We start from the raw sequence: 72,089 nt of genomic DNA on the forward strand, positions 1-72,089 counted from the left end.
GAGGAAGCAGCTGGCACTTGGCACGCCCTACATGCCTAAACCTTGATTTTATTCACGCTGTCTGGCCTCAAAGGCTGCAACCAAAACAAACCCTGTTGATAATGTCGCACACCCTGTCACCTACTAGAAAAGGAAAAAGGTGGCATGAGGGGTCCTCTGTTTATGCAAGCACTGTAGCTAGCTTTACTCTTTATTTAGACTATTTCTTTAAAAATAAAAATTAAAAAAAAGATTTTTTAGCGGTTGCATGCGGTGCCGTGCAACAGCTGGAAGTGATTAAAGAGAACATTGTCGTGGTTGTACGCCGAGCCCCATCACAGCCCCCAGGGTTAAAAGGGGGACCACCTTTAAGTGCAGGTTTTTAAGCTGCTATGCTTAAAAGGTCCTCGATCAAACAGATGAATTGCCACCAGCTCCGAGAGTGAATGGCGCTGTTCTGTGGCCGACCTCGTGCCCTTTGCAACATGGCCGAGCACAAAGACTAATTCCTCTTTTTTGTCATCAACTGATAGCCAAACACACAAACACACACACAAAATAGCAGAAAGTGTGTTAAGTGTTGGAAAGCTCCAGTTGGGCGCGTGGCATGAAGCTCTGTGAAGTCCAGGAGTAAGTAACATAAGCAGTGTGGTCTGTGTGCCCACAAGCCATCCGCCCAGTTTAACTAATGACGGCGATAAAAGCCTTCTCTTATGTCTGTGGCCGATGGGCTTTACATACTCATGTTGTCACTGCTGGTCTGTGAAGTTCTCTGTGCAACCCTTTTAACGCTTCAATGCTACAATTATCCCACAAAAAAAATTGTTTTGAATCCGCGTGTGCTCTCTATCAATAATGGCCGACTGCGAGACGGCACAATGCATTGCCTGGTATTTTCCATTTTCATCCAACAAGTCTTCAAAAAGATGTTGTCACAGAGGCGAATTGACACGACGACAGCCCCTTTTTGAACTCTTGTGTGCTCAACGTTAGGACAGCATTTGAGCAACTTTCAACATGGTGTTTCACAGCTCCCCGAAAGGCTGCAGCGGCGTATCTGCAGAGACTCGTTTAGATGATTCGAATAAAGCAGACTGTCCTATGAACAAAAAGATAGAAAGACACAATCAACTAATTATAATTTTTGCAGTCAGTACTGGCGAATGTCTGAGGATAGGAAAAAAGGAGAGCATAATAAACCCGGACACTTTAATATGTGAGTTACAATACAGCGGATAACCACAGACAGACAAAGACAAATACAAGACATCATGGCCAGCCCCCAAAAAAGAAAAGAAAAGAGTAAAGAATGAGAATCGCACCGAATGTGAGCTCTTTGGAGCAAGCAACGTCTCACAGCTGAAGCACTTTCACATAATGAACGCTATTGTGGTGGAGTTCAGAGAGGCAAGTATAAGGCTGTGGAAAGCAACCCATTAGATAAGATAAGATAACACGAGTCTTACTTTATTCAGACACATACTAGGTCCACGTTAAAAAAACAACAAAAATACAGCACAGGACAACAACACAAAAGTATAGCTAAATCAGCAGCTCACAAGTCCACGATGATTAAAAGCTATACAACATTTGTGCCATTGTGTCCAGAAACAAGAGGAGTACCTGGTGTCACGTTGTGTAGGCTCAGTTAAGAGCGTTATAATTACATTCTTGGAATCAATTAATCGGCACTTAAATTTGCACATAAAATTCCTCAACACAGCATGAAAAGTGGGACCATTGCTAGTCACAAACATATGACTTGCCCTTGTCCATCTTGGACGCTTGAGCAAGATTCTGAATGCGTCATTATGTGCGACCTGCAGCTTTTCCATTTTTGCTCTGCTGTAAGTGCACCACAAGTGGGCGGTATACAGTGGAGTACCGTAGGCCCTAAAAAGAGCAGTTTTAACATCATCTGTACACATGTGAAATTTGCGTGCCAGCATATTGGCTGGCGCATACAGTTTGCAACACTGGCGCTGCATGCCATCGTCATCATCATACCTGATTCCTGATTTGTGCTAAGATAAGATAAGATGAGACTTTATTGTCCCAAAGGAAAATTGTCTTGGACCCATACAGCATCTGCTGTTGAAAAATACAAGTACTATAATGCATACATATGGTACATACACAGACTGTCACTCATACACATTCACACACACACAATGCCTACAGTACACGCACAGACTGTTATCAACCAACAAACTTCCCACTGCCCATCACACAACACACCCGTAGTCATCATACCGGTGTACACAGTATGTGCAGTAATACTAAAGAAGCCTCAGCAGTATATAGAGTCATCATAAAGTGCACACAAGTACAGTTAAAATTAACTGTTGAAGTTAGGGAGTTGAAGACGCTAAGATTTGCATTGGGAGTGACGAAGGAGGACAGGATTAGGAATGGGTATATCAGAGGGACAGCTCAGGTTGGACGGTTTGGAGACAAAACAAGAGAGGCATGATTGAGATGGCTGGGACACTTGTGGAGGAGAGATGCTGGGTGTATTGGGAGAAGGATGCTGAATATGGAGCTGTCAGGGAAGAGGAAAAGAGGAATGCCAAAGAGGAGGTTTATGGATGTGGTGAGAGAGGACATGCAGGTGGCTGGTGTGACAGAGGAAGATGCAGAGGACAGGAAGAGATGGAAATGGATGATCCGCTGTGGCGACCCCTAACGGGAGCAGCCAAAAGTAGTAGTAGTAGTGGCAGTAGTAGTAGTAGTAGTAGTAGTGGTAGTAGAGTACAGTTAAAATTAAAAGCAGCATTACACGGTTTAGCCTCTGGCTAGGGCTTTAAGTATTGTGGTGAATGGGTATTGTGTAATTTCTTGTAGTTGGCTGAATGACATTTCTGCTATGTGCAGACAGTGCCGTATCTCTGAAGACTGTCTGCAATGGACTCGTAGTAATACTCAGCAGCCGGACTCGCAGCTCAGCAGCGGCGAAGGCATAAAAGTGCCCTTATATTTGTCTTATGCCTTATGCAATATCAAGCAAGCAGTATCTGAAAGTCTTGCTCCAGAACTGGCGAGAGTATATTGCAGAGTTGTGCACACACACTGGCAACTTTCTACAGTGGATATTTTATCTGTCATAACTAAAAACAATGCAGTTGGAGAGGCTCCCCACCCCCCCTTCTGTTTTTTTTTTTGTTATGTGAGAGCTGTGCGTGCCTAGCAGTGAAAAAGAGGAGCAATGTTTGTGCTGTTAAAGGGAGGAGAAACGGAGCTGCCGCTGTCTGGGCTCAGCAGGAACAAAACGTCTCAACTTTGTTTCTAGCCCACTAGCTCCCCCTGCTGCTTGAAAGGGAGCAGGAGTCGAGCGGAAGGGATTTCGTTTTAGGAAGCGGTGGGGGGGGGGTTGGGGGGCTGCACCCACTTGTCCAATTTCTGCAATGGATTCCTTTTCTCAGCAAGAGAGATAAAACGCAGCGTTATGCACACACAAAAATGATGCTTCTGTGTGAAACATCATAACAATAGGCAACATATCTTAGCCCTGCCTTGAAGGACATCTTTTGTCATGCTGTGATATACCATTATCATTACCAGGGGAAGGATTATGTATTCAGCGGCTTGGAATATTCATCAAAAAAAAGTTCAGCAGAAGATCCCCTTAGTTCACACATCATTAAAAACTGCATTAAAATTATATGACCCTGATTCATTTTGGGGGTGTAGTGTCTCACTCAAAAGTATCAAAATGTTTGATAACTGTGTAGAAGTCAAGGACACTACAGGAATACAGATTATCTACATGGCACATTCTGCCCCGTGAACTCTCACTTTCAAAAAAAAAAAGAAAAAGTTATTAAATTCAAGCGGGGGAGATCAAAAATTGAAGAAGGGGTGTAAAATATTCTCTATTTTAGATGTCTGTGATGTCAAAAGATTAGGGGCTTGAACATAGGCGGCCTTAAGCATCCGGGGGCCTGTTTCAACAGCTAATGTGGGGTCCCACCCTACCAAAAAAAACCCCAAAAAAACAAGACGTGATATGTCTGGACCGCCACTACATTTATTAAACGGCTGTTTTTATGCCACTACGTTTAAAAGGTGGCTGTTTGGGGTATCCGGGGGGCGCAGCGGGTCTATTCCGTTGCCTACCAACACGGGGGTCGCCAGTTCGAATCCCCGTGTTACCTCCAGCTTGGTCGGGCGCCCCTATACAGACACAATTGGCCGTGTCTGCGGGTGGGAAGCCGGATGTGGGTGTGTGTTCTGGTCGCTGCACTGGCGCCTCCTCTGGTCGGTCGGGGACGCCTGTTGAGGGGAAGGGGGTACTGGGAGGAATAGTGTGACCCTCCGACGCGCTACGTCCCCCTGGCGAAACTCCTCACTGTCAGGTGAAAAGAAGCGGCTGGCGACCCCACATGTATCGGAGGAGGCACGTGGTAGTCTGCAGCCCTCCCCGGATCGGCAGAGGGGGTGGAGCAGCGACCGGGACGGTTCGTGGGGTAATTGGCCGGGTACAACTGGGGAGAAACACGGGGGGAAATACACACACACCAAAAAGCAGCTGTTTTGACATCGGTTCCATGAACAGCTGATGACGTAATAGAAAACTTCATTTTGAAAGAGCAGCGGCCAATGGGGAAACTCCATCAGTCAGTCAGTCACGGACAACTACATGTTGTGTAGGGCTGGCCCTGCTGTTACGGTCCAGCCAAAAAGACATAAAAAAAAGAAAAGAGAAAAAAAGCGAAGATTCAAGTTCAACTTAAACGTATTATGTGCACTTTCAGCATCATGGACAGCTCAATACAGAAATAATCCAAACCATTCCCTTAATTAAAAACTGGAACAACGACATTTGTTTTGCTTTGGGATGAGGAGAAGCCCCGCCCCTCTCGGCAGCTACTGGTCTGCATTGAATCGCACTGTTATGCATCCGCTCAGATGTCAGCCGACCGCCCATTAGTGGTGGTTCTCGTGTGTCCTCTGGGAATGAAGTAACCTCAGCTCTCCTCGCCCAGCACCGGAGCACGCACTTCCGCCACTCCCGGCGAAAAACAACTATGCCACCCCTCTATTAGCAACGTACCATACCAGCAATGACACACATAACGCAAGTAGTCTAGTGCAACGCTAATGTGCTCAAAGTGTCAACAATATTAAAGTATGCATGATGCAATATGCGGGCATTTTGTAGACCCATATGCAAATAATGCACCAAACACGTCTGCATAATAACTCCAGTAATCATCATCATCAGTTCCGTAACCTATGGAGGTCGTAGGAGCACAGCTGATGCCTCAACAAGCGGTTGAGTCATCATTGTGTCTCAGTAGGGGGGAGTACCTGGTGGTCCCTGTCTCCTCTCCAGGTATGGATGGCCGTTGGCTCACAGAGGAACTCACCCGCCCTTCGACAGGTTTTGTTTTTAGTCCTGCTGGGTGTCCACACTCGGTCCTCACAACAACCCAAGGGTTGAAGTGGGGGTGCCGGTTCAGTCGCCGACGACCCAACGGTAGCAGTGTAGCGTCGTACCCAGAAGAGAACTCCAATAACCTGGTCCCAATTTCTTTACAGGAGTCACGACAACACGTACAGCTATTTTCCAAACAATCCGGTTCATCTCCTCAAACTAAACAGTACCAATGCAAATCTATCCTATACACTACATTCTCGTGTGAGTGCGCAAGCACATTATCATTAACAACGACTAGAGAGCAAATAAAGCTTATCTTTCGGAAGCACACACATTGGGCCTACAGGCCATTATTTTTCTCGAAGACGATCCCAATTGGTGTCAGTAGGCCAGGCTATCATTGGCTCGTGAGAGCACGGGGTGGGAGGAGGCTGCAGGTGCAGCTTGATTGACACATTCCTCAGCCATTCATTGTGCTTACAGAACACGCAGCCTAGCGGATCTGTAGTTACTGCCATTGGTTACTCCGCGATTTTGCTCATGAATAGTTGGCCCACATTTCGCCGGCCTTGCCAAAGTTCCGCCCTAGTTCGCCTATATGGACGCCACATTGTTCCGGTTGTTTTGCCAAAAAATACCACCGTAACGCAGATCAGGAATCAGGAACACGTTATTTATCATTTCTTTTCATGCACTTGCTTACATGCAATGAAACGTCGTTTTCTCCAGCCCACAGCAGTGTAACACAAAGACAAAAACACATAATTAAAAACTACAAGAACACATATATCCAAACTACAAAAAAAAGAAAAGAAACACTGTCCAAGAGAACGAACACCAGCCAGGATGACTGTCGGAACTGCCGGTCTGCATGAGCTAGCAGTTAGCTTAGCCTGCCCCATTTCCGCATCCTGTCAGACCGCCCTTGGTGTTTCCTCTTCGGGAGCAGCTCTAGGCAGGGTCAGGCTCCCTAAGCCGATCCAACGCTAGCTCTCCCAGCCAGACACCCTCGACACACATCCCCGCACTCCACACGATGACACTAAAAACAGTCAATGCTAGGTGAGGCCACCACCAGGCCGTCCTCGATGTTAGCGGAACCGCCGGTCTGCATGGGCTAGCAGTTAGCTTAGCCAGCCCCGCTTCCACGTCCTGTCAGACCGCACTCGGTGTTACCTCTTGGGGCACAGCTCCAGGCAGGGCCGTGGTCCTTGGGCCCACAGGACAAAGCAGACCAAGCTCTCCCAGCTGATCCAGTGCCAGCTACCCCAGCTGTCAAACGAAGACACAAACCTAGACACAGACGTGGACAAAGACACTGCATGGACGGTACTGGGTGAGGCCGCCGCAAACGCAAGTTCGCGCCACCACCTTCCGACACCGGTACTGGGTGAAGCCGCTGCAAACATGAGTTCGCGCCGCCATCTTCCCACACCGGAAGCGGAACCGGAAATCGATAATAGTCTAACCCTAACCCCTCCGAACCATGCACAGAACTGCTAAGTAGTACATCTCGATAGGTAGAACACCGGCAGTGGCCAAATATATTTAAAAACAAAAATGTGGGTGAATTATTCAATTCTCGCACGTCAGTCTGGGGACCTTTGTAAGAGCGGGGCCCATTTCAATTGAAATGGGTGAAACATAGCAAAGGCCACCAATGGGCTTGGTCTTATTGATTACCAGTTCTCTACACAAAAATCAAACCAACGCTACTATGGGCATCAGTAAGCCAGGTTTCCCAAGCTGCTCTAACTTTTTTTTTTTCTGCGGTGGTAGAGCGAAAAACAGAGAGGCTTTTCTTGATTACTAAGGCCACTGGAATGACTGAAGAGAATGACTGTGATTTTTCCCAAGCAAGAATACCTCCATTTCCCACAGTGCTGTGAATCTCACGGCTATTGTAGCTTCTGGGCAGGAGAGCATGTGAGACATGTGGGGCACCCAGCTGATGAGCGATCCATTCACCTTATGCTTTCCTGCAGGCACCTTAGCACTGCAAACATGCAAAGAGCCCGGGGAAGAGAGAAAAACTTAATCTAAATGTCTCTCTAAACTGAAATTATTTTCTCCCCCTTAATCTCCAAGCTATGAAACATCTGATTTCCATAAGTGCCGCCTACTACAGTAGATTGTACTTTACCCGCCTACAAGAATGCCAGCCCTTTGCATATAGCATGTGTGTTCACACAGCATTGTGCTGTACACACAGTGTAAGACATTGTTCGGTGTGTGGGAGTCCCTTTTGGCAGGGTTTGACAGTTAAGCTTTTGTCTATTTGAGCTTTATATTTGTTAGTGTGAGCTAAAGCAAAGCTCCTCGGATACAAGAAAAGAGGGTGAGAGGAGGATATTAAGCATGAAGTAGAAAGATGCCATAAAAGGTTTTAACAGGTTACCCTGGCAAGAATATATGCTGCATTTCGGCATGCCAAGACTACTATAACATCTATAACGCGTTCCCATTTTGTCCTTCAGCAGACCCGTTTTATCCAAAATGACTTTCAAGAGTGTTAGCAATTAGTGCATGTGTTGGCTCGTGGCTGGGAAAAAAAGATGCACGAGGAACTGTATTGTCGGTGCTTTCGCATAAAGTATGAGGACAGGTGTCAAGGACGGCGCTGCAGTAAACTTCAAAGCACCACAACTTTATCGACAACAGTAAGCATGCTTGTGTCCCGCCGTGCAAAGAGCAGCTCAACATAATTTTGCATCACTGTGGCCCAGTTAACAAGTAGTACCACCTCTGAACATCCACAGACACGCTTCCTTCTGCACCAGCCCCATCACTAATAAGCTACGACAGCTGGTTTAGGACCTCAATCGTTCCAGGGCAAAACGGCAATAATCTGGTTTTGGAGCCATAATGAAATGTGCTGTTCATAAGGCCCGTAACGATATTAGGAGGGGTGAAACTCGATTTAGGGGAGGCCTCCATGGCAACAGAGCCAGGGACTTGGAGCGGGATGATTGTAGGGAATGTGTAACAACATTCTTTGGGCTTGAGGGTGGATGACAATGTGGAGATGGTGGTGGTGGTGGTGGTGGTGGGGGGGTGGGGGCGGCTGGAGTGGTCGTCTTTCACGCAGAACAAATCCCTTTAGAAAGTAAATTTGAATTTCTTCTCTGATCTCCCAACTTTACCACACACGATCCCAATAAGAACAGCCGGTAACCCGTGTGTCGCACACATAAGGAGGTTTTAACGCCGGTGCAAAATAAAAAATAAAAAAAATAAATCGAATCCAATTATTAAAACTGGCGTCAAAGGATTTCGCTGAGGCGACAAGGTGTTGTCTGGAACAACTCGCCCATAGAACCCTGCAGACTACCCTCGTACGACTTAGAAAAGCGCTCGCAGTCTTGCTTCCCCCTCACTCCACCCCCATCTCTCGCTCTTTTCCTTTGCTTGTGCATATTATCATGCCACGGGTCAGCCACATGACCTCTCTTTGCTCTCCACGCTCAGGAAATTAAGGTTTAAAGGTCGTCTGCACGTCCTGGAAAAGTCTGGAGAGTCTTAAGTGAACAGTCCTAGTGGCGTGGGCAGCTTTATTGAGACAGCATTAAAGGAGATACTCAACAGGCTGTCCTTGGGTTGGAACAAAGGGAGATAATTGCCTCAGATGTAATGCGGCTATTCCATTTGCTCCAGTCAACAGTCGATGGACATCTAAGCTATTTCTCCCTTTGTCATAACTTGATATATATATATATATATATATATTTCTCCTGTTTTGTGACAAACAAGAATTTTGAAGTTGTCCTTCCAGAGAACTTTCTGCGCAAGGTCAAGCCTCCTCAGAAAGGGGCCGTCGGTGCTCGGTAGGGTCTTTCGCTAAAATGATAAGGGGAAAGAATGTACTTAGATTTTGACGCCCGCCGTGGTTTCTGTCTTGTTTGTGGGGACTTGCACAGCTGAGACACATTTTGAGGCGGTGTCGGTTTGAAACGCACATTCGCTCCAGTCGCGTTGTCATGGTAACTTGCCCAGAAAAAACAATGCATCACAATGTTGGCGAGAAAATGAAAAGCTCCTCCCCGTATTCGTGGTTACCACTCCATCCAGCCTATTTTTCTGTAAAGATCAACATTGCAAAAAAAAATGTTTTATCTCCCAATGCAAATGCGGAGTGGTGAGGCGGTGTGGAAATTGCAAATGGGAAGGAGGGTGATGTGTCCTTCACATCCAAGTCTCCATGTATACATGAGTTTAAAGCATGCACATGTGCGAGAACACTGGGCACAACACGGAGACCTGCATGCACACACATGCTTGTGCAATGACCCAAACACACATGCACAAGCACACACACAGTTGGAAGAATACATACATATATATATATATATATATATATATATATATATATATATATATATATATATATATATACATACACCACACACACACACATACACACACACACACACACACACACACACACACACACACACACACACACACACATATACTTATGTATCCATGCTAAGTCAAAGCAAGAGCACATCATGAATTTTGCTCATTGTCATGTATATATTCAATTGTATGTTTGGTACAAAAACACAGAATCGAGATTATGTGCAAATGTTTGATTTATAGAATAACATATTTACGAGAACACGTAATATGCAAAATTGTCAATATATCAAATTAGGATTATAAACATTCATAAAAAGAAAGTATGCGCCAAGCTCCAGATTATATTTATACATCGCGTAAACTTTTATTACCTGTAAAATGAGGATTTATAGACTAGGTAATCCATAAGTATGAAATCATGATTCTGCACAATTTCCTCTGACACAGACAAACCTCACAAAGAGAAACACTGAATTTACTTGAGATATATTTTGTAAAAAAAAAAGAAAAGAAAAGAAAAGAAAAAAAAGATATATTTTGTACGCATATCAGGGTTTTTGTATAATAAAAGTTTGAAAGTTGTTTGAAAGTTAGGTGTCGAGTATAAGTACGGATGAATGTCTATTCAGGGGGACTAAAAAAGCTCCAGCCTTTAATTTTGCCTCTATTCACGATGAATCCACAAGCAGCTTTTCAGACGTCTCCGCTCAACAAGTTACCAGTGGCACAGCAGCACTGATCTGTTGTGCCGTGCAGAGACGCCGCCTCCCTTCTCCCCACGGACTCCTCAGCACCCACCTGAGTCTCATCCATGAAAGGAAAACAAGTGTTATCATGCCCGTCTTGCTCTGGCACCACTCCTCCAGGGTTGTTCGCTTTCTGCCAGTTGTCGTGGAGAGAGACATGGCAGCTGAAGTGCACGTCACCCGTTCGTCTGGCGTTTCAATTGGCCCACGGAGGGCCAGATATCGGGATTAAGCCACATTTGCATTTTAATTTTACATTCTGCACCACAGTCTTCACCTTCTTTACTACTTTGTGCTTGTTTAATGGTCCTTGGTGAAATGAATGCACGGCTTTGCAATAAACAGAAGACTTCATTATGCAAATGCAGACCTAAGATACACCGCGGACTTCGAAAAACATCCATGGGGATGTTTGCTGACACAGTATGTGATCTGTGGACCTGTAGCGTTTCACATAAAACGAGGCTTTGCAGGGGAGGAGATGTCAGTATTGTTGAGCTTGATGGATATTCTGTCTCGTGCAGGATTGTGCACAGAAGTTGCTTGTCTTGTTACAGACATGGCTGGGTTTTATGTGTTTGTACCGTATTTAGATGTCAAGAGTGTTACATTTAGCATCTGCGTGCTCATACGGTATGTTCCCTTCTCGTGTAGATATAGTATAACGGTGATATGCTTGATTGTAAGTTGGGTTTGTAAACTTTGCCAGAAGCTAGCTGGTCCCTTCTTACGTGGAGATGTGAGTATAGAATCAGGTTTTAAAAGACCGTGAAGGGTTTGTGATGGCCACAAACATCTGGGCCACTAAATTATCCATGCAGTATCAGTCATCTGTTGTCTGTCAAGGGCTGCAAACTACAAATAACACTGTTTTGCATTCTCTTCTGTGCATGCAGCTATGGATAAAAACACAGCATTTGATCGCACAGCAGTATTCAACAATCATACACAACAAACACGCTCAATGAATGGGAGCGAGTCTGCAGAAAGATGAGTTCTCTTCTACTTACCGACCCCAAACCAGCCCATAACACAGCCATATCCACGTTCTTCTAAACATGTCTGGCCATTATTGGCCGTTAGTCAAATGAACCGCCCTCCCGTCACAAAATCCCACCCAGCCGTTCTGTTTCATTTGGATATACACCCAACCGTTCAGATTGTGTATCATCGAATTGGACTTTGTGGCGCTCCAATTGCAGTGTCACGGGACATTTAATACAAAAAACAACAACAACATGGCTTTGAATTCAGCGCCACAGCTTGATCAGTCTGTAATAATTGGATTTCCTGATCAGGGGAGCCAGAAATATGAGTGTTTGTTAGTCCTGTAGTCTGAAAACTGGATAGGGTAGGGAGGCTATGCTTGACCTTTCTGTCCTGACCAGCCCAGAGTCAGATCTATGCACTTGTCAGACCAGCTAAACTTCCACACGGCGGTGGTTTACCAGAGCTCCCGAGTCATTTCTAGACCGGGCGGTCGAAAGGCAATAGAATGCCAATTGAAATCTACTTCTTCCGGCTTGTTCCCTGCTTCTCAGGGGTCGCCACAGCGGATTTTTGCCCACCACAGTTTTCTGTCTGACGCATCCCTCTCCCGCAGTCCAACCCTCCCCATGTCCTCCTCTATGTGGTCTCTCCCATCTTTTCCTTGGTCTTCCTCTTTTTCTTTTGCCAGGTATTTCCATGTCCAATATTGTATTTCCCATGTAGTCTGTCTCCTCTCCGTACACGTCCAAACCATCTCAATCTTGTCTCTCTCAATTTCTCATCCGTTCCTCTGCTCTTGAACGTAGCTCTCACTTCTTCATTACTCTTCCTGTCTTTTCTAGTCACTCCCAAGGACCAGTGCAGCATGTTCATCTCTGCTACCTGTAATGTGCAGTCTAGCCACTCTGTTGTTGTCACTGCTTCCATGCCGTAGAGCATGGCAGGCCCGACTATTGGTTTATAAAAGAAATACAGTGTCAAAAAGAAAAGGGGAAAGCTACACAACCACAAATCACACAAAACAGCGCTAACAAATTGCAGTGTAAAAACTCAGAATGGAAATTCAATCCACATAGTGCCATGACTATATATATAATGTTTTAGATTTGTGCAGGTGTACATGTGTTTGCTGTTTTTTCTGGGGGGGGGGTTCCCCCTTTTTCTCCCCAATTGTATCTGGCCAATTACCCCACTCTTGCAAGCCGTCCCGGTCACTGCTCCACCCCCTCTGCCGATCCGGGGAGGGCTGGCGACTACCACATGCCTCCTCCCATACATGTGGAGTCACCAGCCGCTTCTTTTCACCTGACAGTGAGGAGTTTCGCCAGGGGGACGCAGCACGGGGGGGGGGGATCACGCTATTCCCCCCAGTTCCCCTTCCCCCCTGAACAGGTGTCCCAACCGACCAGAGGAGGCGCTAATGCAGCGACGAGGACACACACCCACATCCGGCTTCCCATCCGCAGACACGGCCAATCGTGTCTGTAGGGATGCCCAACCAAGTCGGAGGTACCACAAGGATTCGAACCAGAGATCCCCGTGTTGGTAGGCAACAGAATAGACCACTACGCTACTCGGACACCCCATGTGTTTGCTGTTTGTCTGTACCAGCCACCACACATTTCCAACAAGGGTTAAATTGAGACAGATGGAGTCATAGAGTCAACATCTCAGGCTGTTGCTGGTAGATAATGTAGGTCTACAGAAAAGGCATAACCTGCCTGAATGAGCTGCTGAAAAGGATAATGTTGTTGAAATACACATGCATAGATTTTAATACACCCTCTCTCTCTACCCTCACACTCCTTTTCCCTACCACACATTGGGAACCTTCACACTCTCCCTACCACAAACTGGGAATCCTCATATCACCTCTCTCCTGTATAGTCTTATGTACACGCGTTACCTCTCCCAAATCGTATAAAGTTCTTAAAGTTTGCCTTTTTTTTCTATATATATATATATATATATATGTGTGTGTGTGTGTGTGTGTGTGTGTGTGTGTATTTTTTTTTATCTAATTTTTTGTTTTTGTTTTTTACTTTCTCTTGTAAGTTAAAAAAAAACCCTGAATGGCAGAAGAAAATGAAACTGTTATTGTTTTGATATACATTTTGTAATATATACTGCTGTGAAAAATAAAGAATGAAAAATAAGTAAATAAATAAATAATAAGACGTGTGTTAAAAACCATTTAAAAAGGTAGGATTAAAATGAAACAATTAAGACCAGCAAACCAGACTTCTGAAAGGCGCAGGTAAAAAGGAAACGTGTTCAGTTTGGTTTTAAAAGACGAGGTAGCATTGGAGTACACCTAACATGATCGGGTAGAACGCTCCGGCGGCTCGGGAGCATAAAAGCTAAAAGCAGATTCACCAAATGTTCGTGGCGATCTGGGGAATAGCCGGAGGGCTTGTTCCAGATGACCTGAGGGGTCTGGCTGATTCATCGCTCACAAGCACGTGTGATAGATATTGGTGTGCCAGACCATATAGGGCCTTAAAAACAAGCGTTCAAACTTATCAATTCTACAGTGTACTGGAAGCCAGCGTAGCGACCTCAACACAGGTGGGATATGGTCGTATTTCCTTTTTCAGACTCTGTACCTGTTCTGCACGTCACCCGTTAGTCTCTTTGCCCTCCTTACTGTCTCTCTACACTGTCCTATCGACAACAAAGGCTAAACATGCTCGGAAAAAAGAAAGAAATACACATGCAAGTAACAGAGGCTCTTAAAAAAAAACAATGAGTAAGCTCCAGAAAGACCAATAGGAGAAATAGGACTTCAATGACATCGTGATAGCTGAAAAAAAAGCATGAGGAAAGGCCAAGTATAACCTTAGCTTGTCTGCTTCTCTGCTTAATAATACACTGCAAATGTCATTTTGTCATTTTAATGAAAGTACTATCACTGTGGTTAAAAGCACCCCCAATCCCCCGAGAGGAATGCAAGAAATAGTATTATGAAACAGCGCTGCAAGAGATTGCATCCCTTCATGTGCTGTCCCTACACTGCATTGCATTTGGGGTACTGAGAAGTTGTGCGGGTGACCGAATGTAGGTTGACACCAGATGTACAGTGATGAAGTAAATTATTTAGAAGAAACTGGTTCTTATACCCTTGTTTTGAAATCCACTCCCCCTGCCAGCCGCCTATACATTTGTGTGCAGCACTTGGGCTGGAAACGTGCTGAAGTCGAGCACACAACAAACAGGAGCTTGGATGCGGTGCCGTGCCTGCTGCCTGCCAGCAATTTACTGATAGGGAGATTTGTCATTTAAGTTGGCATTCTTGCGTTACTTTATTGATCCCTCGAGGGGGACATTTTGTTGTTTCCATTTGTCCTCCTCCACAGGCTGTACAAGTGCAGGGCGGGCTACAGGACAGCACGGCGGGAGCTGTGAAGGGGTCCAGCGTCTCGCTCAAGGCAGATGCTTCCTGTCATGTGGGTTTAAATCTGGGCCTCGAAACTGAAGGAGGGTCTCCCGGATCACCATGGTAGCGGTTCTTTTTTTAAAAAAAATTTGGCTAGACTCCCCCAGTCATTTCTGAATAAGATGTCCGTAGTCCGTCAGTCAATGTTATTTGTATAGCTCAAAATCGCAAATTACAAATATGCCTCAGTGGGCTTTACAGCAATACAGCATCCTGTCCTTAGACCCTCGCATCAGATAAGGAACAACTCCCTAAAAAAAAAAAACTTATAACAGGGAGAGAAAATAGGAAGAAACCTCAGGGAGAGCAACAGAAGAGAGATCCTTCTCCCAAGACTGACAACGTGCAGTGGATGTTGTGTTTACAGAATAAAACACAATATACAGAATAAGCCACTTCATTTTATTTTGTCATTGTATTCTTACAACGAAATGTGTTCTCTGTGTTTAGCCCATCCTATTGTAAAGGAGGAGCAGTGGGCAGCTGCAGCGCCCGGGGACCAACTCCAGTTCTTCTTTCCATTGTCTTGGTCAGGGACACAGACAGGAGTATTAACCCTAACAGGCATGCCTTTTTGATGGTGGAAGGAAACCGGAGCACCCGGAGGAAACCCACACAGACACAGGGAGAGCATGTAAACTTCACACAGAAAAGACCTGGGCCGACCTGGGGCTCGAACCCAGGACCTTCTTGCTGTGAGGCCACCATGTGGGCCACCATGTGGGCCACCATGCCCTAGACAACACAGAAAGAGGATAACAGAATTGTAATGGAATTATAAGATATATGAAGAATATGACGAGAAGGATGCCAAGCAGTGTCCAGACGGTGGGAAGATGGCAGCATGAACTTGCGTTTGCGGCGGCCTCACCCAGTGCCGACGTTGTCCATGTTTAAGTTTGTGTCTTCGTGTGAAGTTTTTTATTTTGTTAATCGATTTTTTTCGTTTAGTGGCTAGGAGAGCTGGCGTTAGATCGGCTGAGAGAGCTTACGGCCCTGCCCGGAGCTGTACGGCCCTGCCCGGAGCTGTACGGCCCTGCCTGGAGCTGTACCCAAGAGGAAGCATGGAGGTGGTCTGGCGGCGTCGACTGTGCAGTGTTTTAGTGTGCGTCTGCGTCGTCGTGTGGCGTGTGGGAGAGGTGTGTCGAAGGTGTCTGGCTGGGAGAGCTGGTGTTGGATCGGCTGGGGGAGCCTGGCCTGCTTTGTCCAATGGGTCCAGGGACCACGGCCCCTGCCTGGAGCTGTGCCCAGGGGGGAGACACAGAGGGCGGCCTGGCAGGACACGGAAGTGGGGCAGGCTAAGCTAGCTGCTAGCTAGCCCATGCAGGCCAGCGGTTCTGACAGTCGTTCTCTGGGCAAAGGAATTTGTTTGGACCGCGTGGCACTGAGTGGACTGTGTTGTTAACTGTTTGTGGGTTGTTGTTGTTTTTGTTTTGTTTTTGCTTTCTTCTCTCTGTTTTTGTATGTTTTTGGTGGTGTCGTTTTTGGGAAATTTTAGATGTGTGTGTTTTTTGTGTTGCACTGCTGTGGGCTGGGAGAAACGAAATGTCGTTTCTGTGTGTACGTGAGAACATGTCAGAAATTACAATAAATTGTCCCTGATTCCTTATTCCCGAGATGCCACAGGAACAGCCTGGGACCTGAAGCACGCGGCCACCACCGTCACCATGTAGACCTGACGGGAGGACGGACTACACATGCACACAGGGGAGACTCACATCACACCATTCACACACACGGGGGAAGAGACAAGGAAAGACATCATTCACACATCGGAGTGAGAGAAGGATATAACATTGAAGCAGGATAACAAAATAATATGGAGTTATAAGATATATAAAGAATGTGATAAGGAGGATGCCAAGCAGTGTCCAGGTAGCGACCACCGTCACCATGGAGACCTGGATGGAGGATAGAATACACGTGCACACAGGGGAGACTCACATCACACCATTCACACACACGGGGGAAGAGACAAGGAAAGACATCATTCACACATCAGAGTGAGAGAAGGATATAACATTGAAGAAGGATAACAAAATAATATGGAGTTATAAGGTATATAAAGAATGTGATAAGGAGGATGCCAAGCAGTGTCCAGGTGGCGACCACCGTCACCATGGAGACCTGGATGGAGGACAGAATACACGTGCACACAGGGGAGACTCACATCACACCATTCACATACACAGGAGAAGAGAAAGGAGAAGACATTCGGAGAGAGAGAGAGAAAAGACATGGGAGAGAGGAGAGCAGCTCACAATACACCGACTTATAGCCGCTGGTGCTCAGAGGAACTCTTCTCACTATGGGGTCACAAAAAATAGTGGATTTGAGGATCAGAGAGAACGATATTTATAAGCCAGATAGTAATCTCGAACCTGCTCCCGGTATTATACGTATTCTTGCCTCACACTCACTCAACTTCCCTCACAGCTCCCATTTTCTTCTCCACTTCGGCCCACTTCCCTCTCGCTTTCCTCCTCATCACGGCTTTTTTTGCTCAACATTAACTGCTCCTTAGGTCCCTCACTCAATTCCCTCCCACCGACCAAGCTGAAATTGCCTCCCCTTCTATGATACATAGTGTTTCAGTGATTTGTCTCTGACCTGCCACCTGCCTCCACTCCTGGTGGATATTAAAAAGAAGCTAAACCGTACTGCCTGCAAGCCGGGGCATTTGTCAACATTTAATAGCGTCTTTGAAGTGTTGCACCAGCTGGCTCCTAAAGAAAAACTGGGGGTTCGGGGATGCATGGCAGAACTCTGTGGCAATGTCAAAACGCATTTCAATCTTGGCTGAAATGGCCAAATCCGTTCAAGGAAATTGCGCTCAAATTCAGTCATCAAACCATTAACAGGTGACATAAAGCAGCTGGAACAGCTCTGACGTTTGAGCTATTGACAGAAACGTCCTCGTGCAGGCCGCTCCTCTTAATCAAATGTGGGCCACTCTGTCGCCGAGTAAGCTCCGGCTGCATTATTTTGGCGGAGACCGGCCGAATAAGTCGGTCACCGTGTGTGCCATATGTTTCGGAGTGAGTGAGTTTCTATTGTTCTTCTTTCTCAACTCACTTGGAAGGCTTCGTAACAAGTCGCCCCACTTGGACCACGTGCATTTCAGACTGTCCAGTCATGTAATTATCTTGTGTAAAATGATAATGAGGAAGAGATCAGTCAAGGAACTGGCAGCAGCTGAAGGGAGGATGCCAGATGGATCAAGCAATGCTTGCATTTCCAGATGGACTGCTTTGTTTCATGCATGTTAATGTCGTCTCTGACAATAACACGATACAAATACAATACGTGTACGTGTGCTCTTCTGTGACAAATAGGTGCCGCCTAACAAGAGACAGAGACAATGAATGTCTAATAAAAGCAGCACCCATGGAGGTTATTCTGGTATTTGCTTTGAACTGTTTTATATTGCAGTAAAACTTCCAATTCAGGGCGCCCGGGTAGCGTAGCGGTCTGTTCTGTTGCCTGCCAACACGGGGATCACCGGTTCGAATCCCCGTGTTACCTCCGGCTTGGTCGGGCGTCCCTACAGACACAATAGGCCGTGTCCGCAGGTGGGAAGCCGGATGTGGGTATGTGTCCTGGTCGCTGCACTAGCGCCTCCTCTGGTCTGTCGGGGCGCCTGTTCGGGGGGGAGGGGGGAATAGCGTGATCCTCTCAAACGCTGCGTCCCGCTGGTGAAATTCCTCACTGTCCGGTGAAAAGAAGCGGCTGGCGACTCCCCATGTGGTAGTCTGCAGCCCCCCCCCCCCGGATCAGCAGAGGGGGTGGAGCCGCGACTGCGATGGTTCGGAAGAGTGGGGTAATTGACCAGATACAATTGGGAAGAAAAAGGGTGGGGGGGGTCCCCAAAAAGAAAAAAAAAGAAAAACTTCCAATTTTCTGATTCAGCACCGCAGCTTGAACGGCATAGCCCAACAGAAGGTCTCTGGGAGGAAGAATTTCAATATCGCAAAAGCTCGGCTCATCTGAGAGCTACATTAGTGGTAGTGGGGCAGATTGCAGACTTTACTGCTCTTCACTATTCACAGATATGGTTACTTATCCTTTTTTACTCCTCTCATGTCAACCAGCTCTTGAGAAAAGCTATTTTGCAAATGGGAAAGCAGTTCTGAGCAAAGGACAAAGTACTTGGTTGGTCCAAGTGTACCTGGAATTTATTAATGCAGTCACCATGCAGCGCAATCCAGTGCATGCCAATGAAATAGCATACGATGTGGTAAAATCCACTTTTGTCAGTCATTTTTGTATTTTGCTCTCCAAGACCGCTCTCGGTATTTGTCTAGATAAGAATTATGCCTTGCATGCCGTATATCCCTGCTTCCTTGCACTACATATGTAGGTATCGGTGCTCGGCGTGTACGTTTTGGCAGCTTCGCTAATAGCTCATCTTGCACTTTGTCCATCTAATCTCATTACCACACTGCAAGTTGAGTAACTTGGTTCGCGTTCCCACTTGTACCCCCGGAAGCAAAGACACGAGGACAACTCCTGCAGATTCCTCGGCTTAATTAATTTTGAGCTAATTTTTCCCAATCAATATGCTCTGATGGTCGGGAGGATAAGCAGCGATGACGCGGGCTTTTTTCCACAGTTAGCTCTCTCAATTTGTGTGATGGGAGCCGGCAAGCACCAAGTGGAGATTTCGATCTGATTAAACCGTATTACGTAATACAACATCCTTATATTATTATTATTTATATATTATAGATTTCCCCATTATCTGTGGCGTTTATCAGCAACCCCCCCCCCCCACACACACACACACACACACACACTTTTGGCTTGGATGGTGGACATTACTTTCAACAAGCGTGCCATCCCTGCTGCCGCCCCGTTGCTCGTGATGTATAGTAGGACCTAGCGGGCCGAACTTTGCAAATGGGAAAAAAGATTTACATGTACATCAAAGCCAGAGGGTTTTTTTCCCTCCCCCCCTTCTGAAAGTACTCTCCTCCATGCTGCTGCATACAAATCAATACCTATTTTACAAGACTTCCCAGTGGAACTTAATCTTGCAGTTATAGCTGAACTGAAGTGAACCGCGGGTGCGGGCATGCCTTGCTGAGAGGCAGGGGTAAGAGCAGCAGTCTGCGGGGTTATATAGCAAGCTGTCTGCGGACGGCTCCGCGCTGGCAGGCCGTAATCCCTCTTCTTTAATACACTGTCATTTAGAGTAATTACTGGATATGAAGGCGCACACCACCGGAGAGAGAAAAAGAAAAAGGAAAAAGAAAATTAGCCTGTCCTGCACGCGCACAAATGAGCTCCAACATAACCCGTCTGACCCGGGAAGTTGAAAGGGTTGTTCGGGACACTATTAAAAAATGATCAACACAGCGTGATAAATAATCCGCAGCACGCCTCCCACGGCAAACATAACGGCTAACCTGTTCGCAGAGCACCTGAAGAGTGAAAAACAGCTCATTTGTACACACGATCGTCAGTTTACACACACACGCGCGCGCGCACAAGTAGCTTGGCATACACAAACACACAAATATGCAAACAACTACTCACACATATGCAAATTTATTAAGGCTGGGCCTACACACAGAGACACACATACACACACACACACACACACACACGCACAGACACACACACACACAGCACCTTACATCACACACTGTTTATTGTAATTGCTGCTTTTTTGTTCTGTTTTGTTACTATTTTATTGCTATTGTTGCTGCAGTGTTGAGGAGCTGACAAGAATTTTACTCTCTTGTACTTTTATAATGAGACGAGACGTAAAAAAGAATCTCCAATCTTCAATCTTGACTTAACGAATTTGCTTTAACCACTGAGGCTATGGTAGCCTCCTTGCTATCTCATAGCCTTCCTTCTCTCGTAATTGTCAGGAATTTACCAGGCTACATCCATCCATCCATCCATCCATTATCCAAGCCGCTGCTCCGAATTCGGGTGGTGGGATGCTGGAGCCTATCCCAGCAGTCACTGGGTGGCAGGCGGGGAAGACACCCTGGACAGGCCGCTAGGGCATCACAGGGCCCACACAGTCACACCTAGAAACAATCCAGTACGGCCCATCCACCTGACCTACATGTGTTTGGACTGTAGGAGGAAACCGGAGCACCCGGAGGAAACCCACGCAGACACGGGGAGACCATGCAAACCCCACACAGGACAACCCCCCCCTCCAAGGTTGTACAGCCCCGGGGATCGAACCAAGGACCTTATGGCTGTGAGGCGACCACGCTGACCACTGCGCCGCCCCCCAGGCTACCTACATAGGAATAACTTTATGATTACCCCCGTGGGAGCAACGTGGCTATTTCTTTACTTTCAGTTTGAGAAGGGCGCTGGAATAACAGCAACAAATGAATCTCGTTTATCACCGCTGTCCTTCAAATAAACTGTGAAACGTGGCAGCGCCGCTCGTCTTCGGGATGACACAAGCAAACGACGCCCCTGCTAATTCACATTCAAGGCGCTGCGCCGCATGTTAGTCTGGCTTGACGCGCAGCCGAGAGACCGGAAACATACAAATGAAATCAACCAAGTGTCCGTCACTAAATCACGTTGATGGTCTACCGCAAGTCAGGAGAGGTGAGGGAAAAACAATTTACAGAGGGAGGAAGATGATGCAGATAGTTATTCCTATCTGGAAGATAAAGTTTGGTCGGCTGCAGAGGCTGTCAGAATGAGAGAGGGAGAGAGTGGGGGGAAAAAAACACACCACAAAACAAAACAAAAAAAACAAGATTGAATACCGATTGGATACATCCTGTACGGAGTCCACAAACTGTCTGCCTAACAACGACGAATCCCCGGGGAGACGTGAGTGGATGAGAGACTGGCAGGATGGTGCGGAGTTTGCTAGAAAATCAGGTGGTTTGGTTTCGAACAGCAGGTTGGACTTGGACACAGCAGATGGTGTTAACGGCTGAAAGAGGGAAAAACAGAAGTGCTAAATTAATTTAAGGCCCGCCTCGTGGGCCAGTAGCGTCATGCCAAGAATACGAACGAACACCCAGTATTGTTTAGGATATGTGGCCTGGAGTTCACCGTGTCGCCAGCAGGTGTCCGGAGCATACGTCAGAGCAACAAACACGCTCGCCGTCCTTCTCCATCTATGACCGCTGTGTGCGTGATTTTTTTTCGTACCCGTTTTCCGGGAACTCTGCCTCTGATTGGCTAGTACTCCTTGACAGAGCGTTCACCTGGATTCCGGGAAGACCCGCCCCTACTCTATCTCTGATTGGCTAACCCTATCCCTAACCCAAACCAACCTAATCAACGGAGGCAACGAGTACTAGCCTTGGCGGTCGTGTCCGTCACCGCGGCGTGTTTACAGGCCCTCGCTATCTCTCTGACATTCTCCCGCTGACCCGCGGTCTAATCACTATGCATTGCTTTGCTCCGGTCCCCCAGTGATCACGCCACTTTCATCAGCTCATATGTAGTTCCGAGCCTCTCCCCGGAAACGCCATTTATCCTAACAAGAACACGAGGAAAGCACGAGCGGGGTTAATTAACCCGGCGAGAGCCTCTGTATTGCCTCGCGCCTGCCACACCATTTGCGGCGGGGCCATCTACGATATGAAGCGGCCGCGTTTTTATAGGCGTTAAAACAATCCTTAATTGCAATGCAAATAAGGATGACCCGGGTTCGCCATGTGAAGCGTAAACTCTGCTTACCATATAGGACTCCACGAGGGACCATAAAACCCCCCAAAACAATGCGGAGCAATCCCCCCCACGTGACTCAGTGAAACGCCTAATGCTTGCGTCAGCGAGGCCGGCGGAGAGACCACCCCCTCAGCTCGAGACGCTCCAAATTGGCGTAGCAGTTACGTGATCCGTCTTTGGAGTAAATCTTGCAGCCCCCCCCCTTTCCCTTTTCTTTTCTTTCTTTTTTTTGTTGCGATCCGTCCTCCATCCACCAATTTTTCACCCTCACTTCCGAAACTGTTTTTTCCGATGCCTCCATCTCCAGTCGGGTCTGATCTGTCTCACTCCTCCATTCCCTCGCCTCGCTCGGCCATCTGTCAGAGAAAGGCTGCTCGCTGCCAAGCGGCTCCTTTGAAAAGTTTTAAAAGCTCATACTGTCTCATAGCAAACATCCCCCCCCCATTAAATAAACTAGTTAGCACAGCCATCGCTTCTCACTGAACAGCACCCAACATAAGGAGCCGTTTTCTCCTCTTTTCATATGAAAGAATGGGAACGTTGCACAGTGCTGAGATTTTCCAATCTACCACTTGCAGCGTACATGTAAAAATAGACGTGGCTTGTGTATCGTTTTTGTGGAGGAAATGTCAGGGAGGCTGCGTCCTCCATGCCCAGTGTGTCATTACCTCCAGTCAGCGTCGGTATGTGGGCTGAGAGGACGACGCACATTCCTCTCACTCGTCTCGTCGCCCTGCCGCGAACTTGTGACGTCAGGGAAACGCCTGTTCACTTGTGTTTAGTCCCCTCCCCCCCCCCCCGGGTTTTCTGTAGGAGGACTTTAATTCCCTCACCTGCCCGACCCTGTAGGGCGAAGGAGTGCACTTCCCCTTTAAAATGTCTTTGTGGGTTTGTTTTGGATTTTGTTTTGCTGTAATGTCAGTTAGTTCCGAAGATGGGAATGTTTACTTGTTTATCGACGTCACTAACAATATGCATGTCTTGATTATGGCTCGTGAGAGGCTAAATTTGATTAATATTCTGCTGGAGTACAATTAAGTACCACTACAGCTCCAAATGGGGGGAGAGTGATGCCACCTGGGTCAAAGTGGCACTACTTCCAGAGACCGTCCCTGATTGGACACAGACGGCAGGGCCAGTGTTTTGTGTAACGTGAAGCCCCCCCCCCCACTAATTATCTGCAGAGGAGGACCCTAAGTGGTAGACCTAATCAAATTGTTTATGGTTCTCTTTTCTTTTTTTTTTTGGCCAATCTGAATTTTTATTTATTCATTTATTTATTATCTGCTAACCACTGGGCAGCATGGTGGCCCAGTGGTTAGCACTGTTACCTTACAGCAAGAAGGTCCTGGGTTCGAACCCCAGGCCGTTCGAAGTCCTTTCTGTGTGGAGTTTGCATGTTCTCCCCGTGTCTGAGTGGGTCTCCTCCGGATGCTCCAGTTTCCTCCCACCATCCAAAAGGCATGCCTGTTAGGGTTAATACTCCTGTCTGTGCCCCTGACCGAGGCAATTGGTCCCCGGACGCTGCAGCTGCCCAGTGCTCCTGCACAATAGGATGGGTTAAATGCAGAGAACAAATTTGTTGTAAGAATACAATGAAAAAATAAAATGGCTCTCTAAAAAAAAACCAACAACACCTGCATGCTGGCCGATCCTTCCCACTCACACTACCAACCACCCTCAGGTAAAACAGGAAAATATAACCAAATATCATTATTAAAACTCTTGCAAACATCAAAATCATTGTTACCATTCCCACTCGTTTTAATCCGCAGCATGCTCTCATCTTAAAAAGATGAGTCCGCTCTTAACTCAAATATGGACGCAGTCCAAGAAGAGGCCACAAATTAATGACCCTCTAAGAGTTGGCAATTTGAACACCTTATTCACATTAAGATTCCAATCTTGCACTTAACTATCGTATTAGAACAGAAACTATTAACTGTATACCCATTCAGCCGTGAATATGAGTTCTTGGGGGCTTGTTATCTGAGTGATATAGTGATTCCTGTTGCACCGCCACACCGCGGCTCTGTGACGTTTGTCACACTTGGCGAAGACGGGGAAACGATTATTTATCAAACGTAACGTGAGAGTGATACGTGCATGAACACTGATCCCATGTTGAACATTTAATAGAAGATGGATTAATAATACAGGCTAAACATGTTTTTTTTTAAATCACTGCAACAACTTGGAGTAGCTATTGATCCACTTTGGAGTCCATGTTTTGTGATGTGTTGGTTTCCAGTCACCTATTTATTTGCACATGGCTTCTGCAACTATGTCTTTCAGCGCTGGGCCATTAGGATGGGCTTGCAGTTAGGATTATAGTATTGGATTTAATGTCTGTTGTGTTATGTCAAAGTCCACATACAAATCTGTGGTAGTATATTTTCTTGGTTTATAATACACTCCTATAATAAGCGTTAGTTAATAGGTAATAAGGCCCTTATAAATCCTTATAAGATGCTTATTAACATTGTGTTAATGAGACCATGTGTTAATAATAGCATCATATACACGTTTATTGTTAGATTATGACGTAAGCACTTGTGCAGGCACTTAAAAGAAACTGAAGTTTACTGACCGCTTAAGAACGTTAATAAAAGCCTCGAGTTCCTTACAGTTGTTCATAATAGCGTTATAAAAATGTATTGAGTTTAACTGACTTACCTATTATGTCATTGTTAAACCTTTACCAAGCATTTTATTGCGCATTTATTAGCAGTTAACTATGCACTTAACTGTCAGGGCTACCAGGTGTAGGACCCAAAAGCAGGACGAGAGACAGGATGGGGGAGAAAAGCCAAAGAGGGACAACAGCACTTGGAGGTGGCGGGCTTGGTAGGCTCATGGGTCTCGTACAGGCGGTGGTCTTGGCGGGGTCGTGGTTCTCGTACAGGCCTGGTCCAGGCAATGGCAGGGAGGTCTAACTAGAGGCAGAAGGAAATAGGGGTTAGGCTTGGCCAAAAAGGTTCAAAGCTAGAGCCTGAGTCGTCTACGCACTTGAAGTGGTTCAACGCTCCGGCATGGTCTGGAGAGCAGAGTGGCTTCCTATCCCGGCCAAGATGGGCTGATGGGCCTGATTGGAGATGCAGGTGAGGTGTGAGCTCTGGAGAGCTCCAGGTGAGGTCGATGAACCAGATGAGCTGGGTAAGGCGGTGGGAGCGGCCTGACGAGGGCAGGGCTGGCGAGGCAAAGACGTGACGCTTAACTATGCTTTTGGAAGCTACCGCATCTAAAGTGAGAAAAATGTCTTTTTAAAGTTAATAAATCCTCTATTGTGCACTAGTTAACAGTTAACTATGCTTTTCACGGCTCCCCTATCTGGATTAGCACTACATTTTCACCATAATGTAGTTAAACTGTTAATCCCAGGTATGGCCACTACACGGAGGACTGGATGGGCAAAATGGACGTACTGTATGTTAGCACAGATGGAAATTTCGTTGGGATGTGTAAATGGGATGAATACAAACAAATGTAAGATGAGTGAATGGGAAGAAGAGCAGATGCTGTATTAATTCACCCCCCGCTAATCCAACACTCAGTGGCATGCCACACACTCCTCCCCCCAGGTACAAAGGTCTGTGTTTTGGAATTGGTATTCTATTGAAGAAGCAAGTTTCCAGGGTAAATATTTGTAGAAGAGACTGGCATGAAGTGATAAGCACTAAGGGTCTGCTGATGATAACACAAGGGAATTTAAACAGAATATTTAATTAAGCACAAGTGTGTATCTGTGGGACCATAACACATTTCTGAGCTCTCGTGGTCGTATACCGTGGAGTGTTTTGGTAAAGGTCAGAGAGGATTTCCTCACACTTTGATTCACCCCACAGCAGCATGCCATTAAGAGCACGTTTTCACTCAATTCTTGATAATATGGAAGATGCAGCGGATAAAACATCACGGTCCAAGATCCAACACGCTGTGGCCTTCTGTCTGCCACAAACTGAATAGAAACAAATATCTAAATGGGAAAAAAAGACGTAAATTCAAAAGAAAATGGTAATGCTTCATAATACACTCCTTTAATAAGCGTTAGTTATTTAGTAATAAGGCCCTTATAAGGCCTTATAAGATGTTTATTAGCATTATTATGTGTTAAGACTACGTAAGTGTTAATAATAATATCATAAACATGTTTACTGTAACACAGTTATTGTTAGATCAGAGATTTATAGGCACTTATAAGAAACTTGTTACTTTATAGACTGCTTAAGAACATTAACAAAAGCCTCATGAGTTTCTTATAATTGTGTATAATAGCGTTACAAACACATTTATTGAGTCTTACTAACTTGCCTACTCTATCATTGTTAAACCTTTGCTAAGTTTTTTTTTGTTTTTTGCTTTATTAAGCTTAAGAAATATTATTCGTTTATTAGTAGTTAACTATGCCATATTAGCAGTTAACCCATTAAGACCAGATGCAACATTTGCGTGTAGTACAGGTAGTCCCCAGGTTACAAACGCCCGATTTACGAACTCTCGTACATACGAACTGACCTCCGTAAAGCCTATTATCTTTAAAAAATTGAGTCACACACAAGGCGGCACGGTGGCACAGTGGTTAGCGCGGTCACCTCACAGCAAGAAGTACCTGGGTTCGAGCCCCGGGGTAGTCCAACCTTGGTGGGTCGTCCCGGGTCGTCCTCTGTGTGGAGTTTGCATGTTCTCCCCGTGTCTGCGTGGGTTTCCTCCCACAGTCCAAAGACATGTAGGCCAGGTGAATCGGCCGTATTAAATTGTCCTCTGTGTAGCGGCCATACCTGGAATCAATACAGTTTAAACTACATTAAGTCCAAACAGCCCTGTGAAATGTATTCATGATATTTATACAGTTGATAGAGAACTGGTTCTTATTGTTGTACACTTGTAAAACTGTGTTTCATATCAAAAGAAATTTTTTAAAAAAAAAGCAAAAAGTGAAGACTCTCAGCTATTTGTGCTGCATTCCTGTTGCTTACCTATTAAATAGTAAGCAACAGACAGTCTCCGCAATGTTCGATGGAAAAAGGACAGACAATTTTTAAAGTGCGACTTGGTTACAAAATCCTTTTATATGGTGTATTTGTAAAGTTTGTTTTCCATCACCCATTCCAAAAGCGCTGAACTTTTCAAATGTTATGCCCAAATCAAGATGAGGCCTCTTACAATTCAATATTATCAATAGACATGTCAAAGGAATTTTAACTTCGGGTTTTGTTGAATATCTTTTTTGTTAGAGAGTGCTGTCGGTAAAAAGGCTGTTTGATTAATTCAATACACAGGGTCCAGGATACACAACTTTAATGACCAAGGTCGCTTAACCTTAGCGTTAGAAACATTCAGCCTCCCCTTAGTATAACCCGAGTTTTACTAGCTCAGTTTTTTTGCAATGGAGGTGCTCTGAGCTAATGCAGTTTCATGGAAAAATACGAATTTCACTGTTGAAGTGATCCCTTGCAGTTTATGCATGATGGTGCAAGGACAAAGCTTTATGGCTGGAGCTTGATGATGAATCAGTCATAGAGCCATTAAATATTTCACATTTCACCAAATGACTGCAGGGCAGAGCCAATAATCAAGCTGAGATACCATGGAATCATGGAGCTTGTAAAATAGGGATATGATTTGAAAAGTTGCAAGGTTTCCCGTAATGTCTCAAAGATATCAGATGTTTGATAGCATTAACTGGTTGCGAAGGAATATCTTCAGATCAAACAAACTTTATTTAATCCACGAGTACTGTGCGCATGACACCAACAAAACACATGAGTTTTTTCATAAAGGTAGGGAAGAACAATGATTACTGACAGAATGGTTTCACTACATATAATTTAACCCCCCAACGTTCAACTCTCAGCGCATACACTGATCAGCCAAAACATTAAAACCACCTATATAATATTGTGTAGGTACCTCTCGTGCCGCCAAAACAGCTCGGACCCGTCGAGGCATGGACTCCACAAGACCTCTGAAGGTGTCCTCTGGTATCTGGCACCAAGGCGTTAGCAGCGGATCCTTTAAGTCCTGTAGGTTGTGAGGTGGGGCCTCCATGGATCGGACTTGTTTTTCCAGCACATCCCACAGATGCTTCATTGTATTGAGATCTGGGGAATTTGGAGACCACCAAGGCAACACCTTGAATTCTTTGTTATGTTCCTCAAACCATTTGTGAACAATTTTGGCAGTGGGGCAGGGTGCATTATCCTGCTGAAAGAGGCCACTGCCATCAGGGAATATTGTTGCCGTGGAGGGGTTTACCTGGTCTGCAATGATGTTTAGGTAGGTGGCACGCGTCAAAGTAACATCCACATGAATGCCAGGTCCCAAGGTTTCCCCGCAGAACATTGCCCAGAGCATCACATTGCCTCCACCGACTTGCGTCCTTCCCATAGTGCATCCTGGTGCCATCTCTCCCCTAAGTAAATGAAGCACACGCGCCCGGCCGTCCACATGATGTAAAAGAAAACATGATTCATCAGACCAGGCCACCTTCTTCAGTTGCTCCATAGTCCACATGCCCACTGTAGGTGCTTTCAGCGGTGGACAGGGGTCATCACGGGCACTCTGACCGGTCTGCGGCTATTATATGCAGCCCCATACGCAGCAAGCTGTGATGCACTGTGTGTTCTGACACCTGTCTATCATAGCCAGCATTCACTTTTTCAGCAATCTGAGCTACAGAAGCTCTTCTGTGGGATCGGACCAGACGGGCCAGCCTTCACTCCCTACATGCATCAATGAACCTTGGGCGCCCATGACCCTGTCGCTGGTTCGCCGGTTGTCCATCCTTGGACCACTTTTTAATCATTCCAGTATAAACTCTGTGAAATTGTTTTGGTGGTAACAAGGAGTTCTCTTCACTGTGGCCTGTCTTTTTTCAACTAAATATTTGATACCCTGCCTATGCAATAAACCTTTGCAGTTGAATTATCAGGTATTTTATCTGAAATGTTATTCATCTGATGATACATATGAAATATACGAAAAGCCCTGTTCATACTATATAATAAACAGGGGGATGTTTATGAATACATGTACAACCCTGCTGTACATGTTTAGGCCATGTCTGGTGCCACTCTGGTGACGGCATGGAACTATTTCCTCCCTCACGTAAGTAGTTGGGTGGACAGTCAACAGTGGATGAATAGTCGGCAGATGACAACGACTCACAAGTGCACGTGTGTGTGTATGCTTCATCCAACAATAATACCAACCTATCACTTCACATCGCCCAAAATAAATAGGTTGTGAACCCTTTTCAAGGAAGTCCTCTTCTGGAGACTTTTGCATCTCCACTAAAATGCAAAGCAACGTGAATCTTATTATTGACCATTTCATTTGAAGTAAGCATGTCATTAATCTTTCATGAAATCCTGATTTATTTGGACTTGCAAGTGAAAATGTCAGCTGGAATGAATTTTAATTTGCACGGTGTCCAATCTTTATACCAAGGGCCAAATTGCTTGCAGCTAAGGCCTATTATGTTTAGGCAGCAACAGTTTTGCGTTATTTACTTTAGTTTGAGATGTCCAAAAAGTGTGTTTATGATCATATATTTGTCGTTTTTGGTTTGATAACATACCTACTGTCCGGCCCTGCTCTCAGGGTCAGCAGGCCAACACATAAGAATGCCACCCATGCAAAATAATGATCCCAGAAGCTCAGCTGCAGTATATAGGTCCAAGCTGGAAGCTGCACACACATTAGAAGGCAGGTGCATCAAATACATCTGATAGCAAGCCTTCCCTGCTCCACTCTACAGCACAAGTGTTTGGGTCATCAGGGAAGAGAGGGCAGCTAATCAGTTCCTACCAGTATCTCTGTAAAAACTCTCCTAAGGCAAGTTTTCAAAGTATCACTCCCTCACTCCAGAGAGAGAGAGAGAGAGAGAGAGTGAAAAGAAACTCTAATCGGAACCGGTTTGTCAGTCCCAGAGTTTTTATCAGCTCCGCTCCTCCTCTCTGTGATTTAGTTACCGGGCCAATGTCATCGACCCCAGCGCAATCTATCAGCCCGTGTCGATTCACAGAGCTGTGGGACTCCAAACCATAACCATGGCCTCCGCCCATCCTTTGTTTTCCCTGAGACATTTCCATTTAGATTTCGTCAAGATACACTCATCAGGTTATATGTATTGCTGTGATGTGATAGGCAAGGAGGTTCTCTTGGTTTTATATCTTTGCCGTCTCTTTTGGTAGCACTCCCGGCTCACCTCCTTACAAGATAAGAACTGGGATGTGTTTACACCTATAGAGGGACTTTGGCTGGCGGTAGATTGTTCGTTTGCTTATTAATGAAGTCGTGTCTTCTTTGTCAGCTTGACAAGACATGAATTAGGGGCCCAATCTGGATCAGTGCATAGCACCACCTGTGGCGGCACGATTGTTCCTCTACCCGTTCTTACTTTATTAAACTGGATAGATTGGTTTTCTCTGTCAGATTGATTGACTGAGCTCCCAGTACAAGAAGTGAAAGGTAGCGCGCCATGATGAAATTTGGTTGTATTTTGACATTGTAAAATGAATGGGATATGTGGTTGTGTTCTTATCGCTGGCACAAAATGAGCCAAACTTTTCAGCTGGGGGTAAGAGCGGAAAGTAATGGAGTGGATTCTTCTATCAGCAAAGCTTACCTTTACAAAGTCCTAATATGAATATATATCCATAGTTGATGTATTTCAAGAAAGAAAAAAAAGAAGAAGCTTAGATTAATGCTTGACTGTAAATGCATCAGAATGACTTGGTTGCAATTTTTTTAACACCGCGAAAGGACAAAAGGAGTCATTTAATTGTTAAGGATGCAGTTAAATGTCCCATATAGAAACTCCCCGATTATAACATGCCTCGGCTCAAACAAACCGGCTGCTAATTTTGATAACTGTTATTTTAAGGAGTCTCTTTGTATTTTTTTTGGTTCTTGTGGTTTCATTATCGACCTAATGTATGAAATTTACAGTTTAAGAATTTGAATGAGAGCAGGTAATTAGTTTCACATGACCCACGCCTCCTCTAGCTTCTCAAAGGAAGTGGATCTAATGACTGGTGCTGAGACAATGGTGCACAGTGGTCGCCTGCAGAGTTGTTCTCCTCATTGTGAGCATCAAAAATGAAATTAAACAATTAAGGAAGGAAGCAACAATGTATGATTGAAAACATAATGGTTCTCAGATTACCCGCTTAAACAAAGCATGCGCTGCTGATTGCTTTCCTTATTTCTATCATCAGACTGACGGCTACTGCATGTCAGAGACTGAATGTCACCTCCTTTTCTAGAAAGACTGGTACAAAAAAAAACCCTTTCAAACACATCTGTCAGAAAATTGAATCCAACGTTGTAGGTGGGTAATTTAATGGTGTGTATAAAGGAAAGGAGATGAGAAAAGGAAGGATTGAGATGGGCCTATAACAAAGGCAGACTGAGCCATCTGGAGTCTTTTGAGAGAGAGCATAGCATGGCATGGTTGGAGGGTTGGTACTCTCTGCTAGGTGATGGATTTTCCAAATTGAACAAAAGCGCTCTTCTCTGATGTATAATGTGAAACTACAGGAAAAAAACAAACATACATTGTTGTGGAGGACGCATCAAGGACAAAAGAGTTCAGTGAAATAACACAACTTAGTACCAGTGCTTATTCCAACATTTGTAAAAGAGATACATCATTTAGATGGCAAGGCATGGCAGAATGTTGCTGTAGGTTTCAAAGCTAAAAATCAACCAAAAGTCACAAATTGTAAAGTTCTACATATGGCCAGAGGAAAGAGGAAAGCTTGAAACCTTTGTGGGAAACATTAACCTAATTAGATAAGCGAACAGACAGTTGGCTTCACGTATCACTTCACAGACTGTAAAAAAAAGTCTATCTGTCATCCCCCTGGGGTACACGACCGTGATCATTGTGCAAGTCCCCAGTGGGAAAAGTACAATGTCGGTGAACATGAAATTTTACAACATCCTGGTTATCTGGGCATATAATGTGTTGAGGAGTTGTGGCTGTGTCTAACCAAGCTGTACGTTTATAGTTCATGGGGGCTGAGCAGGGTTATCCATTACCCTTGAGTGGCTTTGTATGGGCTTTGGCAGGACACTGGCCTTCAGATAGGCTGTGCGTGCTTCCTTCCCACCTCAGTTAGCCTCCAGTATCTGTTCAACCAGCCTAGGATGAATTGATGTGATCAGCAGGATAGCTGCTTAGTGTTAAGAGGTAGATGTTATCCATCTCAGTAACCACTGAGAAGAGGCAAGAAATGTCTCTCTTAAGAACAGAGTGAAGCTCTACATCAACAAGTGTATGATGAATTCTGACAGTGTCTCAGAACCGCTGCATCTGTACAGTATATCGATGCCAGCAAGGACATGGCTATTGATTGCAAGAGACTTTGAGAGCAATCATCGACTCCGTGCGCCCCAATGTCTCAAAATGTTTGATTCAGACCACGCAATTTTCCTACATCAACACTGGATGGCTCTTTCACAAAGCTTACGACATCTGTGGACGCCCGTATAACTTTGTTCACTCTACAACAACCACGAGTGGCTTCTGCGGCTTCGTTTACTTCATTCAAGAGTCTCCATCTACCCATTAATCGATCTCTTGCCCTTGCTATGTATGTCTAGCACGTTTGTTTTTCCTCTTCTCCCAGGTTAACAATGGAGTATTGTGGATGAAGAAAGGGATGTTTCAGGTTTGGGTTTTGTTCCAATGCCGAGCTAGAGAACGCACTGCATATCCATACAATGCCCATTTGTAGGCTGCTAAATCTGTTTTTTTTGTTGTTGTTGTTGTTGTTGTCTGAATCCAGATGACAAGTCGCTTTTCAGTGTCATACAGAGACAAGGGGGGGGGGAAAGGAAAGGAACGAGAGCCTGAGTGACAGGTGGGGTGTACAGCATGCATATGGCTGTCAGTCCATCAATTAATTCTTGAGGAAACCAGGCCCTGTGTCATATTACTTTGAAACTTATCTTAAAATTTCAGTCAAGTAGCAAAGGACGCCTTTTTGTCTCAAATTGATAAAAATGTCAATGCTTTATCAAGAGGAGCAAATTTGTTTAAGGGAAAGCTCGCTTTAAGATGTTTGCAGATCCAAATAAAATATATTAACGAAACAATCATAAAACTGGGAAACGCTTCAAATGATCCAGATACAGCCTGCAAAATGCAGCGCTATAATTCATCTGGCTTTGGTCCCACTCCCTGTGATTAAAAATCACTCTTCAAAAAAAACATAAATTCATAAAAAAATTCTTTATCTGTTACATTCAAAACAAGTTTTTGATAGCAAAATACTTTTATACTAGTCGAATACAGTCCTTGTATACTGTCTCTGGCTCACAATGATAACGCTGTGCTATAATTAATCATTAATATATCATGGGTTTACAAAGACAGGTATTGCATTGGCCATTTCATTTTATTCCCAATTTTCCTGGTCTGATGATGCTTTTCTTGAGTTTTTCATATGACTACCGGCCTCATAATACTTTGATTTCTTTCAAGTCCTTTCTCCTTGAAAAGATGTGAAAATACAACGATAACAAAGGTGCATGGGCAAAAATAATAAGAAGAGGTCTACCACACACATACAAAAAAAAAAGATGAGAGAGGGAGTTGGCTAGCTGTCACCTGGCAAATAAAGAGAGGACAACTTAATAACGCCAAACAAAGCGGTTCCCTCTAGCAAGTACAATCCTTAATTACAAAATATGATAGGCAATCGAGGCCACCCAATATTACCTCAGCAACCTCAATACAAATCAAGAAAGCAAAACAATCATTCGAAAGGGAATTGAGAGTCAAGGAGTCTTGTGAAGAAAGCCATAAATTGAGCATTTGGCCAAAAGAGACAGAGGAGATGAGGGAGGCTGGAGGAAGAGGGATGGTGGGAGTGTCAAGAAGCAACAACTCAAAATCTAATGAAGACAAGAGAAATCAGAACCAGAATCCGCTTTACTGGCCAAGTGTGCATGCACACGGCGAATTTGACTCCGGTACACAGCAGCTTCTAGCCCTTGCAGACATCACTCGCAGAAAAATTAAAAAAAAAGAACTGATAGTTGAAAGGGGAAGGAGGCAGCCCGTAAGGTGATTATCACTATCTGTTAATTGGGTTTAGGACTCTCTAAGCGCGTGATATAACGCAGTGAATTAACCGCATCCAAGACAGATGCATCAGGGAAGCATTTCTGCTTTAAATGTCAATGATCCCCCCCCCCTTCATTTCTGTAAAATACACTCCAGCTCAGTGATGTTGCAGCTGGCGCAGCATGCATATGGATTTCTGCTCTCCTAAAATGTAAATGTAGGCTTTGTGTGGCTTTATATGTGAGAGGGATGTTGAAAGGGAGAAGACCACGCTTGTTCAGAGAGAGCGAGAGTTTATGTTATGTGAATACAGAGCCCCGCTTAATAACCGCAGACCCGTATCCTGACAAGCTTAAGTAACAATTGACAACAAACGCAGTGTTGACCCAAATAAACCTCCACATATGGAGAGATACATTAATAAAGGAATGCCAACGCAGATGCGACTACAGTCAAAGCTAAATGCCAAATGCGTACCCACACACACATCCATATATGTAAAACAGTGAGTACCCACCCACAAGGCTGCAGTGTAAACAGGACATTACTCCAAAGCATTGTCCCCCAAGGAACATCTGCATGGGAGGAACTGTCAGAGAAATTATTACACCGTACCAGCTAATGTTACATTTAATCTATTAAGCAAATGTGTGGGGAGATAATTAACCAGTGTGCATTTTTGATGGGAGGATTGGTTGTGCATCCGGATGACTTTTTTTTCTATTTTGCAGTCCACACACCAGATGGCTTATAATAATCATAGATGTTCAAAATTATTAAAGTGGCAGCCCATCACTGTTGGAGAAAAAAAACTTTTTTAATTTGACTTTAAAAAGACTGAACAGTCTTGACATGCAATAGGTCAACGGATTCTTACTACTTCCATCAAAGTCAAGTTACGTTTGAATACCAAGTATTTACTCTTCATCTTCAGCAGATATCCATATGGTGAGAGGCGCCGTCGCTCATCAATAAGAGATATTTTGTCAGGAGGCTATACAGATCACGTGTGCCCCCTAATGGAATGAATAATTACGTGTGAACATCAATATTATAGGGAAAGAGAATGCTTTGAAATCAAAAGTCCTTGAGTTTGTGTGGAAGATTTGACAAATGATTAGTAGAAACCCTAATTCGTGGTCTCCGGGCACAGGAAGAAAAGGGGGTAAAGGCTGCGCTCGTTGAATATTTTAAAGTTTTGCTGTGTTTGTGAGAGCTAGGAAACAATCTTCCTCTTTTTGCATTTGCTATATAATTGTAAACTGCAAAAGACTCACTGCCGATCGGCTGGGGGCTGGGGGCGAGTCGAGTTGGCCCCTTTAGTCGAGCGGCCGGCGATGTCGCCTTGTGGTGCAGTACGCTTCATATCGAATCCCGCAGCGGGCGAGGAAATAGCTCGGTCACGTCGGTGGAAGCAGTGGGATGTGGAAGCGTCCAGAAAGCGTGCTGCCGGTCCTTTACAAGTCTCTTCGGAGCGCGGGAATAACGACGCGCGAAGCCGCGCTTCCGGAAGACGGTGACTGCTGTAACCTACAAAAAGACTCACTGGCCAATCGCCAGGGGTCGCCCCGCCCCCCAGTCGAGAAAATAGCTCGGTTACATAACGATGGCCACTATAATGACTCCAAGCTAATGGGGTTCGAATCCCCGTGTTACCTTCGGCTTGGTCGGGCGTCCCTACAGACACAGTTGGCCGTTTCTGCGGGTGGGTATGTGTTGTGGTCGCTGCACTAGCGCCTCCTCTGGTCGGTCTGGGCGCCTGTCCGGGGGGAATAGCGTGATCCTCCCACGCGCTACGTCCCCCAGGTGAAACCCATCACAGTCACTCTTTCGAGCCGAGTGGGGTAATTGGCCAAGTACAACTGGGGAGAAAATTGGGAAATTAAAAAAAAAAAGAGTGGTGCCATTCACAAATCATATCAAACATTTGAAAAACATAACACCTACGGCCTGCCCAGGGTGTCTCCCCGCCTGCCGCCCGGTGACTGCTGGGATAGGCTCCAGCAGCCCCGCGACCCCGAGAGCAGAATACAAGGTTTGAATAATGGATGGATGGACACCTACTTCTCTAACATCAAACTGAGGTTTTTTTTTAAAGGAACTTTTAGAAAAGAGGAACCGCAGCAAGAACTTTATAAGCATAAGAAAATCATTCCCTACACGCTCCCTCGCAACACTGATGATTTTTGTCAACTTCACAGGCTCATGTGGCGCTACATAACTACATTTCAATACAGCTCCCACACTGCATGGAGTCATTTTGTTGTGTATCAACACTGACCTCTTGTGGTGGTAAAAAAAACTTATTTTTTTTGCCAAAACGTGAACGGTGTCTCACAAAAAAGCTCTGATCTTACAGATAATAGCCACAGCCATCTTTCACTGTGCCCTATATACAGTATATATTTCACTTCATAACCTCTTGTAAAGCCATTTTACGTCACCGCCAGCAGGTTCCAAGAATAAAATAGACCACCTGTCATTATTATATTTGCAAAAGGGTGTGTAACGTTTGATGGGGGACGATGCATATAAGAAGGAGCGGGGACTTTTTACTGAATTTTACTGTCCTTAATCTAAAAAAAGGACGACCAAGCAGATCTGCAGCTCACTGATCAGACGTGAGCAGAATACATAAGCCTGCAGAACAACACGAGCGAGCCCCTTATCTTATTCAGTATGCATGTGTACAGACGCATACCGAAACAACTCCATGACCTAGCACGTATCTCCCTTGAACTTGCAAGTCTGCACTACAGGTACAGTACAAGAGTTAATGCCGCGCTTTCTCGTCATTACACAGTAAATGTGTGCACCAAGTGATTTGAAGCGCATGTGCATTGCACATGGCGCTTTACATAAACACATGGAACCAGGAAAATGGAAGTTACTGTAAGACTTTATTTACTTAAATACCACAGGATATTAATACAGTTATTGTCACGTGTTTTACTTTTCATAGGCAAAAGACATTCTGGTCCCTCTCACCCTGAATCAAAGCAGGCTGGGGTTATAGGGCAAACTTGGGTAGTAGCATCAGTGCTCTTAAATTAACTTCAGGCAGTGCATGATAAGGTCAGGTCAGTACAGTACAATAACAGTTATAAGTTAGAATATTTTGGGTTTTCGAAAGATTAAAGCTCATCAATAACATAAATGCTGACTTGTCTGTCGGGGACATCATTACATATCACCTAAGCTCGTGGCTTATGACATTATTCTGTCTCCGAGTTTATCTTTTAGCAGTACCATCACTGAAGCAATGACAGATTCATTGGCACGTTGTATAAAAAAAAACAACACTGAAATCATAAATTAAGAGGTTAGGTCAGAGCTGACTTGTCTGTCACATTTTAGAGGTTAAGCAGAATATTTAGTGGAGCCACATCTCCATAAAATGTAAAAACAAAATGCTTCACAAAGGCGCTCATCTGACAGGACAGTGGATTGAAATGGTGCATTCACAGCCATGTAATTCTGAACGGGCAGCAAGACATTGAATGCAAAAACAGACTTGAGAAAAAACGTTGCAAAATAAAAGTAACTGGATCCACCATAAAGTACTGATAAAATAAAAATATAAAAAAATCAAGAAATATGCAGTATTATCGGTAGGAGGCTAAGCTTTCGTAGACATTCACATTTGAATCAAACAGGAGCATCTACATACTCAAAAGACATGCTTAGTGGCACAGACATACTCGCACAGAATCACATACACAAAAGCAGACAATCATACTTGAATAGGGCCTTTGTGTGTCGGTTCTGATCAAACAGGGAAACGATAACGCACAAAACCGCCGACACCACGGGGAGAGAGAAAGGCAAAAGCTGAAGTTCCAGCCCTTTTGAATACAAAACTTGACATAGTCACAACAATAAAGAGACATCATAATAATCTTGGGCACATAATTCAATCCATCTTTTTAACAACCGTCACTGAGTGCCAGCCTCATCTCCCATGCACAATTTAATAGCTTCTGTTTTGTTTTGTTTTTTACATGGAAAAGTTCTTCTTTTAGATAAGAGGTACGATGTTTGGTTCAAAAATGGGTTCCCAGCTTCCCACAGATATCATAGGAGATTTGTGTTTGGCGCAGTGTCATTCCCTTGATGAATTAAAAAGAATTAACATCCCTACTTTGAGGCCAACGGAAAAATGTAAGAATCATAAAAACACGAGCAGAGCGTCACTACAGTATCAGAGAGGTACAGCAAGATCACCGGATGGTCACTGGCAACTGCAGTATGCTGAATATTATCAAACTGTAATAACAAATGCAACATTTTTTTTAACGCCACAATTTCATTCATCACATCACGAGGAATAAGAAATTGTCATCATCTCACTTAAAAGACATCTCGGGGACTAATAACTTTTTTTTTTTCTGCTCGTCTTGACGGCAAGTGTATTTCTTGCTTGGCGAAATATGACTTTCCTTCAGACTCATTAAAACCAGACCTCGAGGCTGGAAGATGATCTCACAGTGGAGGATGGATACTCGTACAGCACAGCCAATTCATAACGACAAATAATACCTTCACTTTTGTCCATGACCGTTTTGTCCTTCATTTTATCATCTCATTTTAAGTGCAATTTTTTTGCAGTGTATTAGCACTACCTGTATTGCTACAAAAAAAATGAAAGGACTCCCCTTTCTTAAAAGGTAGGGCACAAAAGGAGACAGCTAATAACACTTTACCAGGTCAGTGTAGATTGGCAGGCCACATACAGAACAACAAATACCAACTGTCATCGGTAACCTTGAACAAAATGAACATTTAATTCTTTTCACCCGTCTATCTAGGGTCGAACAGATAGAGGATTCCTCTTCCTCTCAAGCCCTACTCTATCTTTTCCTTCAGGGATGTCTGCACACGCTTGCGCACATAGAAAGCAGTGAGAGCACAGCAGCAGGCAGTGAAGATGAAGAGTGCGATGGCGTCGTGGGCAAGGTCACCGTGCAGACGCTCGTAGAGGGTGCGGCGCTCTGTGAAGTCTATGCGCAGGGCCTCGATCTGCACAAGGGTGCACAGCACCAGGAACACGTGGAAGATCTGGTGGCCCTGCCCGAAGAAATCACACCTGCCGGGAAACCACCTTTCTGGGTGCGGGTAGCAGAAGAAGTAAGCACTCACCAGGAAAAAGAGCACCTGGTAACAGTGGTATGCCACAGCTGGGTCAGAGCAGCCCCGCCGGTGGCAGCTGTAGATGCGGTGAAGCACAGGGCTGATGTCCAGACAGTAGGCCAAGGCTGAGGGCACCACTTGGAACAGCTTGTGGGCAGATTTTGGCAATAGTGGACTGACATATTTACCATAGCAACAGCCAAGGCAAGAGAGCCAGGCGAAGAATGCTGCGGTAGGCAAGAAAAACCTTCGTACACACACATGCCAGTCCTCATCTATGGCATAGTAGAAGTGTGCTAGGGCGCTGCCATACTGGTAGATGGCAACGCCCACGTAGTCCAGGAAATAGAAGGTGTAGTGGGAGAGCTCCGATTTGGCAGCGAGAAGGTGAGCGAGGGAACTGCAGGAGAGGTACGTGAAGGCTGCAAGGAGGATGATGAAGAGGGGCTGAGCGTGTGGGTCCCGCAAAAAATCAACCGCTTCCGAGATCTCCTGCCACTTAACCAAAATGATCAGGGCAGCCAGCAGGTGTGTCCACACATTCAGCGCCTCATTGTGCCTCTGGAAAAGGGTGAGGAAGTAGTAGCGCCAGCTCTGGTCCGGCTGCCGGTAGCCGGTGAAAATGTGAGTCTCGCGGAACACCCAGGGAACATCAGAGGCCTTTACGGTGCAAGGCAGCGTGGGGAAGGCCGACTCCAACAGCTGAGGGATCTGACGCAATTGCTGAGCATTGATGAACAGGCGACCAATCTGCTCCATCACCACCGTCGCCATGGTGAACTCTAGAGAGGAGCAGAGAGAGGAGAAAGGAGACACAGCAATTCAATGTTTCTGGACTTCTGCAGCTGTTTTAATGTCTAGGTCAGTGCATGTATATGTGTGTCTACAAGTATTTGAATGGATATCTGCACGTCGAAAAAAAAAACTAGGGCTGGGCAATATGGCTGAATAATCAATCACGATGAAATGTTTCATCTCAGGCGATATCGATAATTACTTGACCATTTTAATGAGCTATTTTTAATCAAGACCAGGAGAAAAAGGTTGATTTTAACCACTTTATTTTGAATTTAACCACCTTACTTTGAATTTAATCACCACGGTATTCTGATATCGGTCAGACTTAAAAAAAGAAAAACTGCCATACTGGCGAGACGACCTGTCCTTTTTCATCAACAATTTCCTCACCGTCTGCACTCATTGTTACACTCCGTGCTGTTTCTGTCACGTCACATGTTGATGGTGTAACCAAACAGTGCACCTGTTAAATGATTGGCTGTTTAGATGTCACTCGTAGCATGCTTGATTATTGAGGGATATGATAGGCTGTTTAAGAGCAAGGGTGGGAGCATGCATGTTCATTATGCGTTTTCATTGCATTTTGCATTTAATCCCAGATAGCAAAATTGCTGTGGCCTGGACCCGTCCCACACCCAACACTTCATCCGGCCCACATACTGCGTGGAATGATGGCACTTGGGCGGTCCGCTCCTGTTTGCCAGATCTGGGCCAGAACCAAGCCATAGCAATACCGCATGTGCCACATATTTGCCAGAGGTGGCCCGTATTTCTTTTGTGATATTTGGGCCATATTCACCCTTTACCACACGGGCCACTTCAGGGTCACATCCAGATTACATGTCGCCGAGAGCACCGCATCTTTGCCAAAAAAGGCCCACATTTGATTTATCATATTTGTGCCATATTTGCTATTATACATGTGGGCCACTTCAGGCTCACATCCATTTTCTCAGGGCCAGAAGAAGGCCACCAGTGCCGCATCACTGCCCGAAGTGGCCCACATCCGGATGCTATCTGGGATACATTTAAGTGAAACTATCGAACATTCTAGCAAACAATTTTCTTATTGTTATTGATGAAGTGTCTATCACTGGTACATACTGCCATAGTTTTGTCACCCGGGCCTACAACAAACTCCTATCATTCTAAAGCTTCATTTGCTGTCTTTAGATTGCCGTTATTAATTACAAATCAGTAACAGCAAGCTAAAATATGTTTAAGCACTGTGAAAGATATGTCCCTTGCAACAGAATAAAATGCTTACTGTGCCAGCACTGCTTGCCTAAGTACTGGAAGTAGGATTTATGTATCAAAAATAAATAGATGCTGACTATCAAGAGAAGCCACTATCAGTGGTTGACCTTGCATATTAAAAACGGAACATTAAAGTGCCAGGCCTGCCGGCAACAGCTCCTTATTATCATGTATCACGTATGTATTAGCCTGTTATGCATCACATTATTTATTACGAATGAGATGATCATGTGATTTCAGTGTCCCCATAATTTGAATTCTGTTATAAAACTCGTTTATACCCTGGCACAAGCCAGGCTTATATCATTTACATGACATTTGGCATGTCATGTTACATTCGCCTGTTATTGTGCCATTACAACAGAGTTGGGGTCTATGTTATGCAGGCTGGCCTTTGTTAAGTGTGAAGTCAACAGTCATGTGCTCTGAGAGTCATCCAACAATGTCTGCTCATTCCTTCATGTGCACATTACCACAGACAGGAGGACTGCTAACCCCCACCGAGTCTGAACGCTAAACCAACACTGACACATTACCGGCCTTTTTAATATTACGCTCAGTCTGAAAACCTGCTCACTCAAACCCCTGCCGAAATCTGTCATGCAAATGGGAAAAGAAGAACCCCAAAACTTAAAAAGAGCGGGGACGTTTTCCGGTAAATCATTTCCAGAGCGGAGAAAACGAGTTTGATGGAGAGAGGTACACGAGTCCAACTTGTAACCGCCTGTGATTTAATGACTTGGCATTATTTTTCCTTCAATTTCTGCCACTTTAGTATGCAGATAGGTCTCTCTGATTTCTTTCTTCTTAAATCCAAATAGACGATCTGTAATATTGATTAGAATTATAATTCCATGCACTGGCGACTGTGTAAAATGATTAACATGAATAATCAACACATTTTCGGATCTGACGTAATAGCGCTGTCACTTCCCTGTCAGTGGGAATAACGGTAAAAACAAATGACTAAATAAAGACACAGAAATAAGATTAAAAAAAACAAAGGGGAGAGTGGCTAAATCAAACACGTTAGGCCTGGGATAGAAGCGACTTTATTCCAGCAGACCAAAGGGGACGACAGAGGAAAGAAAACACAGGATATTGTTCAAATGGTGGCTTTTTACACGCAGAGAGCAAACTGTTTCACTGTGAGCCCTTTTAACTTCTCAATCTGCTATTTTTAGCCAGACACTGAGTCAAAGACGGGGAGAGGCTAGCTTGTGGACGTTATATACTAGCTGAACATCGCCGCATAAATTAGCTCATTCTGAAACTAGCTTACCGTGTTAGTCGCTTGTTTTCTAGGGGAAAAAATCACCTTGATTGTACTTTATTTCTGACAGACTTCTGAAATATTTGTACAAATATCAAATCAGACTCAGATTCATGTTTATTGACCATGCAGGTGTGCACATACATGGAATGTGACTGGTTTTGTGGCTCTCTTAGTGTACTTAACATAGAATAACAACACGACAGTCTTCAGATATATATACAAGGATTGACTACATACAGGCGAAATAAGAGGCGATAAAGTGCAACAACAAAAAATCAACTTTAATGAGAGCATGCTCCAAAATGCGCCTGACATTTTTCTGTGATGCTCTTACTGACAGTTCGTTACATGCGAATTGTGTTAATATTGCTCTAATTTGTATCGAATACGAGCGCCAAAGGCAGCAAGGGAGGAAATATAGAGACATTATCATTCACTGCAACCATAATGATAAAATGGATTGTAACAGCGGGTAGACTTTTGAAAAGGAGGCCCACTTCATATTCTCGCCGCATGTGTCGTTTGCAAATTCAGCACTACCATCGAATACAGTCACAGCTTAACATTTTTCAATCGTCTAATATTCAAATTGACACAGGATTCTTGCAACTCTGGGATGTATCTTCAGTGATGGTTGTTCAAACTCTGTTTAGTATTAAGAGCTAAACCACATGAACAACGAGAGAGACAGAGACAGAGAGAGAGAGAGACAGAGACAGAGAGAGAGAGACAGAGAGAGAGAGCATTCTGTAGGCTGAATTGTCTTCTTTTTTTCCAAATACATGAATAGTTGTTGCACAAAATCCATCCATTTTGTTCTATTTTGTGGGAGATGTTCCTCGAATGTTTGCGCTAACAGAGGTCCATGTTTCTGTAATGAGGTCTTTATACCAAGTCATCACCATACATACCATCTCTCACATCTGGACAAAGTAAACTATACGGGAGTAGTTTGCATCGACTTCGCCACAGTTCCTCCTCTGGTTAGATGTAATAGAACGGTGATATTTCGCTTTAACGTTTGCGGTAACGAAGTATCTCGAAACATCATTTCCATGACTATGCTCTCTAAACTTCAAAGTTTGCAGTTAAATATTTGTATAGAATATTAAAATTTTCGGCCATGAAGGAAATAACTAGAAACTGCCTAAAGTTCAATATGCCAACTGTACAAAAATCAGAGGTAGCTCCCCAGGTCCAGCATAGTAAATATCCTAACCACATATTTTCTCCACCCGGGTACTAAACCTGTGGATTCTACTCAACACCACTCTTCAGCTTGGTGGAGGAATGAGTGGAGGAAATACAAGGTTTGGATTTTTACTTTTCTGGACTTGGTTTTGCCGCCTCTGGCCAAAAATAGGGGGAAACACTACGTGAAATAGCAGAAAAGTAGAAGATAACTCATTTAAAATAAGTGCTGCAATATAAAATTGAGAGGCAAACTGGGGTGTGTGTGCGTGTGTGTGTGTGTGTGTGTGTGTGTGTGTGTGTGTTTTGTGAAGAGGGGGGTGTATGGATGCACAAGACTGTGCAAGTGTAAATGTACATTTTGGAGGGGGTGAGCGTATAAATGTCAAGGTTGGACTGTATGAATATGGATCTTTTTTTATGCCTATTACGATTATTACTACTGTATTGATGGAAATATCGCTGTTAATGTTAGGTGGAACTGTCATGGACGTAAATTTCATTTTGTATTTCTACTGAAATACATATTTCTATGCGAATATTTCACTATATGCATATTTAGTTTTGTGCGCTCCCACAACACACACGTGTGCACGTGCACGCGCGCACGCACACACTTATTTTCTGTTTCTTTGCTCGCGGTTGTTTGAATTTGTCTGCCTCTTGCCGGTGTAAAGCACTTGGAGATGTTTCAGTGTGTATGCGTTATGTAATTCAAAATGTGCAACCTCACCAGAATTAAAGGTTGGGTTTCATCCAGCTCTTCCACTGCACACCCCGGCGACACCTCCATTGCATCTTATTAGTGCAGAGGCGCTGATTCGTGCCGTGCTACGGCTGACTTGGAGCGCCCTTCCTCAACACGTCCAGATCCTGTCGACACATGGCCACTAAATACCGACGTCCGGTTTATTGTTTCACTGACTTCTAACTGTTGGAATAGGCCAGATCGGGACGATGTGGTCTTTTATTCTCTCACGCACAACGCGCTTGGGAATTAGGATGGGCGTCAGCTTCCCGTTTGGGTTTTTTTTTTTTACGGTGTCCATGCAGGAGCACGGGGAAAGGCGTGGAGCGATGAATGGGAGGGTGGAGGTGGCGGTGAGGTGGGGTGGGGGTGGGGGGATGTGTCTTACATAACATAACCTCATCCGACATGTCCCCACCCTGTGTTCCTCACAAGGCCTCGCTCACACCGGAGGCTTGACCGGGATGCTCGCCTATACACGCAAGACGACTTTTTGAAGACGACGTGATGACCCGCGAGCCTTAAATGCGTAATTACTCGTCTCTACGCAAATTTGTGCACGCGCCCATCAATGATTGGCGGTGTTCCCATCATATCCGAGACAGATATTGTCCGTAGATAAGACCCCCCCCACACACACACACACACATATAATCCGGGTTTTCACCTGCATGGGCAGCGCAACTAACTCCGTTATGAAACCAATACACCGCTGCACATCCATGGGAAACGGCCAGTCCGGCGTCCACGGTGCGCTTCCTGCTGTGCCAAATACCGGCGAAAACGCACGCATTATCGCCATGTGGGGGTGGGGGGGCAAAAAAGATGAAATCGGGCCTACCTCAAGATCGCAGAATCAATCCGACGTCTTCAAATTATTTCGCCACATATGAAATGTACAGAGCATTGTTTGCTGGGAATAATCGGATGGTACTCTGATAGGGGAGGAACGCCTGTTGGCTCTCGTAAGACCGGTGCTGGGAGGCGAGGATACGGCAGCTGTTTGAATGGCAGCTCTGCGGACCAATCAGCGAACACGTTGCAAAAATGTTTTTTTTATTTCCCCCGTTCTCGCGGATGAGTCTGACCAACATCGTCCCCTTTCCGTTTTCTAGTGCATGTCCAGTTTGTGTTTTGCATGTCCAGTTTGTGTTTTGCATGTCCAGTTTGTGTTTTGCATGCCTAAATGCTGTGTGACGCCTCATTTCGATGCCCAACCGCAGGTGGGTGGATCGAGCCGGCGCGTTTTACTGCAATGCAAAGTTTTATGGTCAAATTGGCCCCCTAAATGACCAGTCCCCTGTACGATGGTACATTTAGGCGGAGTTGGGTTGAGTGAGTTTTAGTTTCTAACAAAGGTCGTTCCCCTTGGTAAGATCTTGAGAATCACCTGTTCATCAAGTCCAGAATGTGTCTCATTCAGCCACTGCAGCCTGCTCCATGTGTGTGGATGGTTTCATGCTCTCTGTCCTCCCACAGTGTGTCTTTGTTAACCTCGGTATGCCTGTGAAAGATCTGCATTGTATCTCCTTTCACTCAGCCCACCCAGGATGACATGCTGAGAAGGGATGGATTCAGGGGGTATGGTTTGATAGGAGCAGGTAAGTTTTGGGTAAATATCCATGTAGGGTCATCTGCTGTCTTTTTTTTCCATCTTAGATACTTAATCTATAAGCACTGGAGCAAAGGATGTGCTTTGCCTCCTTTCACTAGTTTGATAGAGATGTTACAGATAGGGTTGCCAACCGTTCCTTAAAATAAGGAATCGTTCCTTATTATAAATAAAATAGATCTGAGGTGACTGCTGGAGTGGGCTCTGGCATCCCCACGACCCTGAGAGCAGGATAAGCAGTTAAGATAATGGATGGATGGATGGATGGATAGATGGATATATATATATATATATGTGTGTGTGTGTGTGTGTGTGTGTGTGTGTGTGTGTGTGTATAGTGTAAGGCACATTATATTTGTTATGCCCGCACCACCCCATCCATCTAACCCCCGTCCCTGTCCCTTATTTCTATCTCAAGGAGTTGACAACCCCTAGCTACAGAGTAGACATCTTAATTCACTCAATTTGGCTTTGAGGGTCAAGTTAGACATTTTTGTTGTGAATATGACTGCAGAGCTCCCCGAATAGATTCACACCAGTTGTAAAGACAGACAGTGCACCTTGGTCCACACAGTAAAACCTGGCACAGCTCTCTGATCATGACCCAGGAGGATCTAGCATGGATGAGGAAAACATCCTGTAGCTCCAGCCCGTCCTGATGCATGTCCCAGGTGATGTCAGAGGCTGGAAAAACACAGTACCATGGGACCAGCAGGCGAACTGCTGGATAATTCAATCTCAGTTTTCTCTCAGCGGTGGACAAAGAAGGTTCTGTCCAGCGCTGCAGAGCAGACCAATACAAGCTGGCACAGAAAGCTATGTGTGACTGCATTTGCATGGCATGCATATGTGCACACATTCTCCAGTATTGTATGTGGTATACTGGTAGGGCATCCCACGCCCTTATTGACACAAGTTCTTTCTTTTCTTTTTTTTTTAGTGCCAATGATTCTAAGATGACCGGAGTGATATTTTGCTTTATGGAAAGAGAGCAAACTTTGTGATAGAAGATTTGCAGCAAAGACAGCATCAAGATTTATGTGCCACAGTGACACCGCCACACAAGGCTCATTCAGTGCAAAGGAATTCCTACTTGCAAATACCCTCAACAATCAAATTACAAAGGGAGAAGCATGAGTATAAAAAAAACAAAGAATGCAAGATTAAGGTAGATTTTAAAGAATATAAATACATATCTATGAGCGTTTGCATTTTCAGCCACCAGTTACCAAGACATGCTAAAGGTAGTCGGTGACGTGTCTGGAAAGCATTCTTACTGCCTTTCGCGTGTGACTGGTGAAGCCATAATCACACGGTTGCATCTGAGTGGGACATTTTTTCTAACATGCGCTTCAAGTAGATCTACCCTACTGTAAATGGATGGAAAAACAGAAACGGTCAGCGTAAATATCGATTTTTTCTAAATTGTGAGCACAAATACAAACGGTTCCTTCATGATAATCTCACTTATGTGTGGAACTGTGCAATGTTTGTTTTTGAGGATGTGTGTATACGTATGTGTGTGTGAGAGAGCGACAGAGACAGAGACAGAGACAGAGACAGAGAGCAAGCGAGCGAGAGAGAGAGAGAGAGAGACGTACTTTATTGCCCCCATGGGAAATTCATTTTGCTCCGGTCAGTACATACAGACAAGACGATTTTTTTGAAAAGAGAAGTAATGCTTTCCTATTCAGGAAGAAGTTATTATTTATTTACACAAGACAGACAGGAGAGACTGCTTGTACACCAGTAGGTCAGATATCGTCTTGGTATTCCAGAGCCTTCTGAGAGAGAGAGAGCGAGAGAGAGAGAATGCATGTGCGTGCATTGGGCTGTTATTGCAACAGATCTAGTTCTTCCAGGCGGAGGGGGCAAGGGGGTTCGGGGTGGTTGTGTCTGTTAAGGGGCCTACTAGCAGATGGGGATGAAACTGGCCCTGCCCGTTTATTTTGAATACAGGGGCAAGATATCTCCTGCCAGAGGGCATGATCTGAAAGCAGGTGCTGAGGTTATGAGTTGAGTCACTCGCGATCTCACTTGCGCTCTTCACCGCCCTCTGGTCATAGAGCCGATGGAGGGTTGAGCACCCCCCGCAGAGCCTGGACGATCACCCTCCGCAGCTTGGCCTTGCTGGTGTCTGAGAGCCCCTCCTACCAAGCCAGAAAAGAAAAGGTGAGGAGGTTCACTATAGGGCAGATGTAAAGCAACAGAAGATGGGAAGAGCTATGTCCAGATGCCTCAGCCTCCAGAGAGAGAGAGAGAGAGAGAGAGAGAGAGAGAGAGAGAGAGAGAGAGAGAGAGAGAGAGAGAGAGAGAGAGAGAGAGAGAGAGAGAGAGAGAGAGAGAGAGAGAGAGAGAGAGAGAGAGAGAAAATCACAGTGGACATGTTTATCCTGGTTTTGTTAAGCCATCTCGCTGAGCCCCACCCAGCAGGATTCAATTATTTGGGAATAAAAGTCTCACCAAGAGTTCACCAGCTGTGCACTGAGAATATGAACCCTTTGATAAAACACCTTGATGATAAGAAGGAGAAATATTCCTATATCCTGTCTTGGCAGAATCAGTCTTATTAAGATGACAATTCTCCCTAACATAATTTATCTATGCTTTTTGTGATTTTAAAACCAAATTATATTTGAGACATTAATAAATGTCAGGCTTTATTTGGACAGGCAGGAAACCCAAAGTGAAATTGGAGATTTTAGAATTCCCAAAAGAACAACGATGGGTGGGGTTTGCCCAAGATGGAAAATTATGTACAGTCAATACATGCAAGAATTATTTCTTTATGGGTAGTTGAACAAACTGCATTGCCTTGGCTTGAAATGGAGACTATGATCTTTAAACCCCTTTCCCCTGTAAATTTATTAGATGAGCGAGTGAGCGAATTGCCAATAGCTAAAAACAATCCATTAATTACTTATATAATAAAGACATGGAGTAGCTGAAGGAACTTTTTGTAGGTAGATTCAGCTGTTAAATGTCCTTACAACAAAGGTGGATAACCCAGCTTTATCAGCAGAAGGCGCAGGACCGAATTTCAAGACATGGCAAGTAGGGCTGGGCAATATGGACAAAATCAAACATCACGATATTTTTGACCGAATACCTCAATATTGATATTTTGACGATATTGTAGCTATGACTATTGACGTTCACACAAAATATTTACACAATGAAGTTTTTGATAAACACTCATTAGTAATGTGGGTATGATGTCCAAACAGGTAAGAGACAAATAATAGAACAGCTAGAACAGTCTAATAAGTTCAGAAAATTGCATTACTTTACTGTAATGCACCCTTCAAAGCCAGGAAAAGATGACACTTGGTATGTCATATCACAATATTATGATATCCAAAACCCCAGATCATAGCTAGTATGATATCACCATATCGATATAATATGGATATACTGCCCAGCCCTAATGGCTAGAAGCAGGTATAAAACTGGTGTCTATATTAATGGGAACTTTGAAACGCTTGAATCATTAAGAGCTCAGTACAATATACCTACCGAGGATTTTTACAAATATTTACAATTCAGGCACTATGTGCACAAGAAAGTGAATACTCTAAATTTCTCAGACCGTTGAACACATGAATGTTTTGTATCAAAAATCTATTCTGAGTCACAAAAATTGAACTTGGGTAGACTCACACCATTAAGAATAAGCTGGTGTAAACTGTTTTAGGTGGCAATAAATAATGAAACATGGGGAGAAATTCTGCTATTGCCATCCAGGATATCAATATGCAGTAGGTAAATGGTAAATGGACTGCATTTATACGTATATCGCTTTTCTAGTCTACTGACCACTCAGAGCGCTTTACAGTGTATGCCACACATTCGGCCATTCACACACCACATTCTGATGGTGGAGGCTGCCATGCAAGGCACCAACCTGCTCATCAGGAGCAGTTAGGGGTTCAGCATCTTGCTCAAGGGCACCTTGACATGCTCTCTGGAGGAGCCGGGGATTGAACCAGTGACCTTCTGATTACTAGACAACCCGCTCTACCTCCTGAGCCATGCCATCTAGTAATTGGAAGGTAGAGCTAGATATAGGGACATGCAATATTATAATTTAGATAATGTCTACATATCTTCATATATTTAAGCTAGTATACATACAACAGCAGCGTCTCCAAATTGTCTCAAATGCAAAACAATTACTGGAACCAGACTAAACTGTCTTTGGGAGTGCAAGAAAATTCCATTATTTTGGAAGGCAGTGTGTAAAGAAATATGGTGATCGGGTAACAACTGCTCCCCGGCCCACTTTTATGCTTACTAGGACGCCTACCGGATTCTCTGAAGGTACACAAAGAAACAGTTCAATTTCTCTTAGTGTTGGCTAGAAAGGCTGTGATGACGAAGTGTGCTGGGGATGATTCTCTTTCTGTTCTACTACTACTTTCAGCTGCTCCTGTTACGGGTCACCACAGCGGATCATCTGTTTCCATTTCTTCCTGTCTTCTGCATCTTCCTCTGTCGCACCAGCCACCTGCATGTCTTCCCTCACCACATCCATAAACCTCCTCTTTGGCCTTCCTCTTTTCCTCTTCCCTGGCAGCTCCATATTCAGCATCCTTCTCCCAATATACCCAACATCTCTCCTCCACACGTGTCCAAGCCATCTCAATCTTGCCTCTCTTGGTTTGTCTCCAAACCGTCCAACCTGAGCCATCGCTCTAATATACTTGTTCCTAATCCTGTCCTCCTTCGTCACTCCCAAGAAAAATCTTAGCATCTTCAACTCTGCCACCTCCAGCTCCACCTCCTGTCTTTTCATCAGTGTCACTGTCTCCAAACCATATAACATAGCTAGTTAACCATCTTTCTTGAACAGAATGAGATGATTCTCCTTCTGATCAATTGTGGGAAATCTCTGATATCTGATGTCGTCACTTTAGAGAAATTGGGATACTGTATTGGTGGGAGAGCTCTTCTTTTTGTAAAAAAAAAAACAACCACTGAATCTTCCAGGAGTTAAGTTGCAGTTTGGCATGAAGATAACTGACGGAGCTGAAGAATTGTTCTGTTTAGGTACGGCACCATTATTTAATGGGACAGTTCACCTCAAAATCAAAAATACATGTTTTTCCTCTTACCTGTAGAGCTATTTATCCATCTAGATCGCTTTGGTGTCAGTTGTCAAGTTCTGGAGATATTGGTCATAGAGCTGTCTGCCTTCTCTCGAATACAATGGAACTGGATGGCACTCAGCTTGTACTGCTCAAAGCAACCAAAAATACATTTGAAAACCCCAACAGTAACGTCTCTTTCCAGAAATCATGACCCGGTTTCTCAAGATAAGCCACAGACCTTGTTGTGAGCAGTTTCATGTAGGAACTATTTTCTTAGACCTAACTACACCTACATGGGTGTAGACTGTGGAGTCCTGGCCTGACGCCCACAGAAGAGTTAACACATCAAACCAGGACTCAAACTTCTTTTTAATTTAATTCTAATTCTCCCAATTTAGTGGCCAATCGCTCCCTATTTTAGTTCAAACACCCACCCTCGTACTGCGTGCGTTCGCCAACTGCATCTCTCCGGCCGGCAGTCTCGAAGGAGAAGCCTCGCCACTTCCGTGACAAGGCGACTCCAGGCCGAACCACTGCTTTCTCCAACACACACAGAGACGCATTCACGTGACGAACACAAGCCGACTCCGCCCCCCTCCCGCAGACAGCGCTGCCAACTATTGCTGCTTCATCGAGTCCAGCCATAGCTGGATTTGACGAGACCGGGGCACGAACCCCGGTCCCCAGTGGGCAACTGCATCGACACAAAGCCGACGCTTAGACCGCTACACCACCGCGGACTATAAATTTGAAAAGTTGATGAGTCAAATTTGTTTGGTCACTTGGAAAACCTGCTTACATTGATATCCAATCAAATTCACAGGTGTCCCACCCCCTCCTTACACAAAATGATTATTTGCCAATCAGTTGTCAATCAAACAGTTGCGCTGCTGTCAGTGAGTCAGTGGTGATGTGAGACGAACAGCAACCATGACCGCGGCAGCTGCCCATACCAGTAAGAGGCTAAAAAATATTATTTTCACCAAGAGTGGGAAACAGAGTTTTGTTTCACGAATGTAAACGACAAGTGTTTGTGTGCGTGTGTGTCTGATCTGCGGAGATAGTGTGTCAGTCAGTAAAAAATGTAACGTGGAGCGCCATTTCACCAAAGTCCACAGCAAGTTTTCACGGGCCTTCCCTGCAGGTGGCAGTGTACGAAAAGAGAAGATAAAGGAGCGGGAAACTACGCTTCAAAGACAACAGACTCTGCTCACAAGACCAACGAAGAAGAAGGCCAGAGCAGCAACGGAGGCTTCGTTTAAAGTGGCGCACGTCTTAACCAAGCACAAAAAGCCCTTCACCGATGGCGGGGTTGTACAGGAGGCTATGACTGCGGTGGCTGACACGTTATTCAGGGACCATAAAAGTAAGACAGAAATGTTGTCTGCTATTGCCGATGTACAACTTGGCGCTAATACTGTGGCAAGGAGAGTGTCTGCGCTGTCTGTGGATGCGGTAAAACATCTGGACTCGGACACGAACAGGTGCAAATGGTTTTCAATTCAGTGTGATGAGTCTGTCGACTCCAGTGATGCAGCCCAGCTAGCTGTTTTCATTCGGATGGTGTGATGACTTTTCCACCAAAGAAGAGTTTTTGGCCTTACTTCTACTGAAAACCACAACCAGGGGAGTTGATGTTTACAATGCAGTGAAGGACTACTTTGTAGAACAAAAGATCCCTATTGAAAAGCTGGTGTCTGTAACAACTGATGGAGCCCCTGCTATGAGAGGTCGTCACTCGGGATTTATTGCGCACTGCAAAGCGGACCCGGACTTTCCAAAGTTTCTAAACTATCACTGCATCATTCACCAGCAGGCTATATGTGCAAAAGTTATGGAATTTGACCGTGTGATGGCGCCTGTTGGTAAGATCATCAACTCCATTCGAGCAAAGGCTAAGCAACACCGGAACTTCAAAGCTGTTGCTGGAGGAATGCTCTGCGGAGTATGCGGATCTCCTCCTCCACACTGAAGTCAGGTGGCTAAGTCGGGGTAAAATACTACAGCGCTTTCTTTCCTTGCTGGGTGAAATCAAGGCATTTATGGAAACGAGGGAGGAGGATACCACCCTATTATCTGATGCAGAGTGGCTACTTGATCTTGCTTTCCTGATACTCTGGGCTGCAACTTCAGAATCATGTGACCCTGTAGGCATTTTTGAGGAAAAGTGGGTAACCAGCATTTTTTGAAAGTTCAAGGTGTCCCAAACCAGAATCCACCGGTTACCCTTCAAATAAGGACCCTGGTTTTCTATATTTCCTCCTCCAAGATAACCACCCCCCTATGGTAAATTGGATGTTAGATGCTGTTGCCTATCCTCTGTTACATTTGAAATGAGCGAGCAGATCCTGGATTTATCCAAGTATGATCAAGAGACACATGTGCACCTCACAGGTGTTAGTGACCTCATAGCAGCAGAAGGAAAGTACCATCCAAACTGCTTCAAAAAGTTCAAGCGAAAAGCGTCAAAGACCAAAGATAGTTCAGAAAACACAGGTCTTGCTATGGAATGGCTTGTCAGCAAGATGAAAGAGTCTGCAAAGAAGGGACATGTCCTTCAACTGTCTGAAGTGTGGAACAGATACTGTGAGTTAGCAGAAAAGGCCAACATTGAAGTACAAGCATCATTTAGAAGCAGGAGAGCTACTTTCAAAGAAAAACTTCAAGTATATGTGCAGAACACCTATGACTTCATAACAGTACCTAATCAATAAGTATTGCTCGTTCCCAGAAAATTGGTGCATGTGACGTTTTTAGATTGCATGGCAGAGGAAGAAGAGTCTAGTAAAATCCCTATACGTATATCACTCTGCTAATGAGGGATTCCGGGAGATGCTACATGTTGCACTGAAATTAAGGCAGATCTTGCACGTTTCATCTCTCAACAGCTGATCCTAAGAGCACCAGAAAATAAAATCATAGTTGCTGCAGGTGGGTTCAGTAATGAGGAAACTGTGGAAGCTTCAGATCCAGCCCTTGACACTGCAAACTTGGAAGCCAAACACGAAGAAGCTGACACAAGGATCATTCTTCACTGCATCAAAAGCAGCGCAGACACCATTGTTGTCTCTGCTAGAGACACAGATGTCTTGATACTGCCAATTGCATATTTCCACATGATGCCATGTACAAAAATCTGGATGAGAGCTGGCACTGCAAAGGAAAGAATGTATATCCCAATTCATACAATAGTGGAAAAGCTACAGATGGAAGAGTAGGTCCTCAAACGGCTTCTGGGTTTCCATGCTCTGACAGGGAGTGACTCAACCTCGTACATCGCAGGACATACTAAGAAGACGTGCTGGAGTGTGTTTGTAGAGAATAACCACCTACTTAAGGGGCTTGGTGAAGGTCTTGACCTTACCATACCGTCCAGGATGCAGAAGTATTTTTCTGTAACATGTATGGTGCGATGAATGCTGACAACATTGATGATGTTCGGCTAAGCATGTTTAGTAAAGGTATGAAAATAGAGAGCCTACCACCGACTAGAGATGCTCTCTACTTTCATATCCAGCGTTCTCACTTCCAGGCTTTGGTCTGGCGGCAGGCCCACTTACAGCACCCAGTTCTGCCCCTGCCTGAAGATATGGGATGGAAGATGGAGGAAAATGTTCTTTTTCCCCAACTCATGTCACTGCCTCCAGTTCCAGAGGCATGTGAGGAGCTAATCACCTGTTCCTGCACCACTGGATGCAAGACAGCGCGATGCGGCTGCAAGCCTAACCCTTGTACTGCATCTTGCAAGTGCAGAAACTCCAGTGAAACCTGTATGAATAACTAACTTGTTATTTGTAAGCACTCTGCACCACCCCCTGAAACAGACAAGGAAGGAACACAGGAAGGGAGCTAAGGAGACATAAGGATATAGGGATTGGGAAAGAGAAGACCAAGAATGAACTAGGGACTAGGAGCAAGGGGCATGGAGAGAGAAGTAGGTTTGGGGACAAGGAAGTACGCAGAGGGTTGGGGACCAGGAAGGACATGCAGAAGACACAGGACAGAACAGGAATGGGGAACACGGAGCAAAGAGGAAGACAACATAAAAATACACTAGAGAACAAGAGGGGGCATCAGACCATGACACCACCTGTGTAAGAACCTTGTTTTGGTTTAATAAATAGATCAAACCGCTTAAGTTGCCTCATTATTATTGTTATTATTATTATTATTATCATTATCATAATCATTATTGTTGTTGAATTCAGCACATAATTATAGTACAGAAATTACGATGACTGTGAAGCACTTCATATCCCTATTGTGATCTGTACATTGCTGGTGTATCTCATAGTTTTGGCCTAATCATTACTAAATTAATTTGATGCAAATTATTCCAATAAGAAAATTATGAGATTGACCTTTTGGTGTTTAAAACATAAAATCTAAAATAATTTCTTTATAGGACTATATAGTATCATCAAGAATCTCACCATTTCCTGCTTTTTACCCAATTCTTACATAATATATGCAAATTATGCAAATAAGGAAAGGTGGCATGATTGCATTATGGTAAAAGGTGGATTTTAGGACATCACAAACATGGATTTAAAGTCATACATCACCTTTATAAGTTAACTAGAAGCTTAAGTATAGCCATTTCCAGTTTTGGAGATTAATATGTGCATATGCTAATTAATCAATGTTTATGACTAAACCGTAACTTTTACAGCTGGGTAACTGGCAGAAATGGATTCAGCACTAAAAAATAATATAGAAACAACACATAAAGTGCTTTTCCTCAAAAGTGCCTACCATGTTGTTTTCTAAGGGGCTTTTTCAATTTTCGGTCCTGACTATGACCGATGTAACTAAGAAAATGAATGACCTGAACCTACAGTTACAAGGCAAAGATAAAAACATATCTGATATGATCAGTGCTGTCAATTTGTTCAGTGCAAAACTGTCATTGTACATTCAGCAAGTGAAAAACAAAAGGTTTCAGCACTTCCCCCGTGTCTCAAAGATGTTGGAAAGTCACACAGGTGCAGCCAGCGTTTTAAATGTTTCCAAGTATTTTGACCTCTTGGCAAGGCTTGGACAGGAGTTTGCAGACAGATTCAGTTGACTTTGAGAAACTTGAGCCCAGTGTGACATTTATGGCCAACCCCTTCATGGATGTGGACATAAGTGAGATTTCAGAACAGATTGCTGAACTTTTCTGTGTTGATCCTGTAGAAATGAAAATTGAGGTAATAAACCTTCAAAATAATGTGCAGTTAAGGGCTCAACAGCATTCTCGGCATTTCTGGGGCTTAGTAGAGCCAGATAACTATAAGTATCTTCACCAAGCAGCTCTGAAAATGTCTGCTTTGTTTGGGTCTACATACCTCTGTGAGTCGGACTTTTCTGACATGAATGTCATGAAATCAAAGTTCAGAACAAGACGGACAGATGAACATTTAAATGACTTCATAAGAGTGAACCTGAGTGGATACACTCCAGCATACGCCTCTCTTGTTGACTCCATTCAGTGCCAGTCATCTCACTAACTACAAACGACTGAATACACATTCCACATACAACTGTACATGTGAATACTCTTGTGAAGTGATACAGTGACATGTGGACAGATATAACAAAATGACAAGTGAGTAAGTAATATCTGTGTATTTGTAATTGCATTTTGTTTTGACAAGCATTCATATTTTAATTTGATAGTGTGAGATAGACGAGAAAGAAATGCATGCAGAAATACAAAACGCACATGCAGGTGACTTAAATACTTTTTGTGATGTTTTAATACAAAATGTGAGTTGTGGAAACCAAAATTTTGTGAATGTTCAGGCAAAACAAGCTTATTCAGTTTGTTTGGGTTGAAATAAGCTATGAGAATAAATGTTACAAAACACGAGTAGCTCTCGGCCATTTTCATTTTGTAAAAGTAGCTCTCAGAGGAGAAAAGGTTGGAGACCCCTGGTCTACATCCATCTACAGACCAGTGGCCTCTATTTGAAGGACGAGGATGTGCCCACCCTTGACAGGAAGGAACGCTAGTTTGAACGGGAAGTCATACAGGCCATCTATGTGAAGGGGGAACGACCGTCCCTGAACCGAGGGGGGGCGGGGCCTAAGAGTAATCCTCACCATTTTACAATGCCGTTTGCAGTCACGTGATTCTGATGACGCGCGAGGTTCAGATGGCGGGCAGGGGGTGAGAAGCAGAATGGACGAGATGGAGCTAGTTGAGCCCGAGCTGTGCTAGTTTAGACGGTATTATGAGAGAAAGGTATAAAGAGGAAGTAAGATGTGTTGGACACGATCCTTCTGTTATGAAGAGTGATTTTTTTTGACGAAGTGGTCACTGTACACACGCGCGTTATCCGACTCTGCTCCTCCCGACCGCAGGCGACGGTTTGCAAGCCACCCCCCCCCCACCACCACATGAACAACAACTTTTGATATTCCATAAAAACTCCTTGTGGTTTCTCGGTTAATGACGCCAAACATGGCATTTCGAAAGTTTGATAGTGCTTCCTATGTAGAAAATCACTTCCTGCCCTCCATCGGTAGTTCGTGACGTCATATGCAAATAACGTTCCCCAATCCTCTGTGAATAACACACGTGGCCATTTAAAAGTCAATTTGCATATGAAACCGATCGTTTTCGGTCGTTATGCCACTGTATTGGTTATAAGGGTGGGGATACCTGCAGTCAGTTTAGACTGCAGAGGTCACTTAGATGAACTGATTCAACTTTCTGTGAAATAAAAGAAGTGTTCCTCTCTTGCCCGTTAAAGCCTTAAAATACTAGATGAGCTCCTCAGGTTACCTCTGACTTGAATGAGGAATTGTAGTGGTTTATGGTGGGTTGTTTAAAATGTTCCTGTAAGATTTTTTTTAAGACAATATGGACAGTATATATAAGACAAGTCCTCAGGACACTATCATATATTATTTTTTCATTTGATATGGAAAGGAGTATTTCACCAAAAATTACCTTTGGGTGTAGCTGATTCACTATACCATTTTCAACGTGTCCTGTTCATAACGTATGTGGGCCTTTCTCTTTGTTTTTAGTTTTTATATTAATTTTGACCGAACGAATGTTGCATCATTTTCTAACTATAATTTCTCAGTGTTTTTGGAGTTGATTCTCAACAATAAAAAAAGTCAAATTTTCAAAATTGTTTAGTGCCTCTGTCGTGTGTCAGAGACCCAAAGTCATTCATTTGAATCGTGGTTGAAATACAGACCTACAATAATACAGAAATACATGCAATAATAATAATACAATAACACCCTGTGATGGCCTGGCGACCTGTCCAGGGTGTCTCCCCGCCTGCCACCCAATGTCTGCTGGGATAGGCTCCAGCATCCCCACGACCCTGAGAGCAGGATAAGCGGTTGGATAGATGGATGTTTTTGGAGATGGTTCTCATAAATATAATTTCACTGAGCTGTATTTAACACTATGGAATAAATATCTTTCAGGTTGGCCTTTAATGAAAAATGATTAAAGGTCATCGCTCATAATATAATACACCGAGGTTTTCATACATCATTTGGCTGTTGGGCTTCCAGCCAAGTCACCATGCTTAATCCACATTCATGCAAATGCTATTCTAGTTTCTAACTTATTTTCTACAAATAAAGATATTGAAATATTTGGGTCTGATTACATACATTTTAACTGATAAAAATGCAAGTTAGACTGCATTGGTAAGTACAGTCCTATTTAGACTCTAACGTCTAATATAAATTGTGAGCCTATTACCCGAGAGTGCCTTGCCCATGGGTTAAGGGTAACACCCGAATGACCATGGCTCCCTGGGGGAGCAAATTTCTCAATTAGATTCCATGTTGAAACAGTTTTGATACCCTTGAACTGGACATCATTCAGGTTCTCAGGTGCCAAAAGCACTGCTGGCTTTCTATAGTGTGGTAGGTAGTTGACTACATCTATCTGTTGTTCTACTTAATCACGCCTCCAATCAGGGAGGTTTTAGACACGGAACAGTACCTGAGGACCGGACTGAGAACCACTGCCCTTTGCCCTTTACCTCGTGGTTCAATCATTTGTAATGCGGACATACCAATCGCCACCAGGTGTCAGCAGAGTCAAGGGCTTGAATGCAGGCATACGTCACCGTTCTCTAAACCCAAGGGTATTGCTTATGAGCATTAAGGCCAAGTACCCCTGAAGTTAGTGAGGAAATCAACTTGCATGGCATCTCTACGCCCTCCTTTATCTCACGTTATCAGCCAGATTGGAAAGTGGTGATCAACTGATATATCCATCTGCAACTTTTATCATACATGAAAAACAACTTATGATTGGAGACATAGCCTGTCAATTTTTTTTTCTAAGAGTGTTTATGCTTAAATCAAAAATCTATCGCTGGATATAGCTCAACAAAACGGTTTATTCAAAACAAAACATGTTAACATACACAACTACAGTCGAGTGCTACCTTATAACAAAACAAAGAGCGATTACTGGCACACAATATTCAACACACAAATCTGTGAGGAACATTAAGGATATACCCAAAAATCTTACGAAGGATAAGATTTAAACACTGTGATCCAACAGTATGAACAAAACTAACATACACATATGTAAGCAAAAATAGAAAACATCTTTGGAAAGTTATTTAAACCATGTTTATGTCAGATCCCTTTTGTCTCTTTGTTCTTCCGTACTTCTTCAAGCTTCTTGTCCTGTTAACATTTTGATAGGAGATAAAAAAAAAGAAGAAGAAAGAATCCCAACATTATGTATGTTTTAAGCTTTCCCTTGTAATGTCAGAGTAAAGTGTGGATCTGTAAACAGTGGTTTACCTTCTCCTTAAATTTCTCGTTGAGCGCTGCCATTCGTGCTGTACGATTCTCTTTGTTGGCCTCCATTTTCTGGTTAAGCTTCTCCTCTGCCATCTTGCTGAAGTTGCTGTTTTCCTCAATGGCTTTCATGATCACTTCTTTTTCATGCTCTCTTTTCTCAGCTAAGTGCTTTAGGACCTCAGCTTCATGGTGCTGACAAAATGGAAGAAAATAAAAAACCCTCTGTATTAAATGTGTTTTGAAAGAAATCCAAAACATTGATGTGTGGGTTGGTAGTCTGTTGGTGGTTTGCAAAATGATAAATAGATAACGAATCCAAACGGGGGGGGGGGGTCTCCAGGAGATACCTTGCGCCTCTCCTCTGCAGCTTCCAGTTTCCTCTGGATCTCCTCAAGGGAGGTTTCCTTCTTTGAAGGGGGTGACAATGGGAATTCTGCTTTAGGTGCTGGGGACAAGGGGTTTAGGATGACCTCAAATGCTTGACCCGAAGCACGCTTGTCAAGCTCTTTCACCTGAATATCTGCAAAATTAGGAATTCTGTCAGCATTTAAGTGCAGAGGGAGGTGCAAAGACGTTACAAATAGCATGTTTCCTTCTGCGATGGTCGCTCTGAGTTGTCAAAATACCCAAATCGTTACCCTCGCATTACATAAATAATAGGATGGCATAAATCAACAAAATGGATAACAATTCAGATAGTAATGGGCTAATGAAACAGAGCAGTGGTATTCAACCATGTGCCATGTGTATGCACATTTTTTTCCCCAACCCAATATTAGTGGGTTAAAACGAAGTTTGCACTACTTTTTTTTATTTAAGTTAAAAAAAAATTAGCAATTAATGAAAAACTTGTGTAGGGTTGGTTTGGAAAGAAAACCTGCATACACATGGCACATGGTTGAGTACCACTGTACTAGAACATTGTATGCATGCATTACGTTAGCTAACCATTGTGCCACACTCTAATATATGCCCAACTGGCATGCAGGGTCATCTAAAACATGCCAAAAATTTTATTTCTATGCTTTTCAAATAATTGTACCATGCACATTTGTATGTTGTCAATGGAAAGAAAAAAAAATCACATCAAGGGGTTAAAATTGGTCTCCTTACACCATTTTTGGGGGCAGTTGCCCCTGAATGAAGGATCAACAGTGAACAAAAATCTAGACTGCTTTACATAGTAAAGTTTGTTCAAATATGTGGATTATTGAAATGAATCTATACTCACAATACATTATGAGAACTATTGTAACTGCAAATGCCTTTTCATTAATGCCTACCTTCAGGGGATGCCATTTCAGTGGAGCTCATGGTTACAACTAGGAGAAACAAGACAATATTCTCAGTATAGTTTCAAACAACATAAACATGTCTTAGCACTTCTGTGTATGGATAATGGAAAAAACAGAACTATAGGGGGCGTCCGGGTGGCGTGGCGGTCTATTCCGTTGCCTACCAACACGGGGATCGCCGGTTCGAATCCCCGTGTTACCTCCGGTTTGGTCGGGCATCCCTACAGACACGATTAGCCGTGTCTGCAGGTGGGAGGCCGGATATGGGTATGTGTCCTAGTCGCTGCACTAGCACCTCCTCTGGTCGGTTGGGGGGGGACTAGTGTGATCTTCCCACGCCAGGGTGGAGCAGTGACAAGGATGGCTCAGAAGAATGGAGTAATTGGCCAGGTACAAATGAGAAAAAGGGGGAAAAAAATCCCCCCCCAAACAAAAGCTATTTCAAAAGCTAGGAAGGAGTAAGGGTGTGCTCTCTTGCTATGACAGAAGTTTAACTCAGCCTACCAGTGGCATGCTCTTTTGTATGTAAAAAGGTAAAAGGTTCTTGCTCTAACATTATGGCCTATACCAGTGGTTCTCAACCTTTTTGGGGTCCTGGACCCCCTGCGTATTTTTGATCTACCCTGAGGACCCCTCCACCTGATCTTGGGGGCGGGGGGTTGCAATTTGATAGAAACAGTAGAAACTGCATTTTAAATTGCATTATAGCATTTATTCACTCTTTGGGGCAAAAATAAGAGCTTTCAGTTGTAACTTAGATATAGTTAACAAAACAGAATTCTTATGCAGTAACTTTCAGATATATGTAACAAAACAGAATATGTATTCAGTAACTTTCAGATATATGTAACAAAACAGAATTTTTATGCAGTAACTTTTAACAATGCAAAGGGGAGCAAGAGCTCTTATTAAAATACACAAATTACACTTGTGAAACAGATGTAATTAGAGAAAAAAGTCCTGTTACCCTTTATAGTTTAGGTAGATAAAGGTCTCAGTCACATTTGAGTAAAATAATCCTATTTCTATAAATGTCATAGGATCTTTTTTTAAAGATATTTTATTTTCACGGACCCCTTGCAATTACACCACGGACCACTAGGGGTCCGCGGACCCCCGGTTGAGAAACACTGGCCTATACTATCGAATCACATCTTGTAGTGTTCAACTCAAAAGCGAAATTTGCATTGTTTTGGTTATTTCAGGGCAGCAAGCACAAACTATAAAACGTCTTGTAGTCTTGATGGTACTCATGTGAAGGAAGTGTGCTGGGGGTCAGCATTACTGAGCATCAAAGACTAGCAGATGTAACTTGCGCGAATACAGCCACGACATTTTAGCATAATTACCAGTAAGGGTCAAACTGGCAACCAATCTGATAATCTTGATTCAGATTAAGTGGTGAAATATATTCTCCACTAACTTCATCAATGATCCACACACAGACAAAGTTCTCCATTTGCAAGTGGTGCTGGGATTTACAGTGGAGTGGTGTCCCCACCCCATTATGCCTCCAACAGTTTCTCCTCCTCCTCACCTTAAACCCTTCAGGGGCGATACCTAGGTGTATCCAGTTTTGGAGGGAAATAGCTCAACTTAACCGCTGTTCAACCGACCAATCGGCGGGCTTTATACTAGCACGGGCGGCATGCATACATCCTCTCATGTAAGAATACTAAAGGGGCGGAGGGTCGCAGACATGCGTTGTTGCCATGCGTAATACAAGCAAATGCAGACGAGCATGCAAGATGGGAGTCTAAATTCGCTTGTACCGCACACAACGGTGTGGCTGTATCCAGCTCAACACAGGAACATTTGATGTTCAGTGACTCAAATGCATGAGAAAGACCCGGCAGAACCACCTGAACCACAATCAACCGTTTACGCTCAACGTTAAATACGTACACAGACTGAGCCTTCTGTCCGTACTCGGCCTTCATTTTGTGCACGTTTTCTGAACGCGTACAGATACGCACGAAACGGAGCAGCGCCACCACCAGAGACCGTGGGGGCACTGTAGCCAATAGCTTACGCGACACACGAGGAAGACAGTTAAACAATGGCGGCACTTTTATTTATTTATTTATTTAATGGCGGCACTCGAGAAGTTGTGCGAGTTGGTGGAAAATGTTAAACATACGTTGCACAGCCCGGGTACAGGCGCAATAAGCACATGTGCCGTGTTTGTTGTTATCGGAAATTACCGACCATGTCACAAGTTATGTCATAAATCGACGTATTGCTCAATGTCCACGCCAATGGAAAGGACGCATGTGGGCAGTCACGGTTACGTCGTTTAAAATGGACGCGTTTGTTTTCATACGTGACGGGAGCGTGCCCGTAACACGCGGGTTAAACCTAAAAACACACCCACATAGACACAAAAAGCTGACCGGGCACACAAATCTAATTTAATTAACCCGCCATTTACCCGAGGGAAATCTGGTTTGAATACTAATCCATTTCATGCACGTGTGGCATGGTTAAAAACGTCACACGCACCTAATTGTAAATCTTCAGCAATAAACCTGCAAAACTTCCACCAAAGGCGCCAAAATACGGCGAACTAACATAACCGCAGTCAGTCGACATATCGCCCCCTGCAACTCCGTTTCTACAAGTGTGCGTGTACCTAAAGTTCAACATCAGTGAGTTATTTTTTTTAATTGAGCGTTAATTCCAATTTTTTATCCTCACCGTCAAACGAGGTTCTCCCAAGTCGAGTGCAGGCAGGCACGTTGGACTCCAGCGTCTTGCCCGCTTTGTGACTTATTTGAAAACGCCCCGCCCCCTTCCGCCCCCACGTTATTGGGGGGGGGGGATACCGAAACTCACCAATCAGGTGAGTCTTTACAAACTGGAGGTCCTCTGCTGAAACAAAGGCGCACACATCCGGATGCCCTTTCACAGAGGTCCCGGAGTTTGACACGCCGTGGCTTTCCCTGTGGAGGTGTTCCGGGCCTCGGGGCGAGCAAATCGCTTGTGCGGTAAAGAGAACAAAACTGGCTCAATAACATCATCCATGACACAGTCACTGATCTACAGCAATAATATCTCATTCCCTGTCAAAAAGTGGGATAATTAAGAATTCACTGTCCTATACATCCGTGCGGTAAACCCACCTTTCGCTCTCCAGTCACGGCCCCCTACTGACCGGATGAAACAGACAAGGCATGCCGGCGTCAAACATTATTCTAGTCATGTTTTGGAATACAGTGAAATGATCGCATTGTTTTCGTTGACTCAAAAAGTATGAAAATACATGTTTTATTTCTCCTTGTTTCTGTAAACTACTAATAAGACACGTTAGCCCCTAGGTAAAGGGTCTGACCCTTTAGCCGAGCGGTTAGTGATGTTGCCTTGTGGAGCAGTACACTTAGTATCGAATCCCGCACCGGGCAAGAAAATAACCGGTTACATTGGTGGCAGCGGTGGGATCCGGAAGTGTGCAGATCCTCAGAAGTCTCTTCGGAGCGCGGGAATAACCAAGCGCGAGGGCGCGCTTCCGGGGAGGGTGACGACTGTAAACTACTAATAAGACACGTTAGTCCCTAGCTAACGGGTCTGACCCTTTAGCCGAGCGGTTAGTGATGTCGCCCTGTGGTGCAGTATACCCCGTATCGAATCCCGCACCGGGCAAGAAAATAACCGGTTACATTTCTATCTGATCACAACTTGTGGACGTCCTTCCTGCGACCCACCTGGTTCCCTGCTGTGGACCCATGTGCAGGTCACGACCCGTAGTCTTGAAAACCGTTGAAACCAGACGTCATGTGGGAACTCCAAACGACAATATAATGGCCGGTCAGTGACACAACTTTGTTTACAAGACTCAAGCGTGCACCGATGAATATAACCAGATAAAGAAGGGGGGTAAAACGGATACCGAAAAGATGTCTTGGCATCTTGACTTGCAGTGGGGTGAAATCACAACGTCCATGGAATTCCCCAATTTTAATGAGCTGCAACCCTCCTGATCTGTCTTAATCTAGGCTACGTTTTAGCAGTTTCCCAGATTCATGGCTTCATTTTAATTGCCTTTCACAGTGTTTCTGTACTACACAACCGAGTGTCTTCGAATACAAAAATCCTTCTAACGTCTTTCTTTTGTTTGTCTGAGAGCAGCCGTTGCTTTGCTGTAAGGGGGGAAACTACATGCTTCTCCTTGGAGTGAGTGACAGAAAAAGAAGTGATGGATTAAAGCAACGTTATAATCCTGGCAGCTGCCTCCCACAAACCACACACAATACAGAGACAGATATCAGCTGCCCAACTGCCGGCCAAGAACTGCCAGCAGCAGGACAAAAGAGCTTATTATTATAAGAGCTTGAAAAGGAGTGAATGACTGTCACACCCAGTAGGTCACAGGGACTGTCTCCAGAGTCTTGTTTTTAGTTTGAAAGCTGCCCTGTCTTTTTTTTTTTAACTGAAATTTTTTTTTATATCTATCTATCTATCTATCTATCTATCTATCTATCTATCTATCTATCTATCTATCTATCTATCTATCTATCTATCTATCTATGTAGGTGTGTGTGTGTGTGTGTGGCAACTGGCCACTGTTCCTGCCTTCAAATATCTGGGAAATATGCTATCCGACACCTGCACAATGGACGATGAGATTCAGCACCGCCTCAAACAAGCCCCAACATCTTTTGGCCGTCTAAGGAGAAGGGTTTTCCAAAACAGCAACCTCAATCTCCACACCAAAGTGCTTGTTTACAGAGCAGTGTGCATCTCCACACTACTCTATGGATGTGAGGCATGGACCATCTACAGCCACCATCTCAGAAGCCTGGAGGCCTTCCATGTGAAATGTCTCCAGAGGATCCTCGGCATTACTTGGGAGGACAGAGTGTCACACACAGAGGTGTTGGAGCGGGCAGGCAGCTGCAGCGTGGAGTCTACCCTAAACCACCATCAACTCAGGAGGCTTGGGCATGTTATTCGCATGCCCAGCGAACGACTCCCACGTAAAGTTCTCTACGGCCAACTACACCTTGGTCAACGCACTGCTGGTGGGCAGAAGAAGCGGTTCAAAGACCAAATGAAGACCACACTAAAAAGATGTCAGATCAACCCCTCTTCTTTGGAGGAACTCGCTTCCTGCCGCACAACCTGGCGCTCTCACATCCCAGAGGGAGTGAAGTACACTCACCGGCCACTTTATTAGGCACACCCGTCCAACTGCTCGTTAACGCAAATTTCTAATCAGCCAATCACATGGCAGCAACTCAATGCATTTAGGCATGTAGACATGGTCAAGACGATCTGCTGCAGTTCAAACCGAGCATCAGAATGGGGAAGAAAGGTGATTTAAGTGACTTTGAATGTGGCATGGTTGTTGGTGCCAGACGGGCTGGTCTGAGTATTTCAGAAACTGCTGATCTACTGGGATTTTCACGCACAACCATCTTTAGGGTTTACAGAGAATGGTCCGAAAAAGAGAAAATATCCAGTGAGCGGCAGTTCTGTGGGCGAAAATGCCTTGTTGATGCCAGAGGTCAGAGGAGAATGGCCAGACTGGTTCGAGCTGATAGAAAGGCAACAGTAACTCAAATAACCACTCATTACAACCGAGGTATGCAGAAGAGCATCTCTGAATGCACAACACGTCGAACCTTGAGGCAGATGGGCTACAGCAGCAGAAGACCACACCGGGTGCCACTCCTGTCAGCTAAGAACAGGAAACTGAGGCTACAATTCGCACAGGCTCACCAAAATTGGACAATAGAGATTGGAAAAACGTTGCCTGGTCTGATGAGTCTCGATTTCTGCTGTGACATTCGCATGGTAGGGTCAGAATTTGGCGTCAACAACATGAAAGCATGGATCCATCCTGCCTTGTATCAACGGTTCAGGCTGCTGGTGGTGGTGTAATGGTGTGGGGGATATTTTCTTGGCACACTTTGGGCCCCTTAGTACCAATTGAGCATCATGTCAATGCCACAGCCTACCTGAGTATTGTTGCTGACCATGTCCATCCCTTTATGACCACAGTGTTCCCATCTTCTGATGGCTACTTCCAGCAGGATAACGCGCCATGTCATAAAGCTCGAATCCTCTCAGACTGGTTTCTTGAACATGACAATGAGTTCACTGTACTCAAATGGCCTCCACAGTCACCAGATCTCAATCCAATAGAGCACCTTTGGGATGTGGTGGACCGGGAGAGTCGCATCATGGATGTGCAGCCGACAAATCTGCAGCAACTGCGTGATGCTATCATGTCAATATAGACCAAACTCTCTGAGGAATGTTTCCAGTACCTTGTTGAATCTATGCCACGAAGGATTAAGGCAGTTCTGAAGGCAAAAGGGGGTCCAACCCGGTACTAGCAAGGTGTACCTAATAAAGTGGCCAGTGAGTGTATATGGAAAACCCGTGCACACAACACTGTGTAGCAAAGCGTGTGAAGAGGCATGCTCGCAATGCTACCCCTACCCCCTCCAGCACAACTTTTACATGCCCGGTCTGCAACTACAACTGTGCATCCAGGATCGGACTATTCAGCCACCGAAGGACCCACAAATAGGAGAAGATGGTCATCATCGGACATGACGGACAACCAGCAAGCAAGCAAGTATGCATGATAGCTTACCCTTTCTCAACTTGCATATGCTGCAGGAGATTCCTAAACCAGTACCCTACAATATAGATGCTCATGCATCAGGAATACGTTCATGCAGGTAGCAATAAAATCAGTAGTCAGTGGTCATTATGGAAAAACTTATCGTTTCATCATCAATCCTCAGTACCATCAGTCTCAATAAATGTCATTTCTGAAGACCCTGCACAGCTAGCTGTCCAGTCATCTCCTTTGGGTGTCAACCCAGGCAGGGACAATTGCCTCTCAACACTTTCGAGCAGGAGACTGCTGTAACAGTACATGCACAAAGTACCCCCCCCCCCGCCTCCCCATATGTTGAATAAAACGTAGACGTTACATAATGAACAGGCATGTCAGAAGCAGTCTGTGGCAGTGCCTGTGATTCCCAGACTCATATCCCTGGGTTGAATCCCTCCACTCCTGTCAGTCCCTGCGTTGACCTCTGCACTTAATGCTAACAGCCCCCCAAAACTATGTTGCATCAGTGGAAACGACAACACAATGTAATGTCAGCAGATATTGTGACTTCAACACAAAGACAGATGCAATCACTTCAGGTCTACCATGAATAATGGATAGAAGATAGCAAGTCGGGATGACATCTTACATGCACTCAAATATTCCCTCCTGTTTTTACTCCTGCTTTCCTCCACTGTCTTTCCCTGGGACTCTCTTTTCTCACAAAATTGGCACGTTTTGAGGCAAGTGCTGCACGTCTGAGCTAGGCAAACTCTTTTCTGTCCTCGTAGCCCCTAAACACTCTCATTACAGTTTGATTGGCTCTGGAATTGGTGCTAAATGCGAGCTGGCACTGTTGTATTATAATCTTATTAAGGTACATAAAGTGGGATGGTCTTATAAGATAATAACTCCTTTATATGATGACTCAGGGATGACTAACATCACGACACTTTGTTCTTTAACACTTGGTACTGAAAACCCACCAGATAATAGTCTGGTGATATTTTCTTCCCCTTTGACAAGGCATTGAATTATTTAGACTTCTAACCACTGTGCAGAGGTTTGTCCCACTTATTCATGTTGTCCAGTTGGGTTAGGGTTAGGGTTACCAAGAATCAGAACCAGTCTCCTCTCTTGAGCTTGCCCTCATCAGCCCAGTACCTGAAATAATGAATTCATGGCTGAAAAAGCTTCTTTATTTTTTTTGGGGGGGGGGGCAGTTCACTGAACACTGGCTTAAGGTTATTTTAGGACAACATAACTGACACATTATTTCATTGATGGGCTATGGAGCTGGAGGCACTCTTCTTGAGCACCCCTTATCCTTTTTACTTGTTTTCATACTAATGATGCTTTTTTTTAATTTAGCTCAGGGTGCTGCTGTGTAGGGAGCACATCAAACTACGCAGCCTCGTTGCCTGCTTGACGACAGAAATAATGCTTGTGTCCTGGGTAATCATTTTTCAGGGTATCCCATTAACCCTTTATTGAAAACAGGTGCAGGCTTTAGTACTAATTACACGTGCTTGCATTTGCTGGACCTTAATCAGCTGTTTTCCAAGCCCTTAAAAGGTCACTTAAATATGTATGGGTTTTTAATGTGCACGTGTTACTGAACGTATGGATTACTTAGTAAATTATTTAGTAAATTTAGTAAATTATTTAGTAAATTGCTGCATACTATGAACTGCAACACCAATTAAGTTACTGCCATTTCTAATAAACCATCATTATATAGAGACTAACAATGGTTTTAATTCCCCTGCTTAAAAATAATCTTTATCTAAACACAAAGGCAACAATTAAGTGTCCTCATAATATTCAATTTTCAAACAATAAATTTCACGGGTGAGAACATAATCTCTGACAAAGCACAGCCACTTGTCATGCTGAGGTTACATGTAATCTCATTAACTTTATTGAGGAATTATACAGTGATAAAATGCATTACCCCATTCCTTCTCTCTTAAGCATGCATTAGATGAGAGGACAAGGAGCCAGCCAATCAGTGGACACAAAGAAACACACCCTCACTCACATTCACATCACTTCCCCTAATCTGTGTGTTTTCAGATCGTGGGAGGAAATTGGAGTACTCAGAGGAGACACAGGGATAACGTGCAGACTCCACAAAGAAAGAGCCGTAAGGAACCCAGAACCCTACTGCGAGGCACGTGATGCTAACCACCTTGTCTCCATGCCAACTGATGAGACAGAATCATAGTCACACACATGGCCTCTTCTTCTGGCAGATTATGAGAAAATGGGCCCCTGGAAGTTATTTCTGTTTTTTCCCCCCTTTTTTTCCCCAACTGTACTTGGTCAATTACCCCACTCTTCCAAGCCATCGCTGCTCCACCTCCTCTGCTGATCCGGGGAGGGCTGCAGACTACGACATGCCCCCTCCTTCGATACATGAGGAGTCACCAGCCACTTCTTTTCACCTGACAGTGAGGAGTTTCGCCAGGGGGGTGTAGCGCGTCCCAGATAGCATCCGGATGTGGGCCACTTCAGGCAATGATGCTGCACTGATGGCCTTCTTCTGGCCCTGACAACATGGATGTGAGCCTGAAGTGGCCCACATGTATAATTGCAAATATGGCCCAAATATGCCAAATCAAATGTGGGCCACCTTTGGCAAAGATGCGGTGCTCTCAGCAACATGTAATCTGGATGTGACCCTGAAGTGGCCCGTGGTGAATATGGCCCAAATATCACAAAAGAAATATGGGCCACCTTTGACAAATATGTGACACATGCGGCATTGCTATGGCTTGGTTCTGGCCCAGAGCTGGCAAACAGGAGCGGACCACCCAAGTGCCATCATTCCACACGGTATGTGGGCCGGATGAAGTGTCGGGTGTGGGACGGGTCCGGGCCACTGCAATTTTGCTATCTGCGGTGGGAGGATCACGCTATTCCCCCCAGTCCCCCCGCCCCCCGAACAGGTGCTCCGACCGACCGACCAGAGAAGGCACTAGTGCAGCAACCAGGACACATACCCACATCCGGCTTCCCACCCGCAGACACAGCCAATTGTGTCTGTAGGGATGCCCAACAAAGCCGAAGGTAACATGGGGATTCAAACCAGCGATCCCCATGTTGGTAAGCGACAGAATAGACCGCTATGCTACCCGAACGCCCCTGTATTTCTTTACTTTTGACATAAAGCACAATTTTTAAATTTAGTTCATCTATATTTTTCAAATTTTAAAAGGTTTTTCAGATGAAATAATAATAAAGAATATAGTGCCACCCAGTGTTGGATAGCAGCAAGGAGACGATACTGAAGAAAATGTGCATTTAATAGGAAATTACATAAAAAATAGAATAATTAACCCCTGTGCAAAAGCATCCATCCATCCATTATCCGAACCGCTTATCCTGCTTACAGGGTCGTGGGGATGCTGGAGCCTATTCCAGCAGTCATTGGGCTGCAGGCGGGGAGACACCCTGTACAGGCTGCCAGGCCATCACACACACACACACACAGACACACACACATACACACACATACGTACCTAGGGACAATTTAGTATGGCCAATTCATGTGACCTACATGTCTTTGGACTGTGGGAGGAAACCGGAGCACCCGGAGGAAACCCACACAGACACGGGAAGAACATACAAACTCCACACAGAGGACGATCCGGGACTACCCCGAAGGTTGGATTACCCTGGGGCTCAAACCCAGGGC

General features: G+C 44.5%; 2 protein-coding genes across 3 annotated transcripts; both read right to left on the reverse strand.

The window, feature by feature from the left end:
• Positions 1 to 37,536: 37,536 nt before the first annotated feature.
• paqr7b (progestin and adipoQ receptor family member VII, b) lies at positions 37,537 to 45,987 on the reverse strand. Of its 2 annotated transcripts, none has more exons than XM_056285939.1 (2): positions 45,882 to 45,987; positions 37,537 to 40,552 (listed from the first exon to the last, which is right to left on the reverse strand). In XM_056285939.1, the coding sequence occupies exon 2, from the start codon at positions 40,542 to 40,544 to the stop codon at positions 39,486 to 39,488; it is 1,059 nt and encodes a 352-aa protein (XP_056141914.1). In that variant the 5' UTR covers positions 40,545 to 40,552; positions 45,882 to 45,987; the 3' UTR covers positions 37,537 to 39,485. The 2 variants fall into 2 exon arrangements, with proteins under 2 accessions (XP_056141914.1, XP_056141915.1); XM_056285940.1 differs by lacking the exon at positions 45,882 to 45,987 and adding an exon at positions 45,026 to 45,184.
• A 14,111-nt stretch (positions 45,988 to 60,098) lies between these two features.
• On the reverse strand, positions 60,099 to 64,568 carry stmn1b (stathmin 1b). Its single transcript, XM_056285942.1, has 5 exons — positions 64,519 to 64,568; positions 61,810 to 61,848; positions 60,874 to 61,046; positions 60,527 to 60,718; positions 60,099 to 60,406 (listed from the first exon to the last, which is right to left on the reverse strand). The coding sequence occupies exons 2-5, from the start codon at positions 61,838 to 61,840 to the stop codon at positions 60,356 to 60,358; spliced, it is 447 nt and encodes a 148-aa protein (XP_056141917.1). The 5' UTR covers positions 61,841 to 61,848; positions 64,519 to 64,568; the 3' UTR covers positions 60,099 to 60,355.
• Between the last annotated feature and the right edge of the window lie 7,521 nt (positions 64,569 to 72,089).

This window comes from Lampris incognitus, chromosome 9 (genome assembly GCF_029633865.1).
Source record: "Lampris incognitus isolate fLamInc1 chromosome 9, fLamInc1.hap2, whole genome shotgun sequence".
NCBI classification, from domain to species: domain Eukaryota; kingdom Metazoa; phylum Chordata; class Actinopteri; order Lampriformes; family Lampridae; genus Lampris; species Lampris incognitus.

Coding starts and splice junctions, on each gene's coding strand:
- paqr7b (XM_056285939.1), bottom strand. CDS start 40,544: ATGGCGACGGTGGTGATGGAGCAGATTGGTCGCCTGTTCATCAATGCT.
- stmn1b (XM_056285942.1), bottom strand. CDS start 61,840: ATGAGCTCCACTGAAATGGCATCCCCTGAAG. Junction 61,047..61,809: donor TGAAATGGCATCCCCTGAAG/GTAGGCATTAAT, acceptor CTAATTTTGCAG/ATATTCAGGTGAAAGAGCTT. Junction 60,407..60,526: donor ACGAGAAATTTAAGGAGAAG/GTAAACCACTGT, acceptor AAATGTTAACAG/GACAAGAAGCTTGAAGAAGT.